The sequence below is a fragment of the Durio zibethinus genome, chromosome 1 (genome assembly GCF_047325235.1).
Source record: "Durio zibethinus cultivar Kanyao isolate XHJ-2024 chromosome 1, ASM4732523v1, whole genome shotgun sequence".
Taxonomy (NCBI): Eukaryota; Viridiplantae; Streptophyta; class Magnoliopsida; order Malvales; family Malvaceae; genus Durio; species Durio zibethinus.
In genome coordinates this window covers 28,249,052-28,306,321 of record NC_143162.1, presented here as the reverse complement: position 1 = coordinate 28,306,321, position 57,270 = coordinate 28,249,052, and the positions used below count along the sequence as shown (strand labels likewise).

At 28.7% G+C, this 57,270-nt stretch overlaps 3 protein-coding genes and 1 pseudogene across 4 annotated transcripts; all 4 read right to left on the bottom strand.

Moving 5' to 3' along the window:
- Positions 1-14,070: 14,070 nt before the first annotated feature.
- LOC111310735 (protein TRACHEARY ELEMENT DIFFERENTIATION-RELATED 7A-like) lies at positions 14,071-15,559 on the bottom strand. Its single transcript, XM_022910152.2, has one exon. It carries the CDS (start codon positions 14,857-14,859, stop codon positions 14,290-14,292), a length of 570 nt encoding a protein of 189 aa, XP_022765887.2. The 5' UTR covers positions 14,860-15,559; the 3' UTR covers positions 14,071-14,289.
- Positions 15,560-15,965: 406 nt separating this feature from the next.
- Positions 15,966-19,541, bottom strand: LOC111311202 (protein trichome berefringence-like 7). Its single transcript, XM_089764024.1, has 3 exons — positions 18,247-19,541; positions 17,566-17,724; positions 15,966-16,477 (listed from the first exon to the last, which is right to left on the bottom strand). Exons 1-3 carry the CDS (start codon positions 19,059-19,061, stop codon positions 16,189-16,191), a joined length of 1,263 nt encoding a protein of 420 aa, XP_089620150.1. The 5' UTR covers positions 19,062-19,541; the 3' UTR covers positions 15,966-16,188.
- Positions 19,542-27,732: 8,191 nt separating this feature from the next.
- On the bottom strand, positions 27,733-29,602 carry LOC111310734 (pentatricopeptide repeat-containing protein At3g09040, mitochondrial pseudogene; annotated as a pseudogene).
- A 286-nt stretch (positions 29,603-29,888) lies between these two features.
- Positions 29,889-33,766, bottom strand: LOC111311201 (serine carboxypeptidase-like 42). 2 transcript variants are annotated; one of them, XM_022910574.2, is made up of 11 exons: positions 33,635-33,766; positions 33,164-33,463; positions 32,713-32,820; positions 32,506-32,598; positions 32,291-32,383; positions 31,640-31,725; positions 31,211-31,489; positions 30,974-31,107; positions 30,714-30,806; positions 30,486-30,603; positions 29,889-30,389 (listed from the first exon to the last, which is right to left on the bottom strand). In XM_022910574.2, exons 2-11 carry the CDS (start codon positions 33,414-33,416, stop codon positions 30,222-30,224), a joined length of 1,425 nt encoding a protein of 474 aa, XP_022766309.2. In that variant the 5' UTR covers positions 33,417-33,463; positions 33,635-33,766; the 3' UTR covers positions 29,889-30,221. The 2 variants fall into 2 exon arrangements, with proteins under 2 accessions (XP_022766309.2, XP_022766311.2); XM_022910576.2 differs by having other exon boundaries at positions 30,078-30,389; positions 30,714-30,791.
- Between the last annotated feature and the right edge of the window lie 23,504 nt (positions 33,767-57,270).

Below are 57,270 nucleotides of genomic sequence, written 5' to 3'. Positions count from 1 at the left end.
GTTTGACCTATAATAATGAATAAGTTGCAATAACATTGAAAAGACAATGTTTAAAAGATCTTTAACTGGAGAAAACTCTTCTTTGTTATGGCATAAAAAGTTAGGTCACATTTTTAATGAAAGAGTACAAAGATTGATAAAAGATGTTATTTTATCTTCCATTGATTTTAAAAAGTTAAACATTTGTGTTGATTGCATAAATGGGTAAACTAACACTATAGGTGAATAGGTTTTTAGCGACTTTTTTTTCATGTTTAGCGGCTGCTAAATGATCGACAGCGTTTGCTAAAAATGTCACTAAAAGCATTAGCTATACTTGCTTTAGGAAAAATAGCAGCGGCATTTTGGAAAGGTTAACGGTGTTTGTGTGCCAAAAAACTGTTAAATTAAAAAAATTAGCAGCGTTTATATTAAAAAATGTCGTTAAATTTAGTAGCATTTTTTGACACAAATGCCATTAATTACTATAATTTAGTGGTGTCTGTACTTACAAATATAGCTAAATTTAACAACATTCTCGAATATAAACGTCGCTAAATTTAATAGTTATTTTCATTACAAATACCGCTAAATTAAGAAATTTATTTTTTTATTTTTTTTATTTCTTTTAATATTTACTACTATATTAAATAAAAAATATTAAAATAAATAAAAAGAAATTTAAATTCATAAACATAATATTATAAATATTTAAATATCTAAATATATAATTTGTTTTAATACAATAACAATCAAATCGTTTCAATTCATTAACTAAAAATTTAAAATATATGAAATTGATGGCCGTTTAAACTTAGAGTACTGTCATTTGATGAATGATTTTTTTCATCATAATTACTAACGTGTTCAAAAACATTTTGAATAGAGTAAAACAAGTTTTTACATTTAATAATTAGCTTTTTTATATTAAAAAATAAAAATAGTTACTAGATATAATACCTAAGTTGATGTACTACCTAGATTGGTTTTTGAAAATTGTTGTTGCATAAAATTCATAAAAGTATTAAATCAATCATGCCACTATTGATGATATAACCAAATAATTTCATAGTGTGTGAACCATCTTTTGTTAGGTTTATGAACTCCAATACGACCTTAAAATAGGTCGAGCATGCATTTTTAAAAATATAATATATTCTTCTAGAAAAAAAGTGCATAATAAACCATAGACAATAATGCCATAGGATAAAATTGCCTAAAGGACAAGAATTCTTTTCAACAATACCTTACAAATCCAAGATACACCAACTCGCTCTTCTTTAATAATAACATATAACAATTACAATTGGAAGAGTTTTTTCATTGCTTTATAAAGATCATAAGTGAGATAGAACCACCAATGCAAGCATAGGGATACATACATAAAGATGAGTAAATGTATACACATAAGTACATGTGCTCTCACATTATGATGTTGATTTATAGAACTTGAAAATCAAAATACTTTATAACCCCATAATGCAATTTGAATATGAGTTGTTGCTAAATCCTCAATTGGCATATCAAGAGTGTTGGAATTTCCACTAGTAAAACTTGTTTTAACGGATGCCTTTCATTGGCATTTCTCCATTTTAAGCTATTGAATTTTTGTAAAAGCTGAAGATCCCAGTGCCAAACAGATAAGACCAATTACAAAGTCAAAGTTATCTCAATAATGAGATTAAATGAATGATAAAGTGAATATAGGAAATGGTATCACCAAAGGTGCTAGTAACACTTACGATTGATTTTGAGCTTTTTGTTCGTGAGAGATAAAAGTAATTAAAAGCTTCAAAAATATCATTTCAATGGTAAATAAGATTAGCCTTCCAAAAGGTTTGAATGAAGGTAACACCAATTCAAAATATTCAAATTGCAAATAAATTATTTGAGAAGCAAACTCAATTTATTTATAACTAGGAAATAGACAAAGTTACTTAGCTTAACTTATGATTGTAAAATAAAAGCTTTTGGAAGCTGGTATATATCTTCACTTACTTTAAGCTACCATCTTTCGCAATCTTTATTATTGTCTTTAACAAATTTTCAAAACCCATTGTTGACAGTAAGCATCTGCATCCAACTTAGCATCAACCTAATAATATTTTTCAATGGAAATAGAATAAAAAATAATAACAGTTAGAAATTGCAATAGTAAAATTTAGTTTCCTAAAAGAACATGCTAGAAAGTTTTAAAAGTTATAATCTTTTCATGTTATAAACATGACTTGATTTAAAGTTGAAATATTTATGCATGGAAAGTATCTACCAATTCTTAAACTCAATTAGCAAGTTTTTCACCAAATGAACAAATGGGCAACTAACAGAATCAACCTACCTATCCATTAACAAAAATAAGACAATATAGTAAGAAGTTGAAAATTGGAGCAGCAAATTTATGCATGGAAAGTATCTACCAATTCTTAAACTCAATTAGCAAGTTTTTCACCAAATGAACAAATGGGCAACTAACAGAATCAACCTACTTATCCATTAACAAAAATAAGACAGTATTGTAAGAAGTTGAAAATTGGAGCAGCAACATAAACCTTTATACCAAAAATCAAAGATTTGATTTTTAAAGGAAAAATTAGTATCTAATTTTGACTCCTTATATATTCACTTACTAATACTAATAACATCTATAACCCAGATCTTAGGTATCCTTCCCAATCATGTGTATGAATAAAATGACATTTTTTTCCTTATAAAAGTAAGCAAAACCAGAAGCAATAAAAACTAAACCATAAATATGGGTTACCAATGACATACCAAAAAAAAAAATAACATGTCAAAAAATATTATGCATGTCACAATTTTATTGAATTTCTTAACACATCTATTTGCTTAATTGCAATAATTTCATGTGCACATTAATTGACTAAAAAAAGGTTTATATTATAAACTGAAATAAATTAAAAAAAAGCTTGAAAATAGGAAGCGAAGATAGAAAAGATAAAAAGTATCTAATTAAGTTAAGATTCACTCATCAAAATTAGTTTACCCATAATTTATGAGAAATATATAGCACATAAGTTATCCCTTGCATGCTAAATTCTAATTCACAATATATATTTCATAGATTTTCCACATCCTAATGGCTCTAGTAGATTTAAGAATCTTTACTAACACAAATTAAATTTTCAAATCAATAAGTATTTTAAGAAGAATTACAATAAAGGTGAATTGAAAAAATACTGAGATTATATATTAGATCCATAAAAAATACAAAAACCTCTACTACTTGGAGTTTTTCTACATATAAACTCTTAAAAAGATTTATAACTCGATTACCCTGGATCAGTAATGTTTTGCCTCTAAGAAATAAATAGAAATATCATAACTTTTCTTGTTTGGATAATTGATTTTGATGAGAAATAAATGGAACAAAAGAAATATTATAAGTGATAAGTTATCTTGGACATTCTTAAGCCATTATTATTTTGAAAAAAAAATGTAAGTATATCTGAAAAATTCATGGATAAATGGGAGAACAAGTGTTTTATAATTGTAATTTTATCTTGATTTCCCTACAGATCAATTCTTTCAAATCCAAACAACAAAGAAGAAAAAATATATACGTATGTTTAATCATTTATCTTCTTTAATCATCTTATTTTTTGTTGTTAAGCAATTTTTCAACTTAAATTACCAAGCATAGTATAATAAAAGCAAATGCAAAAAGATGTTAAGAACAACCTAATGCTGAAAAGGCTAAAATAATTTCAACAAATAAAAAATAAAAAGAGTAAAGGCTAATAATGACTTAAATGAAAGGAAATTCACCTCAATCTATTAAAAACCACAGAATAAAGACCAATAAAAAAATTAAACTAAACTGCAATATATTAACATAACATTAAGCTAATTTAAGGTAATTAAAAGATCAAGTAACAATATCATCAATTAATTAAATAAAAAGAGAGAATATTCTCAATAACTCATGGAATCCAAAAGGAAATAAAAAAAAAAAAAAGGGAAAGCAAAAAGAAAAAAAAATGCTTACCTAAATTAGAAAAATGGTTGATAGTATAATCAAATGGTTGTAGAGATCAAACTTCAAAACAGAGTATGTTTGCTTTATTTTGTGAAAAAACAAGTTTCATTTTTTTTTTCAAATACAACTAAGAAGGTGGCTGTAGTATTGGAGGTCGCCACTTAGTTTTGAACAGCAAGCCGACTAACGGTGGTCCAACGGAGAAGTTGGATTTGAATAGGTTTCAAGTTTGAGCTTTTGAATATGTTTAAGTTCGAAATGGATTTTGATTTAAAATTTCTATTGAAAATTTGAAAGAAAAAGAAGAAGAAAGGGAAACTTTAAGCTGTAATAAGGAAATTAAACACAAAATCATAACAATTAAGCTAGGCTTTAAAGATAGGTTTTGGGAGAAAAAAAGAACAATAAAAAAAGTGTTTTGGGGGGCTCGAAACTTCAATCTTAATTTAAGGATTATTTAGTAGCATTTGTGTGAACAAACACCACTAAATACAAAAAATTTAATGGTGTTTCCCTCTATAAACACCATAAATGCTTAACAATTATTGGTGTTTTATACCATAAACGTCACTATAAGAAGATTTTGTGGCATTTATAGCATAAATATCGTGAGTTTAAAAAACTATTGGCAACATTGCCATTACGACTTTGAATGAGTTTTGAGAAAAGTATATTTTCATTATAATAAAATTCAAGAATTTTTAGCAATTTTTTTCTCAAATGCTTCAAAAAAATGCAATGATTAGTGGCATTTATTTTTATAAACACCACTATATTCAAATTTAATGGCAGTTGTTGAATAAATACCCTAATGATTGTGAAAACATGAAAGCTCGCGACGTTTATTGGTGAAACATCATTAAAAAAACTACCACAAAAATTCTATTTTCTTGTAGTGTAACTAAGACTAAAAAAAAAGGGACGACTCATAGTTTTGACCTTTTGAAAATTATACACATTATATTAGTGGACTTCTTACATCTATTTTGTGTGGTAACAAATATTTTGTTATTTTTATTAATGATTATTCTCACTATGGATATATTTATCTACTTGATGAAAAATCTAGTACTTTTGATAAATTCAAAATGTTTAAGATTAAGGTAGAGAAATAATAAGGGAAAGTTATCAAAGTTGTTATGTTTGATTGTAATGGTGAGTATTATGACAAACATAGTGAAACTGGATAGAACATGGGATCATTTACCAAATATATACAAGAATGTGGGATTGTTGCCCAATATACGTTGCTTAGTAGTCCTAAACCAAATAGTGTAATTAAAAGGTAGAATCGCACCCTTAAAGATATGATGATGAGCATGATGAGTAAGACTAATTTTTTTAAATCTTTTTACGGTGAGCTATCAAAACTATCTTATATATACTCAATAGGGTACCTAGTAAATTTGTTCCTAAAACACCTTTTGAATTGTGGATTTGTAAAAAACTCAACTTGAACCACTTTTAGTTTGAGGATGTCCTACAGAAGTTAGAATATATAATCTTTCTGAAAGAAACACTGAACCTAGGAGTACTCATTACATTTTCATAAGGTATCCAAACTATTCTAAGTGATAAGTTTTGTTGTCTTACAAGTGAAACTAATGTTATAAAGTCGCAAGTGGCAAAGTTTCTTAAATTGGATATTGTTGAAAGGGGTATGGTAGAGGCTGTGAATAACAATGAACCTATTAGATAAGTCTCCATTCCTTTGCCTACAACACAACATTATATTGTTCCAGTGGCCATAGAGAGAGGAGATCAAGGACAACTGGATTCAAACCTTTCTTTTGTTGATCTCGCTCTTATTGATATACCTCAAGTTTAAAAAAATTAGATTGAAATACCTCTGAGAAGATCTAAAAGATAAAAAAGATTAGCCATCTTTAATGATTATGTAATTTATCTTAGAGAGAGTGACTATAACATTAGTCATGTTATTGATCCTGTGACTTTTGGTTAAGCTATTAACAGTTTGTAGTTTTATATGTGGATGGACATAATGAAGGATAAAATGAATTTTATGGCTCAGAATGGTGTTTGGGAACTTGTTGAGTTGCCAAAATAGGGTAAACTTTTTAGTTGTTAATGGGTGTATAAAATCAATAAAGATTCTAAAGAAAAAATTAAAAGGTTTAAAGTTATACTGGTGGCAAAAGGATTTACTTAGAGAGAAGGAATAGAGTATAATGAAACTTTTCACTAGTGTCTTCTAAAGATTCTTTTAGGATCATTATGGCCTTGTTAGAACATTTTGACTTAGAGCTTAATTAGATAGATGTAAAGATAGCTTTTCTTAATGTTGATTTAAAAAAAGAAGTTTATATGGTGCAACTTGAAAGATTTTAGGAATCTAGAAAGGAGAATTTAGTATGTCAATTTAAAAAGTCAATCTATGGCCTTAAGCAAGCTACTAAGCAAGCAATTTATTTAAGAATTTTATTTTAGGTCTTTGCATTATTGATTCCATATCTAGACTATTGAAAATTTATTATGATAATAAGTTTGTTGTGTTATTTTCTAAGAACAACAAGAACATTAGTGGGTTTAAACTTTTGGAGATAAAATATCTTAAAGTTAGAGAAATGGTGAAATATTATCGAACACGTTGAGATTGACAACATGATTACTAATCCTTTGACTAAAAGGTTAAGACCTATAGTGTTTGGTAAACATGTTGAGAGTATGAGTATTTTAGGGTCTTTTGAAGTAATTAATTAATGAGAGTATGTCATTTGTATTTCATACTCACAAATCATAGTTTGTATTTATGTTATACCCTTTTCTTTATGTTTAAAATATCTAATTGATATTTGATCCCATGTTTGAATGATGGTCATCATTGGTTGATATTTTATGTTATTATTTATTATGTTAGTACATGTACACTTGAAAATTTAAAATTTGCTTATATGCATTGTGAAATTTTAAGATTTGATGTCTGTCTTAAGTATAACTTTTTTGTTCCTTAGATATGTTTGATATATGATACCATTAAGGAATTTCGAGAATATTAAAAAGACATATAAGCAAATCTAGATGGCATGAAGATTTTTTAACAAGTTTAGAGAAATCGACAAGAGGCCTAACAATAAAAATAATACATTGGATCACATTTAGGTGTTATTTTCTTGTTATAGAGCCACACTAAGATTCATTGTCAATAGTCTTTAGTACTTGTAATCATGGATTTGTTTTATGTCAATAAAGAGCATAAAGGCTATCATGATTCAAAAATAGATGGTTTTGTTAGACAGGAACATTAAGATGTTGTCTAATAGGGTTAAATTATTTTTTAAAATGGTGGCCACTTCAAAGTAAAGTAAATAAGCTTGGAATCTTGTTTTCAAGTCAAATTTTCTTAAAATCAAACAACCTAATTAATATTGCTCAAATGGGAGAATGTTAGAATTTTTTAAATAAGCTACTATTAATTGGCGATTTAATTTAATAAAATCGACTGACGGATTTAATCTTAATACCAAACAAAAATGAAAATGTAATTAATTTAATATGATCACCTAAGTATAGGCTTTGCACATCTTATTAGGTCAGTGTGGTTTAGCGATTGTGTAGGCTTTTAGCCCAATAAACCTTTCATGGGTAGGCTTCTAGGTTTATTTGATTAATTAGGCTAAGATCCCCTCTTCACTTCTACAAGATATGGTAACTGCCCATTAAGTACTACCAACAAGAGAGCAAAGAGAAAGACCTAGCCACTTCAAAAGTCAATTTGCTTTCGTGAATTTATCATGGCTACCCAAACTGGTATGTCAAATCATTTTATTTAATTATGGCATTCTAATTGTCACACAATGATCCTTAGGTTATTGCTTACAAACCTGATAGTGGAGGTTAGTGGAAGGAAGTACTGGCGATGGACACGTAGGGTCTAAAAGAGTTTTTTGGTAAAAAGGCAATGTGTTTATTGCATGGTGGCACAATAGTTTAGTTTTTCATGAGAAATTTGCTAGTGAAACTTAGTAAGCAATGCGGCAATACAAATAGGTCAAAGGATGAATATTTGACCCAATCTTTTATTGAAATTATAATGATGCCATTTAGGATATTTTTTGATAAGTAATTTTTAATTATTATCCAAGAAGTAATGAAACTGGTACTAAGCAATAAGTACATACTATTCAACTTTTATACCACAAAAAGAGTCCCTATTCAACTCCCATCTTTCACATAGTTTTTAGTTAACATGATCATAAGCTATATTTTTTAGGCCTATCAATCGTAGTCTAACTACATCTTTGATATTCCTCTGTATTTTCTTCCTTTGAAAGCTCCATTGACTTGTATATGCATGCATTCATTTCTACACAAATTCAGTATATGTATGCCCCCCACGCCAATCGTAGTATGATTGAGACCAAACTTGTCCTCATATCGACTAACAACCCATTGAAGTTCATTCTCCCATCAATCAGCTTTTTTTTTATAAATTACACAGGTGCAGTACTTGTTGTCATACCTTGTTAAAGTATTTACAATTGAAAAAATGTGGATTTTATTTTAACTTGTTGAAATTATTTTTTTTTTCTTTTCTTAACTTGTGGAATTGGTTTATATTATAGTGGATTTATGAATTTTGTGAAATTTTTATGGTTTTTTTTTTCATTTTCTTAACTTGTGGAACTAATTTTATATATGAGTAGATGACTAAATGTACAGTTATTTCTTTCAAATTTTTAATATAATTTAACAAAAAAGGAAGAATAGAGAAAAGAATATGATGGTAATTAATTTTTTTAAAAAAAATTTTGAAACAAAGGTGAAAAATTAGAAAACAAGAGGGTGTAATGGGTTTTGACGAAGAAGATAAGACATTATTAAGCAATACTGTGGGTTTATAAACCAACACATTTATTTTAAATTATTACTAATCTATACAATACATAAAAAAAATCCTTAAAAAATTATCAAAATATCTTTTTTATTATTTGATAAAAAATTGACACGTGGTTAAATCGATTATTACATCCTCATACTATAATTACTAAAATACATCTTTTTTTAAAATTATTTCCTATAATTTTTTCTTATTATAGTTACAGCAATACTCATTCTCTTATAATTGACCAAAATTACTATAATACTACACTACTATAATTACGAATATACTTTCCTCTCATAATTGATCATAATTACTGCAACACCCATCTTACTATAATTACAAATATGAGCTTATGAATATTTAATAGAAAGTTAACATGTGGCAATTTGTTTCAAAATCAATAACATATATTAAAACATTCTCCTTGATAATTACTATAATAGGCTTTTGTTTATTTGATATAATGTCGATACATGTCCACATTTACTATAATGCCTTTCAAAGATAATTACGAAAATACTTCTTTTCTTATAATTAACTAAAATTACTAAAATACCCTCATACAGTAATTACCAAAAAAAAAACTCATCCTACTATAATTAGCTAAAACTATAATGATGCCTTGTCTACCAAAATTACAAAAATACCCCTATCGTAATTTGCCAAAAATTACTATAATGCCTTTCATTTCGTAATTATGGAAATGATTTTACAAATCTTTCATAGGCATTTAACATGTAGCATTTTTTTTTTCAAATTACTATAATACATCTATTAAATTATGTATTAAATTTTAACATAATATAAAATTAATCATATATTAAATTATTAAAATTTCTTTACCATTGCTTTATAAAAATTTGACTTGTGATATTTTATTTAAAAATTACTATAATACCTTATTAAATTACATATGAAATTTTAACACAATATAAAATTAACTACATATTAAATTACTAAAATACCTTTGCCATTACTTCATAAAAATTTAACATGTAGAACTTTGTTCTAAATTTACTATAATATCCCTATTAAATTACTTATTAAATGTTAAATAACATGTATTAAAGTAATTCCCACGAAAATTACTATAACACTCCTTTTTTTATTTAATAAGATGTTGACATGTATCTAAATTTAATAAAATGCATTTCTATCATAATTACGAAAATATAATTATTATAATAAGTTAAAATTATTACAATGTCCTCATACTATAATTACATAAATACCTTTCCTACTATAATTAGCTAAAATTACTAAAATATTATTTTATCATAATTACGAAAATATCTGTCCTAGCATAATTGGTCAAAATTATTAAACTACCTCTTGTGTTATATTTACAAAAATACCCCTCCTTCCATAATTAACTAAAATTACTATAATTTCTTTATACCATAATTACGTAATTGCCTTTATAAGTACTTCATAGGAAGTTGACATATTGTATTTTGTTTCAAAATTACTATAATACTCCTATTAAATTATAAATTAAATTTTAATATAATATAATATTAATCACATATTAAATTATTAAAATATCTTTGCCAATATTTTATAGAATTTGACATAAAGCATTTTATTAAAAATAATAAAAACTAAATAATCGAGTGAGTTAAATAATTATAATTTTTATTAAAATAAAAAATTAAATAATTTATATTTTAAAATACAAAATATTTAATCCCCAACGTAGTGGGGCCATGCACTAGTAACTAATTAAACTCATCTTCTTCACAAGTAAGATTTAAGAGATTTTGTAGTCAAAGAAAAGTAGGTTGACCAAGATTTTTGTTACAATTAGGGATATCAATTGGTAAGGTATGGATAGATTGAGTATTCTCAACCTTATCCCTTATTTCTATATTAACCTCATCTTTTTATTCATATTAGATGGGTATTCAAATTCATCCTAATCCTTTTCCTTGTGGGTGCTTAATGAGTATTAATAATTCTCATACCCTTGACTTTTTAAAAAAATAAAAATAAAAATTTTTTGTATTTTTATTTTGCACATTTAAATAATTTTTTATAAATATGTATTTTTAAATACAAATATATTAATTCTAATAAATCTAAAATAACTTTTAAATTATTAAATAAAAAATTAATTTATTAAATATATATAAATATATATTTATGGTACGAGTACGGGATGGGTGCTATATTACCCATCTTCGTGCTCGTATCTAACAAAAAATTTAAAACCATATCCATTCCCATTCTTAAAATTTCATACTCATATTTATTCTCATTAGAATAAAAAAAATCAAATTTTCTATTAGATTTGAATAAGATTGACCTTCTTGCAGCGATCTGAATTTGGTTGCATTACTTTTAATTTGCTCTAAAATGAATTATAGAAAAACTAATAAAAACGTATACATTAGAATTTTAAAATGAGTAAATTGATAACACCAATTCAATTGTAATTTATTAGGCAATATTAAAAATTTAAAATCATGCATTTTATTAGTCATGAATTAATTTTAATTAATCGAACTTTTTTATTCAAATATTTCTTACATTTCACTTTCAAAAACATAAATAATATATTATATACTCTATCAAGTGACTCATCCTCAATATAAAAATAAAAAATAAAACAACTAAAGTCTAGATTTATTAAATCATCGTAGTAAAAGATCTCAAGAGAAATAAAAAAGTTGAAAAATAAGCTGTAAGGTAGAGGTGGAGAAATGAATCCGATGTAAAAAGTTATAGAAAAAACTTGAATTTGTACCTGAATTAATTAAAGAGTCAAAGAAAATTAGAAAGAATCTGAATGATTAGAATTAAAAAAAATTTCAAGCTCAAATTTAGTTCGCATTTGAAAATATGCAAAAGTAATTACATTTTACATAAAATTTAAAAAATACCTAACTAGTTTAAATCCAAAAGAATCTGAAGTTTGAATAATTTAAATAAAAAATAACTCAAACATGAAATGATAAATCCGAAACCCAAACTACTTGTTTGCGGCCCTCTAGTAGTAGATGCCATATTACCTGCCTGTAGTGAATATGTGAGGAGTGAAAATCAAAGAAGAGCTACCAACTCTAGCACTCAACAAGAGTAACAAGGCAATAGAGGAAGCAACAACAGCATTTCAAGATTCAACTGACATTCCCTTTACTTCTAATTAAGGGGCCAATAACAATTGCATAACTACGGCCTACCTTAATTCTGTTATATTAACCTTAGCTTAAGGGCAATGCTATATGTGCCGACTCTTAATATAATATATATAGAGAATGACAGGTGATTTTGTAATACAATTTTAAGGGCTTTTTTTTCCTCTTTAACTTGAACAAAGTTGGGACAAAAATAGTCATTATATGTAGCATTTTTATTAGGTTAATTAGTTACAACTCATTAATTTGAGCATTTGACTCAATTTATTTTACTATTGTCTATATATATCTCAGTTATTTTAATTTTATTTATCTACACTATATTATTGTCTCGTTTGATATACTTACTATTTATAATCTATAATATATATATATATATATATAAGTATAGATATGAAAAACCTTTTGGACTGATAAAAAAATATATAGTTGTTCCATTATATTACTAAAATATCATTTTCATTTTAAATTATTTTTAATTTAATATAATAAAATAGTATTATAATCAATTAAAAATTCTACTTGGTGTTAAGTTTAAGTTATAACCCTATTCATATGTTGATACTAATAAGAGTTTAAAACAAAATTATAATCTTAATAGTAATTTTTATTAAACATTTAATTGTGATTATTATTAAAAGTGTTAAAGCCGATTGTGTTATATTATATTTGTGTTTTCTTTTTTCTTTTTTAATATTATGTTATCAACGGAATTGATTAAGTTAATAAATATTGAATATTTTATTTGTAAATTTTAGATTCGATTCTCGTTCCAGTAGTCCCTTTGGATGGCTGATCTATAAATCCAATATAAGTTCTTATTGAATTTGGTGGCATACTATAACCTTATAATTGAGCATCCTCTCTTCACCTAATCTTTTTACCCAAAAATATGTTTTTTTTTTTTGGTTGAAATTCATTTTCATGTTTCAATTCTTAAATTTAATATTGTGTGTGTAATTTGTATGTTGGTAGTGATTCTTATTTTATCTATTCAAAAATATTATATAATGATAATTGAGAATTATTTTCTTTGCATGCGATATATTTTTGAAGTAAATAAAATAGAGATAGAGGTTGAGGATACAAGACACTTGGCTTCTATGTGTGAATATTGTTCTTTTCACATGTTTATGCATTGCGACGGAGCATAATATTACCAAAGTTAACTGAGTTAAATAGAAAATTCTTTGGCGATATTTTTATATTAATGGTTTAATTGTGATTATTATTAGAAGCATTGCAATTGGTTTTTATTATATTACATAGTTAATACGCGTGTTTTTTTCTTTTTTCTTTTTAATGTTTATTTCTTTTTGGTGAATTTTTTAATATAATTTGTGTGTATAATTTTTATTTTAATAGTTATTCTTATTTTTAATTGTTAAAAAATAATATTTAATGATAATTGAGATTTTTTTTTTGGTAGGCTATATATTTCTTAGGTGAATAAAATGAAACAGTATTATGTGACAGATTGTTTTTTTAACATATTTATGTATTGTGACATATTATAATTTGTAAAAATTCGTACTTAACCTGTGATATATTATTTGTTTTGATCTGAAAATTTTACGATTTTATCTTACAAAAAGTTCATCATAGATTTGAATTTAAGTTTTTATATATATATTATAACATATTCTTAAAATATCTCGATATGAGATCGAGACGTTACATAATATTACAAAAATATATTCAATCATAAACGTGTGCTCCCATAAATCTAATGTAAAATTATAAAAAGAAATTGAACTAGTTAATTAAATTTATTATCTTTTTTTTATATATAATTTGGAGTTTTGTTTATAAAGATAAAATTTGAAAGGAAAAATGTGTTTTTTCGTTATTATTATTGGGATAATCATTCATAAAAAGATTTTAAAAATTATTTTTTCATGATAAAACTTTTTCGTACTTTTGGATAAGAATCAAAGTATCTTTCAAGACAATAATTTTATTATTCCAATGATACAAGATCATTGACATATAAGATTTCTAATTTACAACCAAACAAGATGATTAAGTGTAAATCACCCTAATTTTTAAAATTTTAGAGCATCATCCCATACCAAACAAGCATTTGAGTTTTGTTTTAATTAAACTTTGGTGGTCAGTGAAGAATTTAAGTTATCAAACATATTGCAAATCATAGAAACAATTAACCATTGAAGAACATTTGCAATATCTGTTCATTACAATTCAAGAAATAACAAAAGAAAAAGAGAACATGAACTTAATTAAAGCACAATTTTCCTTTGGTATTTATGTTATTTCACCAATTCTGTTAAATATTAAATGACTACAACATTGTTATAATGAATAGAAGAAGACTAGGCCTTGTGTTCCAGCTGGTGATGATGATAAGAACTTGAAGAAGCTGCTCCTGTCTCAAGGGCCTTAGGATTTTCCTCTGCGGAGTGGAGATTCGAACCTCGTTCAACTTTCTCGGTCTTTACAATCTTTTCATCAATTTGAAAATCATCCTCAATTTCTAGAATCACAGTGTGCGGTCCATGGGGACCGGGGACAGTAGCCTCCTTCACTTTCAGATGTTCATCAACATGAACAACTTCTGTTTCTTGAATTGTTTTCTTCTTCTTTTTCTTGAGGAAACAAAAGAGAGCGACTGCAAGGAATGCGAGGGAAAGACCACCGCTTGAGACAAACACAACGATTATAACCATATGGTTATTTGGAGATGGTGCAGGAGGAAGTGGAGTTGGGGGTGGATTTACATGGGGAGGTGGTGGAGGGTATACATGAGGTGGCGGCGGAGTAATTGGATGATGAGGTGGTGGTGGTGAAGCCGGATGGTATGGTGGAGGAGGTGGCCGGAAAGGCTGGTGTGGTGGTGGTGGTGGAGGGAAATAAGGGAAGTTGAAGTTATTAGGTGAGGCCATTGTAATATCAGAAGATAGTATAAAGTAGATATTGATTTAATTTTGGTACAGAAACTGATAGCATTGGAAGCCTATTTGTAGTGAGAGTTGTGTATTTTCTTTGGCATTAGAATTCATTTGAAGTTTTAAGTGACTTGGCTCTCAATCTAAGTTTAGAAAGGATGAGCCGATGGGGTTTGTTTGCATTGGAAAACACTAATCTTTCCTTGCTTTTCTGCTGAAGCTAATATGAAATCCAAAACTGTTTAAGACATATTTGGAATCTGAAGGGAAAGGTGGTCACCTGGTGAAGAAAGAAATGAAAAATATAAAAGAAAAACCATATTGGCCTACTTTAATTTGGCCAACAACTCAGTTAAACAAGGTTTAAAAACCTGAAAGCCATGCTGTATTTACATATTGGGAAAACAGAATTTCTTGCACGTTTAGAGTATTTCAATTAGCTGTTTTGGAATCTGAAGGAATGACGATGGCCTGATGAAGGAAAATCATGAAATACAAAGAGTTTGGACCCACAAGGTTAATTCCTTTGTTGAAACCAGGTAGCCAGTAGCCATTTGACTTTGTATTTACTTATTGGGAAAATAGAATTGCTCGTGCGTACGTATATTGTTTGTATTCAATCCTTATAATGTAGCAGCAAGTTGTAAATTTGAGGGTAGTTGTTGTTTCTACCTTCTGCACTTTGGTGATTGGCAAGTTTAGAGTTTGGGTAGAAATTTTATATATATATATATATATATATATATATATATATATATGAAAGCTTTAAGATAGTAACAAGGAGGTCATGTCTCCCTGTACTGCCAAGGCGGTTGGATCACAATGAAAGTGGTTATGAGAATTGAGAACGATACCAATGCACAATTTATAAGTTCCTAGCTGACAGGAAGAGTCGCCCTATTCAATTTAGCAGGTGGATCCTTGACCTCAGTCACGAGGCATATGGGTTTATATTTCTTCATCAAGAGTCGATCCTGCTTCATGCTAGCGGGAGTTCTTGGTGGTAGAGTCCACAGTCTTGCTTTTCTTCGTTGCTTTTAAATAGCACAGCTACATTCACCAAACAAATATTGCTCAAAAACCCAGAAACTTGCAGCTTATACTTATTTTAGTATTGTTTTTATTTTTGCCTCTCGGACTTTTTTCAGTTAGTAATAATTAGTAAACGTGTATTTACATCCAAAACACTAGAGTCCAATACTCGATCTAGCATCTTGCTATATATCATGCTAAATACAACCATAAACATTAGAGTCCATAACAGCAAGCGTTCTTATTCAACCTGATACAGAAAGGGGATGGAAGGTTGAGTAAAAGTATTGCATGTTATAGTCCATCCTCCGAGAGCATCATTGATAGGAGAATTTCATTCCATGTATCAGGTACTCCAGGAAGACACCAATGGCTACAATCAGGTACTGACGGATTGTCGCTCCAAGTGCCCACATGAGCATCACTACGAAATGCCCCCATAGGGGTAACACGTAACACTATCGCAGGAGTTGTCATTTTCTTCACAACATCAGTTATAATATCGGAAATTCTGCTATGGTCCCTCCCTTTAGTTTTTAGCCAAGGGCGTCTAGTCACTTTGCAGGAATTATGGTTCCGACCACTGATACAGACACAAAGATTACTATTAGTTAAGTTGTGCAAAGAGGTAATCTGCTTAAAAATCTAGAGATCTGGTGAATTACAAGCAAGTACGAAGAAAAGAGCTCCTTCTTGTTTGGACAGTTGGAATTTGACAGGATTGGTTTGCTTGGACTACTGCACATTCTAAAGGCAAATCTTTTTCTACTGTTATGCTAAAGGTCACCAGGGCAGCTTACATCATATTTGAATTGAAGGGAGAGGAATTTGAGAGAGCATAGCAGTCATCTCAAACTGATGAAAGTGTGCTGTAGTTAATCAGTGCTGATGTCAACACTTGCTTAACTGGTTTGATTAATATTGTTGATACTTCAAATAACAGGGTTTTACATAATGATTGGGGTATTGTTGTAAGGGGTGCTTATCGATCAATTTTAATTGCCCTTGTCAAAGGTTTGTTCTCTTTTATACATCTGTAGCAGGGGTTTCATGCTTTCTTTGGATAACAAAAGTGTTCAATTATCCAATAAATAAACAAATAATAATTGATATTATTTGAAAAAACATATCCATAAAATCGTTTTCAACAGGCAAAAGAATTTGCCATGTCAATCAGTTCTTTCTTTTTTCTTTTTTCTTTTTCACCTAAGAATCTTGCAAATTTTCCATTCAATTCACTATTCTTAATTACTATCACAGATCTACGAAGCTATACGCTGACACATTAAAGCCAAAGCCTTTGTGAGCCTTGAGGTTATTATTGAGAAGCACTGAAGCTCACTACTACAGTTGAGAATGCCACAGATAACTGTTATCCAGCAAGCAACACAATATCAAATGATTTCAAAATAACTACCTGCATAATAAATTATCCTCTATTATTTAAAAAAATATGTTTATGGTAAATAACTTTGAAAGCACAAAGTTTTATGTCTTTATGGATCACCCAACTTAGCACCCTCAAAACAATTACTATTATCATTTTTAGATAAGGTGGAGCACTTGCTTTCTACATATCTCATTCTCAAATCTAATAATAGGGTAAACTTACAAAGCTGCTAATAACAATTATAATAGACAATAAAACTGGTAGAAAGTAGAATGACTTACATCCAATGTGAAGATTCAAAAGTCCGGAAGAATATCCTAGTTCTGTTTCTGTTCACTGAAGTCTCAACCCAAGATGCCCAAGTCTTTAATGCAGTTCTAAAGGCAGATGGGATCCCCATTCCAAGCTTTAGTGATCCACCTGCCTGAAAATAGCAACCCCTGTATTGAAAATCTTGTTAGGAGATCTCTACATAAAAAAGAATCATTCATAAGGATTTGTAATTTAGTCCTAAAAGCAAAAGTCAGAGCAGCTGAGTATTTTGTCAGTATATCAGAACAGCAACGAGAGAATGAGGCATACATTGTACAATAGATTTAAATTCCAACATGCAGAACACTATGTTCATTTAGGTTGGTCAAAAAAGAAATGGATGAAAAGATCAAACATCAGCACATCACATTACTGTAAATTTATTATGTGCATTTGCAGTCTTTGACGCATTGCCACTAAGAAAATATCCTATACACCAAAACAAGGATTCAGAAATAAAAAGAAATCACGTTTTAATCCATCACATCAATCAGTGAGATTCACAGAGCTTAGAACACAAATAGATGCAAGTAAAAGTTCATGAAACTAAATGAACTAAAAATGCAAACCAAAATTTAACAGGAAAAAATTCTCTAAGAGAACACCAAAGAACACCAATAGAAGCAGTTAAAGAGAGCTAGATAACTTACATATCAAAAAGCTTAGTTGGGGTCCACCAATGACCTGAATTAAATATCAGGAAATCAGAATCTATCCACTCTTTGCTAATATCATCCAGCCTGTCAAGTCTGACTGTCGATTTAACCCTCTTGGGTGCACGCCTCGGTGCTGGACCAGGCTGCACCAGGAAAACTGACCGATAAAAGTCGATACGTAAATTATATGAACTGAACCACACCCCCAAAAACCTAATTCGTTTAGTGATCTTATTTCCATTAATTTCGTAAACATCCCTCTTATCCCCCACACCTTTCGTAAGCAAACATATCATAGACTCCCACTGTGTTCTGCTCAATGAATCACCAACAAAAACAATCCGTTTCCCACGAAGCTTTCCAAGAATCTCATGCACATTAAACCTTGGAATTTCACAGTACTTAGGCTTCCATCTCCATTTTTGATAACCCCTATCTCTTCTTCCATTCGCCACGCAATCAAACCCACGCTCAGCAAAAGGACATTGTGAAGCATTATATAAAGGATAACTTTCATCAGGGATCCATTTGCCATCAAAAACATTGCATTTGCCAACTAAATCACTGGACTCATGAACTCTATAAGTACGAATCGCCGGCTGATATCTTGGAAAGACATAAAAATATGTGCATACCATTGCTAAAAGGAATGATAAAAATAAACCAATAACAACAGGTGCCCTGATTGATTCAGAAACCCAAAGCTTACAATGAATCTTTACAAATTTGTCGCCAAAACTCAAAACCCTTTCATGAAATTGTCTCAACTTGCTTAGTGAATACTGTTCAACCTCAAACCTACCCACCATCTTAACAATCTTTTCCAAAATGTACAGTGTTGACCAAAAAAACTATCCAACTTTTATCAGAATTCAGAAATGAACCAACAAAGTAAAGCTAAGTACGCCAAGTTAGCAGCATCAGGAAATAAACCATGCAACTGAAATGAACAACACTTAAAGTTCAAGATCCCACATTTTTCTCAAGCAAATTACAAAAGATAAAAGGTATTTTGTACCAATCTTACGGGTCGTTTTCAACATAACCGGACATTCGCAAACTTGAAGCTTCTGGCTTGCAGGAGCAGCAAGCAAGGTAGTTGAGAGTAAATAAATAAAGATGGAAGGTGAGGGTATTTTGGGGATTTCATTTGTAGATCTGAGCATAATGCAAGAACTATAAAACATAAAGCAACTAGACAAAGATGAGTGCAAGGACCATGACTTTGGTTAAAAGGCAAATGGCACTTGTCGGTGAGACAAACAGGAGGTCGTCGTCTAAGAGGATCTAGTATGATGTCCGTGAGTTATCACGTATTAATTTTTTTCCTTTTTTGTTTTATCGTCTTTATTTATTAATTTTCAAAATTTTAAAATTTTAACAAATATTATGTTTTTAAAATAAAAACATAGTGAATATTAAAATTATATTTTTACAATTTTAATGATAATCATATTTTTAAGATAAAAATATATTAAATGTTGAAAAAAGATTATGTTTTTAAAATAAAAATATAGTGGATGTTAAAATTATATTTTTAAAATTTTAAAATTTTAATAAAAATAACATTCTTAAGATAAAAAAATAGTGAATGCTGAAAGTTTATTTTTAAAATTATGAAATTTTAACAAAAATTATGTTTTTAAAATAAAAAAATAGTGGATATTGAAATTATATTTTTAAAATTCTAAAATTAAAAAAAAATCACGTTTTTAAAATAAAAAACATGGTTCTTATTACTACTCATAACAAAATTAATATAAAACGTAAAAATATTTTTACTTAATGTTATTACATATAAAATTCAAAATGCATTTACTTATTATTATTACATATAAATTTTGTATATTTTTTTGCGTAAGTACAATCAACATAAAGATAATAATTAAGATTATAAAATTATCTTTATTGAAAATATAAATAAATATACTTTTAAAAATTTTTTAATTTCAACGAAAATAACATATTATTCACTTGTAATGTATTATGAATGTCACGTTTTATTCATGTGTTATCAATAATAATATAGCTAAAGACTTTGTTAAGTAATTTTACGTTCCTTTTAACCAAATACAAAATTATTATATGTTTTAAATCAATAAAACCCAAGAATCACATATTTCCCTTCAATATTACTTTCTTTCAAAATTTAAAAATCCGCAAACAAAATGTCTCTTTAATATCAAATGAATTTCATATAAAAAAAATTAAAATTTTAAAAAAATATTTATAAAAAAATTTGAAAAGGAAAAAAAAAAAGAAAGATCGGTATAAATTGAGTCCCATCTTTAAAAATTTTAAATATAAATTTTATTAAATATAAAGAAAATTTAAAAAACTAAAAAATAAAAAGTTCAAAAAGTATTTAAAAATTAAAAACAAAAAATTAAGGGTGCCACATGACACACAAATTAAACTTTGCACAAGAATAAAATTTATCAAATGAAAAAAATTTTTAGAAAAGGAAAAAAAAAGTTTGATAAAATAGGTCCAACCATTAAAAAACTTTAAATCTTAAAAAATATTATTCAAATTTTAAAAAATCCAAAAAAGTTATGAAAAAAATTAAAAAATATCAAAAAGCAAAGAAAAACAAAAAATGTAAAAAGTAAAAAAAAAAAAAGAAATTAGAAGGAAACACCACATGGCATATGCATTATGAGGTATATAGCATACTCTTGATATTAAATGAATCTAAAAAAATAAAGTATAAAAAATTATTTATTAAAAAAAGAAAAAACATGTGATATACCATTGATATCAATTGAATCTCATAAAAAATAAAATCTAAAAAAATATTAATTAAATATTTTAAAAAGGAAAATGTTAAAAGGAGTAAAAAAAGGAAAAGCAAAAATGATAGTTTGGTATAAGTGAATCTCACATATAAAAATTAAAATCTTTAAAAACATATATATTTTTATAATTTTAAAAAATATTATTTAATTTTTTTAAAAAAGAAAAAAGTAAAAAGGGTGAAAAAGATAGTAAAAAAAGCTTGATATCCCGCATATAAAAAATAAAATCTTTAAAAATATATATTTTATAATTTTAAAAAATATTCATTAAATATTTGAAAGAAAATGTTAAAAACAAATAAAAAATGAACAAACATAAAAATACACATTGCAACCCATGGATAATATACTGTTGATAGTACATTAACAGAATTTATATTTTAGATTAAATAGATAATAAAATATATAATTTTCTAAATACCATAGAGTGACTTATGACAAAGCATCCTAAATTTGCTTTTGATTTGTTCTCACTTTTTTATAATAAACAAATCTAATTTGATTTGATATTGATTTTTACAAAACACTCGCATTGAATCAATATGGATAAAAACCTATTGTATGCTTACTTTTTTATAAAACAAAAACTTTATGAGTTAAATATTTTTACTTTACCATTTTTATTCACTATTTATTTTTTAAAATTTATCTAATTAAGAAAAAAGAAAATAAAAAAAATCTCGAATAAAGATAACACATGAATACCCAAAATGGTTTTTTATTATCAGAATATATATAATTTAAAAATAAAACAAAAGAAATTCTAAAAAGTAAAAAAAATAAAAAAAATAAAAAAAAGAGTTCATAGAATATGTCACATGGACACCCTAATTGAATTTAAATATTGATTTCAAAAATTAAAATATTAAATAATAATTTTATTAATATAATATATATAAATAATAAAATTAATAATAAAATATATATTTTTATATATGCCTTGAAATGAGTAACACTTTAAACAATTTTTTGCCCTAATATTATATCTTATAAAAAAATTCAATCCATCCCAACTTGATCTCGATTTAAAAAAGAAATTGCCCTTATTGAATTGAAACCCATCATATGCATATTATTTTGACATTTTTATCAATCAATATATTTTATTGTAAAATTTATCTAACTAAAACTATAAAAAAGAGGAAAAGAGGGAAAAATACAAATGGAGTACTGCATAGATATCTCCATTATTCTAATTTTTTATAACAAAGTTAATTTAATAAAAAATACATAAAAAAAAAAAAAGAGAATGAAGAGTTTATAGGGATACTATATGAACATCTCAATTGAGTTTAAAACATTAATTTTTTAGATTAATGTATTAAATAATAATTTAATTAATTAAAAAATAAAAAATGAGGGGTCAGATGTACATATTCATTTTTTTATTCAAAAAATATCTTATTTAAAAAAAAGAAAGAAAAAAAAATTAAAAGAAATGATGATAACCAAAAAAGGTAGAAAATTTAGTTAACAAGCGGTATTTGCAACAATAATTTTTTTTTTGAAAATTTATATTGTGGATTTTAAAAAATAAAAAATCTAAAAAAAAAGAATTGGAAAAATGAGAAAAATCAAATTCAGTTATGACATTGACACTTCCACTAAAATTTTTTCTTTACAAATAATTAAATTTAAAAAATAACAAAAAAGAAAAATATATATTTTATGTAATCATATCAAATGGGCCACATATTTAAAAAATTTAAAATATTTTAAAAAATATTAGATATTTTTTAAAAAGAGATAAAAAATTAAATAGCAAAAATATAAAAGAGAAAAAAAAAAAAAAAAGGAGCCAAATGATTTAATATGTGATATACTCTTGATATTAAGTGAGTCTTAAAAATAAAAGATAAAAAATTATTTATTAAACATATAAATAAGAAAAAATAAATATGTGACGTATCATTGGTATCTAGTGGATCTAAAAAATAAAATCTAAAAGAAACCTTTATTAAATATTTTTTTTAAAATGGAAAAAGACAAAAATGGTGAAAAAAAAAAAAGAAAAGCAAAAAAGCTTCGTATAAATGGGTTCCACGCATAAAGATAAAATCTTTAAAAATATATTTTTATAATTTTAAAAAAGTTATTAAATATTTTGTTTAGAAAAGAAAAAAGTTAAAAGGATAAAAATGAAAAAACGAAAAAAAATATTTGATATAAATAAGTCTCACACATAAAAATAAAATCTTTAAGCAAATATATATTTTTATAATTTTAAAAAAATATTTATTAAATATTTAAAAAGAGTTAAAAAAAAAGGAAAAATAGGATGTATCAAGTGGCATTTTGAAGGAGGAGCATCATTGCTCTATACATTAATACTTTAAGTATATGTATTAGTGACGTGTCTCATCCAATTTATCTGTTGGTTTAGCTTATCTGTCTTTATAATTAACTTAAAAACTTTATTCTTAAAGTTCATAATTTATTAGGTGGGTTGCCTACCCGTTCTCGTGGGTTAAAATTTTTTTGTTTTATCATCTTTATTCATCAATTTTTTTGTTATAAAATTTACTTAAGTAAAAAAAAAAAAACAAAAGGTCAAAAAAAGGAACAAATAAGATGAAACGATATCTCAATCACCTTCATATTTGTACAAAAGTTATTTAATAGAAAAATTTTTAAATAAAATAATTTGGAAAAATGTAAACAAATGAAAAAAATAAAAAATAAAAAAAAGCTTTTAAAGAATGCCAAATTGACACTTTTATGGAATTTAAAATATTAATTTCTTAAAATGAATTTTAAATATATATAAATATAAAATTAAATTAATAAAAAAAAATATATTTTTATAAATTAATTGAAATGAGTCAAGTCAAAGAATCTTAAACACAATTTCACCTCAATCTTATTTATCATAAAAACTCAATTTGTCACAATTCGATCTTGATTTTAAAAAATAAAAAAAAATTTTCAATTGATTTTTTTTTACAAATTTATTTAAATAAAAAAAAGTTGGTTAAAAAAAAAAACAAAAAAGAAAGAGAAATAAGCATAACGTGTTATACTGACACCTTAAATGAAAGTGAAATAAAAATTAAAATAAGTAAAATTTATATGATGAATGTATGAACGCATAAATTGTATTTTAATTATTTATAAATTCATTATTTTTATCCTTAAAAAAGGTTAAAAAAAACCCCTCCCAAAAAGCCAATATAAAGATATACTTTTGTTTTACCATTTTTATTCATCGTTTTTTTGTTAAAAAAATTATTTAATTAAAAAAATTAAAAAATAAAAAAAAAAGAGATGATACTTGGATATCTCAATTACTTAATAGAAAGTTTTTAAAAATTAAAAAATTTGTAAAAAATTAAAAAAGTAAACAAAATTAAAAATTAAAAAAAAAACTCATAAAAAATGTTGGACACGTTTTTCGAATTTAAAATATTAATTTTTTAAAAATAAATTTAATATTTATAATTAAATTAATAAAAAATATATATATTTATATATTTTTTAAAGGTCAAATCACCCTAGACGCGAATCCACCTCGATCTCATTTCACAAAAAATCTCAATTTGTCCCAATTTGATCTTGACTTTATAAAATAAAAAAAAAATTTCAATTGGGTTTTTTTTTTTACAAATTTATTTAAATAATAAATTTAAAAAATGACTAAAAAGAAAAGAAAGAAAAAAACAAAAAAAAAAAAGAAAGAAGTATGAGGTGTTATATGGACACCTTGAATGAGAGTGAAATAAAAATAAAAATAAGCAACATTTATATAATGGAATATGAACGCATAAATTGTATCTTAATTACTTATAAATATAGTATTTTCATCTTTAAAAATGTTTTAAAAAAACCCCAAAAAGCTTGATAAAAAGAAAGTCCTATTTTTCAAAAATAAAATCTATAAAAAATATTTATAAAATATAAAAACGAGAAAAAAAATGAAAAAAATACCAAAAAGAAAAAAAAGAAAAAGTGTCATTACATAAATTTTGATCATATATTATTTATCCGTACATAATCAAATTTAAATTATAGATACACAGTTCTCCAGTTTTTAAAGTTTAAATAACAAAGAAAGTGAAAAATATTGTTTATACTAATTTTTAATATTTTTTATATCCTTATTACGACCTTGTTAATTTTGTCTTTGAAAATTTTAAATTTTTTTTACTATTTAATATTCACTAGAATTTAGTTCTTTAATCGGGATCCATTGTTCTTCATCGATTTTTTTATTTTATTTTTAATATATTTATAATTATTATAATATAAAATAATAAAAAAAACTATAAATCACAAGTGAAATATTATAAAAAATATAAGTTTGAAAGACTTTTAGATCTAATATTTAATATATTACTATTATTATTATTATTATTATTATTATTATTATTATTATTATTATTATTCATGTGATGTTAAAAGCATTGTATTTATTATTAATTATTATTAATTGTGTAATCTTTTTAATTTATGGGAAATTATAAACTTTACTTTGGAAAAAACATTAAAGCAAAAGGAAGTACAAAAATGATTTTCTATAAAACAGTTTTGGTTTAAATTTTATTTTTTGTTTTATGTATTTTTTATTTTTATATATTTTAGTTTATACTTTTAAGATTTTAATTTTTATTTATTATAATAATAAATGAAAATCTTTATATTTTAATCCTTGCAATTTTTAGGAATCAAATTAGTCACTCATATGGCCTTAAATTGAGAGTGATTTTCACTTGGAAACAACTCTAATTGTATGAATTGATATTCATGTTTTGCATTTTTTATTTTTGTGATTTAATTCACGAGAAAATGTTTATTTTGTAAAATATGTAAGGGAAAAATTATAAGATAGAGAAAATGAAAAAAAAAATCACTTATTCTTCTTTTTTTTTTTTTTTCACTTTTCCTGTTTTCTTTTTTTAATCTTTTTTTTTAAAAAATATTTTTCTAAAAGAATGAAAGTGAAAACTATTACAATAATTAACTTTTTTTTTAAAGTGAAAACTATTAAAAAATTGTATATTGTTTTGGTGTATCAACTGTCACTTGCAAAAGAAAAGTTCTGAAACAAGCCAATGACTATGAATACAGGAATTCATAGCAATAGTCAATATACGTTATAAACAAAAATATTTGTTTTTTTGTATTTATTTGTCTCTCATTGATTTTCACAAAGTTTTAAAAATAATATTTTGCTTTTAGTATCTAATACTTAAAATGGTAGAGAATAGGGGGTGAGTATCTGATGGCATCCATTTCTTTCTCCATTTTCTATTTTTTAATTTTTAAAAATTTTTAATTTATTTTTTATTAAATAAATTTTATAAAAAAATTAATGAAAGTAGGGATAATGAAATAATTAGTATTCAATTGATTTTGAATCTTACAAATCCAACATAAGTATTTTTTTTTTTTAAATCGTAATTGATTTTTTTTTTTAAATAAAATCAAGTTAGATATAACTTTAAGCTGTTTCGTCTCTTAGCGGGTGTTCTCATAACACTCTTTTTTTTTTTTTTTTCATTTTCTTTGTTTTTTAAATATTTTCCTTTTTTTTTTGGACTTCTTTTTTTAAAACTTTTTCACTTTTACTTTTTATGAAATAAATTTTATAATAAAAAAATAAATTAAAATAAAAATAAAAAAATAATTCTTATCCTATAAATTTTGATTTGTCCTAATCTAATTAGTATACTTTTTTTTAATTCAAGATAATTGAATTAAATTTTTTTAATTAAGCAGGAATTAGAGTAAAATTTTGAATATTACACTTCAAATTTGGTATATATATATATAAATATATATTTTATTATTTATTTAATTTTATCTGTATATATATTATTAAAAAATTATTTAATAACGTAATATAATTAATTTTCATGCCATCTCATTTGGCTTTTTTATTATTTTTTTATTTTTAAAAAATTCATTTATTAAATAAATTTTGTAAAAAAAATAAAATATAGATAATAAAACAACTTATATTCGCTATGCTTTGATTCGCTATAATTTAATCGATACAATTTTTTAAAAATAAATATTAAGTTAAATTTTATTTTTTTGAACAATTTGAATAAAGTGGCTTTGGGGCGCTTTGCCATGACCTTCCCTTAGATTTATAAATTTTATTTTATTATTTATTTAATTTAGATTTATATATTATATTAATAAAAATATTATTTAATATTTTAATTTAATAAAAAAATTAAATTTATATATAATTAAGTTATAATTTATATTATTTTAAAAAAAGTTATAATTTATATTAAAAATAAATATGCTTATATTTATTTATATGTTGTCATTTATTAAAACTTAATATAAAAATATTGCTTCTCTTATATTTAGAATATAATTTTAAAAAATAAAAAATTAAAGTGAAATTCGAGTCTAATTCTAGTATTTAATATTAAAATTTTAAGTTTTATTTTTATAAAATTGAAGTTAGGTAAATTTAATATAAAAAAAAAAAAAAATCATATTCTTCCTTGTGCAAAAATAAATCAACTTCCATAGCATAGATGCCTCTCTTCTCTCATCAATACTCGCAAATCCTTCAAAATTCCCTCAATTTCATCTGCTTTAGCATCAGACTAATCGTCAACAATGAACAAATTTGTTTTCTGTACCACGACAATCCAGCTTCTGCACTCTTTTCTCTCTCATTGCCCACGTCAAAGCATTAACCTCGTCCCTGCTTCCTGATGCAGCATATATTCTCATATGTTAGAAAGCAGCAAATCGGGCGAAGAATTTTGGGGTTCCGATTCAATCAGTTTCTCCGCAGCCCGCCGTCTCCCTGTATTATTCTACAAGCACCAAGTAGCTTGCAGCCCAAATCATACCATCCCCAATGGCCCATACATGTTGTCAATAAGGGCACTTCCCGCATAGAGGCTCTTTTCTAAACCAGGCTCTTTTCTAACCAGATTTGTCTGGAAGACAATCGACTTGCTTCCCTTGCTCCTGAGTGTACTGGCCAAGGACACTTCACCAGGCACAATTTCATACTAAATCCTTCTTCGTAACATGTTAAAAGCCTCAAGCTCATTTTCCTCCTGCACATATCCAACAATCTATTGCATTCCATGATGCATTATCTCGATATTTTATAATCTCAAGTTGCTGCCTTGCTTCCTTTAAAGCCCCCATATTTTGCATATCAACCAATGCATTGGCGACAAATAAGTTCGATGCAAATTTGTTTTTGATAATAAATGCATGAAATTGGCGACCTGTTTCTAGACATTCTAAGCAAGCACATGCACTCAAGATACTGGTATAGGTATACTCATCAGGGTGAAAACCAGACCCCTTCATCTGAGAGAACAATTCAATGACTTCGTCAGCATACCTGTTTTGTGCACAACCTCCAAGCATTGCATTCCACAAGATAACATTTTTCTCATCTAACCCATCAAATACTTTCTTCGCAGCATCAATTTTCTCACACTTAGCGTACATACTGATTAAAGAGCTTCCCACATAAACGTTAGAATTTACCCTTGTTTAATTGCCTCAGCATGAACTGATAAGCCAAATTCCAGAGCTGCTAAACTAGCAATCGCACACAACACACTTCCTAATGTGGAGCATGAAGACTTAACCCCAGATGCCCTCATATTTTGAAAAAAATCCAATAGCCTCCACCTCATAACCTCTCTTTGCATGCCCTGAAATCATCACATTCCATGCCACAATATTCTGATTGGGCATCTGGGAAAACAAGGCACATGCATCAAGTCTACCCAAGCGGACAAATCCATTTATGATACTAACAAAAGCCACCAGCTCAGGCACATGACCAGCTTTCTGCATACTTTCAAACACTTTCAGCGCCTCCTTAAGCAAGCCAACGTTAATATAAACCTGCAATCATCGATGTCCTAGAAACAGTATCAAGGTCCATTGACCCATCAAACACCTGCCGAGCTTCAGTCACATAATTACACTTAGAACACATATCAATAAGAGCACCTTCACAAAAGGAACTCGCTTCTAGCCCCATTTTAACAACATAAAAAATGCACTAGTCTACCAAATTCAACATCTTTCAACCTAGCACAAACAGACGGGAAATGTGAACTCATTTGGCAATACTCCACTATTCAGCAATGACCAGTTCTCTTAACAACTTCTTCTACCAATCTTCGTTTAGAATAAATTGAAGTAACTGAGTTCCAAGCCAATACATCTGTCTTTTCGAGGTCGTCAAACACCATATCAGCAGAGTGCACATCCCCACATTTGGCATAAAGATCAAGGATTGCATTTTCCAACAACTCTTTGATCAAAACCTAAGTTCCAAGCCCTGCGCATATATCATTTTGCCGAATTTTAAAGCCTGCTCTCTTGTTTGAGACATTTCGTCGAATGTGTAATGACTTTTGACTTTTCTTCATTGTTTTACACATATCCTTAGTATGAATCTTATGGCATATACATTGCTCTTTGCGTTTTTTATGGTCCTCGTAACCGGATTTGGGCATGACTCTTGTTATTGAGGCCCCCTAGCAAGCAAGTCCTACAGTTGAACGTCACCATGAACGACAGATTTGGACCTCAACAACTCTGGACATTGCCCGAGGCTTGAAAAAGACTACCGTTACAACTCTTAAGAAAGAAAATATTATTGGCATCGAAACTGATAAAACTCTCTTTTATCAAGGGAAGATAAATTCTGTAACAATGGCAGAGACATAGCTGGCAATGGTAAAATATATTGTCTTTGCAATTGGACACGGGTTGTCAATTTAGTTCCAGTTGGATATGGTTGGTTTAATACCCACAAGCTTCAATTAATCAGATTACACTAGCTACTTCGACTCTTTGAATAACTGTACAAGCTCCCTTGATGTATATTTTCCAGGAAATAAATTCATTGAGATGCATGCAGTTCAATTAAATCTAAACCAATGAATCAAATTACATTTCCACACAATCCAAAAAAAAAAAAAAAAAATTCACTCTATCAGTTAATCAGAGCCTGATCCATTTCAATCAGATAAAATAATTGCCACTATTTTAATGAAGAACAAGTCCCACATCAAATTCTCCTCTCTGCTACTGTAACTTCAGTGTCCTCTTTTCTTCTGACGACACCTTATTCCCTGAGAACTCAATCATTTGTATTACCTTTGGATAAGCAAATTGTAAAACTCGAAACTCTATCACACTGTTCTGTTGGGTGCAGTATTCTCATTCATCAATCGAAGGACGTGTGTTGTTAGGCAGTCTGCGGCCACGAACAAATGAAGTGAAAAGATGCAAGGCTCTTGATGGTTGTGCATAGGGTACCATATGTGCTGCCCCCCTAACCGTGGCAAAGGTCAACAAATTTCCATATTCAGTCACCCAACCTCCAACCTAACCAAAAAATTAACCCAAGAAAATGTCCATTGCTCAAGAAAGGTGCAAACAGTAAAAGCAAACTCTTTAAATTAGCCGGCATGCGTTAAGAACCTGGCGTTTGTGAAACCAAGCTCCATATGGGACTGTAATCTTGAACTTCAAATCATGAGCCAGTTCACGGACGAGTGTTCTCGAGCCAAGCAGTGGCACAACAGAATCTTGATCCCCACTGCAATTATTAGTTTTGACAATTATATGTTTCAGCAACCACGCTATAAATCAAATAAGTTAAGAAATTCAAAAAACAAAAAAAAAAATCCATAGCATTTTGGATCTCACCTGAATATCCAAACAGGAATACCATTTTGGATAATCTTTTCGAGAATAGGAAGGATGTTTATGTTACCATCAGTATCACTGTACAGTAATTGTCTTTCAGTGCAGAAAACAAAATACATCAGTTAAATCTCGTATCTTAGCATAAAGGATCATCACAAATTCTAAATAGAAAACTAGTATCGGTTAAATTTTAAGATGCAATATGTAGTCATTTCCCCTCTGCAGTTTACAAAAAGATGAAGAGTGACGAATTCACCTACCTACTGCACATACTCCATGGATAAGATAATTTAGTGCGATTCGCGTGAAGTGCCATCTGAACCTCAGGGAGATTAAGGTATAAACGCCGTTCATATGTCATACACACATCAACTCCAACACTTATCTTAGTGGCCTGCATATATTTGGAAAATGAATCATTGCAAAGGTGAACAAGGGAGAACATGCTACAATGGGACAATAAAAGGAAAGCAAATAAAGGGAAAAGAAAACAATACCATCTTCCGCAATCGCAACTCTTGTTCTACAATAGATGGATAGCAAACATCTAGGATAACATCATAATTATTTATATAATCACCAACAATGCTATTTGCTTCAGCTATGGCCTGTTTGCACGGCTGGGATACATTATGAGGACTCTCAAAGACATAGTCATCAAAATCACATTCATTCATGATGGTAAGGCCAATTTCATCAGAAATCATCCCGTGCGACCAAAAGAATTCATATGTTGCTGGAACATCCCGATCAAGTCTGAGAAGGGGATTCCCAATCTAAATGAAAAGGATGCACAGGGAATTGTTAAAAAAATCAGGCGAAGAACAGCAAGTCCCAAATATTAGTTTTTCATTGGTTTTTTCTCTTTCTTGTTTCTTATCAAAGAACATAGCCATAGGTAAGTAATGCAGTGCAGGTTTTCTTACAGCAACTCCTTTGATGTTAAACTTAAAGCCAGATGAATGTGCATTATGATCAAGTAGAACATCAGCCAACTGCGGTACGTAATGTCCTGTATAACAACATTTATACCATGTAATAAAACTGTAAAACTGATAAATTAAGATAAAAGAAGCAAAAATAAAAAGTGGTTCAAAATGTTCTGATTACAGCCTGAAATACGACACTACTTTCAGTTTGTACCAAGTCAAACATGAAAATTTCTGTTCATCTTTCAAAGCCAAAGAAATCTTTACTCAAATATGTAATATTCTATTTTGATATGATAAAAGACTTATTTTGGACATAAAATTTAGTTATTGCAACTGATTTGCCATGTTTAAACATTTTGTTTAGACAGGCACTTTCTGCAATGTTTCTCTGAAGTAAAAATTTCTCTTGGGAACAAATAAAGTAGCAGTTTTTGTTGAAAACTGTGATGATGACTGGAATTACCTAAGAAGGATCAGGGGACTCGTAGCAAGAGATGCTTTTGATATGTTACAACTGATTCCTCTTATTTTTCATTTTCATAAGAACTTTATAAAATCTCAAAATAGAGAAAAAGTTGTGCAATTGAACAAATTTGCCTTACAATTACAAAAAACTAGAACTGAAACTTCATTGCAATGGCAAACCTGCATAACTTTCTCCTGTCAGAAACAATTCCCTGGACTTGAATTCTGGGAACTTCTCATACCATTTCATCATGAAAATATGCATATCCTTGGCTGCCAAGAACAAGAGTAATTAATATAAGAAACTTCAATTAATATTAAAAAAAATTGCTACGAAAACTCTATTTTAGAATAGGTTGAAGAGAAAATAATCGGTTCTAATCTAGTTGCATTACCAGTGGATGCATCATCACTATAATAATCTGAAGAAGTATTTGAGTATGACCAACCTACACCAACAGGGGACTCAACAAACAGGAGATTTGATGCTATTAAGAGAAAGGGGGGAGAAAAGAAGAAAGTGAGTATAATTCAAATTTGAATTTATTATAATTAAATGCTGAAGTTTATTGCATTTAAATGCTATAAGCATATTTTTATACCTCTATTCCAGGACAAAGAATTCCTTCGAAGGCCTCGGCCATCACCTCTAGGATAAAACGGACCCAATTCTGTAAAAGCACCCCCACCAATGGAGGAACATCCCGGCCCTGAAATGGAATTTGAGGATAAGAATATAAACAGAATCATCTACTTACAAGAGCATAACATATCATCCATCTCTTTGAATCAACTTATCAGCAATCATCTGGAGCAGCAGCAAATTCTTTACTATTTTTTTTAGTGAATTGCAGTCACAATTTATCTATTATGCAGCTGATTTCCATCCCAAGGTAATATTGTCAAAAGCTACTTTTTGAGAAAAAGGTTAATGATACTCATCAACAGACAACCATGCAACATATTTCACATAAAACTCATAATTCAATCGAGAAACAACAGAAGTTTCAAAACAACGAGTAGATTCAAGTTGAATAAAAGCAAATAACCAACCTCCATTAAGCCAGAGAGTGAGGGGCTTCTTTTCAGGGTTCTTGTCAGCTTCAACAAAGTAATAAAACAAGCTCCTCCCAGCCTTGACATCCACATCAACATACCCAGCATACTGCTTAAACCCAACTTCAGGCTGACCAGGCAATTTCACAACCAGATCCTCTGCTGGATACCCTTTCACTCCCAAAACCACCCACCCCAGCAGCAATGCAATACTCAACAAAAACCCACAAAACTTGTTCCACAGACCCATCTCAAAATACCCTTTATCTTTACACACAGGAATTGCACCTCAGAACACTATAAAGCCAGTAAACACCCAAAAAATAAAAAGATAAATAAATTAATAAAGCGAGGAAAAAAGAAACAATAAATACATTTACAATGATGATACTGATAACATAAGCAATATCTTTATCCCAAAAAATATATATGTATATACTAAAAACTAATTCTGTTACATATACTTACAGCCAGCACGTGAATTCTGGGTTTGCTTTAACAAAAAGGTGGCCTACAATATGATTATATATAGTATTTTATATAGTTTTTATAGTTGAAAAGAGATCTGATTTGTTTACACTACTGGAACTTGCTATAAAGAGATTTATAGACGTTAGAATTCAGGAAGCTTCACAGTGGCAGTTGCTGCCAAGCTGTGATTCCTCCTTGTTAACTTTTGGCTTTTACTGCCTAGCTAGCGTCTGTTTCTCTTTACCATACTACCTACATGGAAAAAAAAAACATGCAAAATTACTCTTATTTTTTTATTTAAGTATTGCTAACTCAATAATTAGTGTTACATTTCTTATCCTACATTAGTGTGAAATAGATTAATGGTTTACTTGTAAAAAAGTTAGATATCAAAAATATTTTTTTGTTTTTTTTTTTCAAAATTTTCTTATTAGATAAATGTATCATTTTAACAATGTCTGGTGCCGAAGAACTTGTAAAAAAATATTTTCTTTCAATGTATTAAAATTTATAACATTAACATAATTTATTATATTACAAAATAATTTATTGTATTTTAATTATCATTAAAAAGGCTTAAAAGTATTCATTAAGAAAACCTATAAATATTTTTTAAAAAATCATACTTGGCATTTTCTAGACTTTAAAGTGGATAAAAAAGATTCTCATAAAAAATAAAAATGGGTAGAAAATGAGAATTTTTGCAGTCAATAAGTCAAACCAAAATTTGGGCTTAATTTTTGGCGCTCCATGCGAGTTGAGTTAAATGTTGTTAATTCGCAGTGTGGAAAGTGTTATTCACGGTCCAATGATTGGGTAGAGATTTGAATAGAATTACTATAGGTAGCTTTCTATTTTTTAGCGAAGAAAACCTATGCTAATCCTCTTACGACAAAGAAAGCCCTTGTCAAATTTTACTTACTTCTTTTCTTATGTTTTCCTTTTCTTCTGCCGGCTTTTCAATCAATCACACGGACCTCATTTAAAAGGTGGAGCCAACACGCTCGGGCTCAAATTTTGATTGGGAGAGTTTAAATTGGACATTAATATTTACTTTGAATTTTGACCAAAAAATTGCAATATTCTCATTGAAACAGAAACTTTTAAGATTTATTCTTTTTAATGTTAAATGATTAAAAAAAGTGTATTATTTTGTTTTTTTGTTTGTTGTAATTTGTTTGCTGATGCATGTCAAACTTGTTGAGCCAAACATATGCTACATAAAAATGTTTTCATCCTACTAATTTTGATTTGAATGAATATCCCTTTCATGTAAGATTCATACATATAAAATTCGAGCTACTTCTTCCTAAATTACAGAAATAGAATCAGATTGGAGATATTTGAGGTAGGTTTCTCTTATTCATTTAAAGCAAATGTGTAAGGGGTGGTTCGTGGAATTACAAACTTATTAATCTTCAACCTTGAACGACTACTAGCCCTAGTAGATACGAATCTATTATGCGCAGTCCATATAAATTCAATGCCGTTTTGCCTCCGACACTTGAAAATTTACCTTTGGCTCTGACACCGAGACTGGTTGTGAGGCATGCAGACTTGGTTTCAAACTTCAAATGCAAACCAACCCCTTGAATATTCCTCTTTAACAAAGTAAGATGGTTGCTATTGCTAGTTGTTGTAGAAGGCAACACATTGTTTTGATGTACGATACGTGGAGTTAGAGTAAGTTTGGTGGGAATTTCTGAGACTAATAAGGATATATGGTAATAGTGAATTTGCAATTAAAAAAAAAAAGAAAACAAAAAAATTCTGACGTATGCTTTTTCAATGACTGTCGTTCCGATGTCTTTGTCCTGTTTAACCCCCACACCCCCCCTTTTTTTTTTTTATTACATTACATGTTGCTTGGACGCTTCACTACGATAGACATCCAACACAAGTAAATATTGTCTTTCTTAAGATTTACCGATAGGCTTTTACATGTGCAAGAAAAAGCCAAATTCAGAAGCAGAAATGAAATTGTATTTGCAGAATGAGTTCTAGCACACAGAGAGAGAGAGAGAGAGAGAGAGAGAGAGAGAGAGAGAAGAGTATGTGGGTCAAAGGAACCATCCATTAGCCATTTGCTGTAAGCAAAACAATTTATCCTTGGATTAAGATAAGTTTTGGATAAGAATCCTAGGAATGCTCTGCCTTATAAGCAACATCAAGAGAATGATGAAGCTTTTGACTTTCCTTCAAATGCGCCCCTCACTTTCTCATATCTAAAGTCACACATACATTTAGGGAATAGAAGAAATATATGAAATGAAAAAGACAGAAATAAGCTCAATAATTGGATATTATCAACAAACAAAATAATTCAGGCTAAAATGAAAAACCCACCAACTCATCTAATAGACAGAATGTTTTGTTTTCATTTTCCTCCCAATTATCCAACGATTGGATTTTATGGGTGAGAAAAGATGAAGTGTCCTCCCCTTTTCTTTCCCTCCTTTCATTTGCATCCACCAAATTGGGAAATGGCTCTATCGCACTCCCTCGTTCCCTTCCTTCCCCCCCCCCCACTGAACACAATGCAAGACTGTTGAAAGCAAAATGACAACAGTTGAAAATCATGATACCAAGCTGAAATTAACAGCATACTTCTGTACTGTAGCATGGGATGATCTTTTTTTTTTTTTTTTTAAATTCATCCATCTTTGAATATTTCTATTGTCTTCAGTACTCATAATGGGGCATGCGCAAATTATGCAAAGTTCCAAAGATGAAACAGCTGATTAGGTCTCCACAAAAGCAAAAGAAGCTTTGTGGGGCAGCTTGGAGAAGAGAACAGTCAATATGAAGACAGAATACCAGGCAATTCTTGTATCATCATTAAGGCGCAGGCAATGCAACTTTTCTCCTTTAGAAAGAAAAAGTGATGCAAAGAATGCATGACTAAAAAGTACAAATTCTGCTGCAACTACTATAAGTTTGCAGTCCCGGTCACTCTTCTTCACCGAGCTTCTTGCCATCATTAAGTGACAGAAACAGTTTGCCCCTTGCTATTCATGTTCAGCTCATCACGCTCCAAACTTTGTCCCCAAAAAGCCAAAAGGAGAATGACATATAAAGAACAAGCTTCATCATTTCATATAACTTTGCTGTCCTACTTTGGTAAAGGTAGCAAAAACCGACCTCATCCAAACAACTCCGCAGAACAAACCCGACCCAAGCAGATTGTTAAGTCAACAATCCGAACCATAATGAACTGACATATATGATGAACTGAACGCAATCAGCCTAAAATGACTCACTAAACTTGAAACTGCCACCTCTATTTTTTTTCTTTTCTGACAAAACCTGTAACAAATTAATAAAAATGGTAGATTTTGATCCAAACAACCCAACGCAATCTAAATTCACTTGAGCTTCGTTTAGTAAATGCTTTTGCTACTTGATTTTTGCAATTTACAATTTAAAAAATTGCTATAAAGTAAAAAGTAAAGGTAAAAAAATAAAATACCATAATTGATTTAAAATGGACAAATAGTTAAAATCTATAAGAAAACTTATTATAACATAATTAGCCTATATAGAAGAAGAAGAAACATGCTTTTTAATCATCTAAAAGAATATATATTTTGCAAGTAATCATTCAAAAATTTTATTTGCTTTTGTAACCAAACTTGTCTCTTCCTTTTTGCCTCTTAAGGCAAATTGCAAAACCGATAAGCAACGGAGCCTTAAAAAGCCAACAACACGACCGAATTTGAACTGAAATCTAAAACAACCCAAATTTAGCCCAAATCGAGTAATTGCCAGATCAGCTCAAGTGAATTGATTGTTCCAAAGCTTGTAAAGTTTTTATTTCACTAGTGATGGAAATAATCTAGGGTGGCAAATGCAGGACGCAGACCTAATGATGCATAGTACATAAATCAGGTTCAGAAACACTTCTTCATTTCAAATCCAAGGACGCTTCAAGAAATGATTATGACAATTTGAGGAAAAACTTTAATAGGAAGCAGGGGAAGGAAGACGCTGAGAAAGGATGACATTCAACTTTTAAAAATTGGCTTTTGAGCATCAATCATCATATTTGAGTAACCATGTTAGTGGATCTACTATGATCTAATTTCCTCAATAAAAGTCAACTTCACCTTCCCTAAAAGAAATCAAAATTGTCATCCAACAAAACTTATTGCAAAGATCAGGGTCTCTTGGAACACGAACAAAGTATAATGAATCAGAATAAAATACAGAGCAATGCATGGTAATGAGCCTCAGAAAAGTCATGATGTTAGAAATCTTACTTGTGGAATCATAACACCACATTGAAGGACTGAAGAAAGGTTCAAATCACCAATTAGAATGGCCATACCCCAATGCACAGGATAATGAATTGCACATTTTCCATTTTCCAAGAGCTGGTTACATCCTGCATCTAGGCAATCGTGTGTGTTGCTCAACAATTGAAAACCTAAATGCTAAGTCTTAAAATTTAAAGCGGTTCATGGAATTACAAAGACATAGATAAATAGAATAAAAAATAATCAAATGGTAACAGAGTTTTTGTTGCCCTTCATTATGTATATGGGTAACAGCATTAGCCTTGCCATTTCATAATTGATATCCTGGTCCAATGCCTTATTATTTGTGTTGCCCCTGAAATAGGCAAGGAGGTGAAAATTTCCTAGCTCAGCGGATTTAAAACTATCTTCAGCATGCAGCATTCTTACATTATAACCAATGCCAAACAACTACTACCTATATTTTCTATTAGTTTGTGACATATCTTTACCAGTTCCTAATCTGTAGACAACCAAATTATGCGTCAAATTAAACAAACTTGTCATACCATACACTTAAAGAACTGCTTTACAGCTTAAATTTGAAGACAAGTTATCTACCATAGATGGTCAATTCCAGATGCTGGTGGCTGGCCTTAGTTAACATGTTAACATAAGTATCTAACATGCTACATCACTAACTACTTTTGGTCTTAAGGATGCAAAAAACTATGGAAGAAGAAGAGTAAAAAAAAAAGATAGAAAGGGAAGGGGGAGATCCGTATTCATGTTTCAGTATATGAAAGCAAACATAAGACTCAAGGATAGTTTTATAAAACACCCTTCCCCCTGCTCTTTGTTTGTTCACGCTATTCATTATCAATCCATAACGATTAGATCAATTCTTATAATCAGCTAAATTAATATTTAATATTCTCTAAATCAATATCAAATCAATTTAAAATATTACTGAAATATTACTAGAATACTAACATTGAAATCAATCAATAATATTATAAAAATATTACTAAATATCATTGACACCATTTGCAAACTCAAGATGGTAATGTAGAGGCTAACTTGAGTTTAGAAACTTTGACAAAAAATTGACCAGGTGGATGTGATTTGGTGAAAATATTTGTTTTTTGATAAGCATTGATAACAACAACAAATCGAAAAGTTTAAGTGAGCATATGGTGACGAATGAAGTGGTGCTAAATTTTAATATGTTCAGTACACTCATGAAAAACATTATTGTGAGCTATCTAAGAGGCATTTCGATTGTCACAAAATATATGAGTACTAGAGTACGAGAAACACCTATATCCTAAAGTAGCCATTGTAACCATAGAAGTTTTGATGTGACATTTGCAAGAGCTCAATACTTAGCTTTGGTGCTAGAGTGAGACACCATAGTTTGTTTATTACTTCACCAAGAAATAAGAAAAGAACCAAAAAAGAAATAATAGTCTATGGTAGAACAATGATCGGTAGGATCTCATACCTAATCAGCATCACAATAACAATGCAAGTTTAAAAAGAAACTGGAGGAAAAATGCAAATCATGAAACATAGTACCCTTTGCATATCGTAGGATCCGAAGGACAGTAGCAAAATGAGTAGATTGAAGGGCAAACAGAAATTGACTAACCATTTGAATAGCATAAATAATGTCTGGATGAGAAACTATCAAGTATACGAGACTATCCACCAGAATTCGATGCAAATAAGGGTTTAAAAATGGTGTACCATCATAAAAAGAAAGCTTTAAATTCTATTCAATTGGTGATAATGCAATCTTGCTATCAGTTAAACTTATTCGAGCAATAAGATTAGAAGCATACTTTAAGACAAATGTAAGCTAGTCGAATCACTAGTAATTTCAATACCAAAAAAATAACTTAAAAGACTAAGATTTTTCATCTTAAACTTAGAATGAAGAAAAATCTTTAGATCTTGAATACCATTTGTGTCATTACCCGTAATAATCATATCATCCACATAAAGTAAGAGAAGAGTAGTACATTTTTCATTAGTTCTAGTAAAAAGAGCATAATCATGATTACTAGATGTAAAATCAAGTTGTGTAACAATGGTACTAAACTTCAAGAACCAAGCTTTAAGGGCTTGCTATAGACCATATAGAGCACATCGAAAATGACAGACTATGTTGAAAGGTATATATGAACCAGGAGGTGGTTTCTTATAGACTTCATCAATAAGATCACCATTCAAAAAGGCATTTTTAACATCTATTTGATAGGTTGGTCACTTTTTAATTGCAACAATAGCTAATAGCGAATGAACAAATCTGAGCCGTGTAATTAGAGCAAAAGTCTCTTCATAGTCAATGCCATATTCTTGTCTAAATTCTTAAGCAACAAGATAAACTTTATAATGTTCCATCAACCTATCAGATCAAGTTTTGATCTTGTAAACCCACTTATAATCAATCACTAACTTATCAGATGGTAATTAAATAATATCCCAAGTATGGGTTTTCCTAAGATCTTGAAACCCTTCTACCATTACTTGCTATCACATAGGATTAGAGACAACTTCATGAAAATTGTGAGGTCCATGTAATGTGGCTAAAGCATAATAATAGTGAAAATCATGAAGTTGAGTGCTGGGTTTCCTTACCTAAATGGAACGATGAAATGGAAGTGGTATGTATGGTGAAAGGACAACTTTATCAATAAAAGTCTTAATCAGATCAAATATAGTAGAAGTGGAAAAAAATGGATCACTATTTGAGTTAGAAGTACCTATAATAGTCTTCTCATTTGAAGAAAAATCAAAAGATGAATATGTGAAAATACATGAAGAAGAACATGGTGAATGTAATAAAGACACACTAGTAAACTTTTTATGTTTTCAAAAAACTACATGTCTTGAGATGTGAAGACATTTAGACATTGGATCATAACACTTTTATCCCTTGTGTTTTACGCCATATCTTAAAAAACAACACAATCTAGCTTTAGGTTCAAGTTTAGTCTTTTTATGAGTAGAAAGTAGAACAAAGCAAGCATATTAAAAAATTTTAAGAGAATAGTAATCAAGTACTATCACGTCCCGAGACCAAGATACAACACAGTCATATTACTTTGGAGTAAACCCCAAAGTAATAAAAAGCCTTCTTTTTTAATCACTCTAAAATTCTTTAATAAATTGATATAGTTTACTAGGTAAAATCTATATCTTTAATCTAACTAATGATATATCTTTATATATCCAAATACAAACCATATAAAAATATAAAACCATTTTATAAGATCCATTGGCCAACATTGTCTCTGATGATTAAGTAATCTTTCCCATTTGATCTTTTAGCTTTTCACAAAACTAAGCAAACTTATCACTTACTCATCTTTACACTTATCACTTACTCATCTATAAAGAAAAAGTAAAAGGAGAATGAGCAAATCATAGCTCAGCAAGTATAGGCTCACAAACCTTACCAAATCAAGCATTTTTTTTTATACATATCATATAGATCATTCAAAACATTAGTCAAATCATAATGTCAAAATATTTCAAAGATCATCATTTTGTCAAATATTTCGTAAATTCATAAATCAATGTCAAAACCTGTCACTTCATAAATCATTAAAAAAATATGCTATCATTCATATATTGTAATCAAACCAAATCATAGATCAATCATTGAAAATCATTGTAAATCATCATCATCATAAATCATCATTATCATTCATTTATCGTTAGCTACGATCACTGCTATAACCCGTGACATTGACCGTATCGATAATTTCATCCTCATCATCATTACCAACTATTATAACCTGCTAGCCAGGGCCTTATGCTAACTACTATAACCTGTTAGCATGGCTGTATGATCATGTCTATGCCAACTACTATAACCCGTTAGCCAAGGTCATAGAACTAGTTCTAGTATCGATGATCCCACTTCTCAGGGATATAAAAACGTAGTTATCATAAAATTATTCTTTAAACATAAATCATTTTCTCATTGCATTCATAAGCATGATCCATCATTTATATAGAGAAACACAAAATAATCATATGCTTGATCCTATTTTTATACATAAAAAATAATGAAATAAAATATTTATTCATTTATAAACATATATATATTTGAAAATAAGCAAATGGTGTGAGATTCTACTTACCTCTTTTTGATTCCATAACTTAGTTTTTCTCTCAAAATAATTAATGGCCTATTTAAGATAATTTCAACATAATAAAAATTAACTAACCCATTTTAAGACCAATGATACTAAAAATAATTAAGTTAAATAAGAATTAACTTGAGTAACTAATTTTGGTAGCATGCGTTACTTTCACTAAAAAGACCATATCTCAAGATATCCAATTCAAAATTAAAATCTTTTTAATGCGTTATAAACTAGACTTGATAAACTTTCTAACCATGTATGGCCCACCTCATAATTTCATATAGATTAATTATAATAATTTTTGCAATCCATGTCATATGCTGCTACTAGATAGCATGTATACCTTCTAATAAAAATTACACATTTATTCATAGGAAACTCCAAATTCAATTCCGCTTATTCTGTTGGAAAGTAGACTCAATAAGCTTTCCAAACATATATGGTTTAATCTGTAATTCCTTGTATAAAAATCAAGACAATTTTTGAAATTCAACCCTGATGCTACTATCTTATAGCCTGTATATCCTTAAATAAAAAATTAGACAACTCTTCATAGAAAACTCAAATTCGACTTCCTTTTATTTCATTAGAAAGTAGATTCAACATACTTTCCAACAATATATAATAATGACAGCAATAATATATCCATTAATACAAAATTCCATTTTAATTCACAATTGCAGATCATAGCATTTCATCTAAAAATATAATTTCTTCTTCAATTTTTAAAAACTCAAATCCCTACTTTTAGCCTTTAAACTCCATTTAATAATCATCAATAAATCTTAAGAACATAAAATAAACAAAGCCCAATAATTTATCCAAATAGATATGAAGATTGATGAACGATTTCATGATTTTTCTTAGTTTTTCTCTCAAAACTTGAACTCCAAATAATAGCAATCAACTTGATATTTCTTTTTAAAAGAGGCATATACTCACCTTTAGGGGATTAACTTGATTGTAGTCTCTGATTTTATATCACCAATTTGAATTTCATATGCTCTAACCCTGAGGAATATGAAAGAAAAACTTTCATTTTTTTTCTGTTTCTCGATAGCTAGGTTTTCTTTTATTTAATAACTTAGCCCTTTTTCTTTTACTAATCAATCTTTTAATAAACTGATGAGCTTTGGCATTAGTTTAGCCTAATTATTATTTGGGATAAGGTATCACATTCTCTCTTCCTTATAAAAAGTTTCATTCTCGAAACTTGATTTACATCTACATCTTATTCCTCCATTTCTATAATCATTTCTTTTGCTGTATAATTGTTTCATTAAACTTTGACAAAAATAATCATTTTGCCTGAAAACTTGTTCTTTCCAATTAACCATTAGAGAAAGATATTTTCAATATGTTATCATATTGAATTTCTAAATACTCATATCCAACCAAATAGCTTCTACTAAGATATTCTCTTAACATAGATTCATCATGTACATTAGACATCAAAAGTGAAAATATTCTTTATTTTGAACTCCTTTCACTTTACCAAAAACTTCAAATGTCCTTATATAATACAAACATAACCTTTCTTACTTTATAATCCTTATAACGAGTATAAGTGATTGACCACTTGAAACTATAAATCATATCTCCATATTCTGGTATAATTCTTTTGCTTACTTTAAACCATTGCTTAATCAACCAAAATTTACCAGCCATTTATTCCATAAATTCAAGAAATAAAAGTTTCTCTTCTTTGTCCTTATGCCAATAAGTCTAAGATTTAGATCTACTTCCATGCTAAACCTCAAAATGAATCATTGAATATTTGTCTTATGACAATCGTTATAAAATATTTCTCTTCAAGTCATGATATAAGCACTTCTTAAAAGAATGTCAATAAAAGATAAAGCCTAAAAAACTAGAAGGAACACAAAATATTCTTATTTAAAATCTGTTAGTACTTATTTATTAAAGATTCATCACTTCTTCAACTAACAATAGCATAAAAAAATTTTGAACTTAAATCAAATCAGGCTTTCACTACGCACTATAATATTTCCTTCCAATAAAATTCAAACAAATTAACTATCATAACATTGTTTCATGACGAGAAAAACCTATGTCCATAAAATTTCATGTAATTTGCTTTACGTCGGATATTCATAACCATATATAACCTTAAAGTTGAATAACAGTATCAACAAATCCTTTAGTTACAAAAAAAAAATTACATAGTACTTTAATTTTCCTTTCTTCTCCACCGACAATATAAAAAATTTTCTATCAATTAACCATTATAAATATGTGAAATCGATGCAATAGATCATATCTATAAATTTATATCATGTAAATTCAAACATAAATCTCTAGTTATCAAAATTGTCTCCAATTCAAATATTGTTCTTTCTGATTTAATAGACCAATTATCATATAACAATTGATTTTTCATAATCCCCACAAACATCATAATGTCTCAAATTTTCTTTTTACCAAATATATTGCTATCATCTCTAAGTTAAAGTCAAAACCAATGCATTATAATCCATAAGTAAAATTCTCTTATAGAATTTAAATAATAAAAACTCCAAATACTTGAATTTGTGCCGAAAGTATAGTTATGAACAATAACTAAAAACATCACATTATTTTAGAAAATTTCTCAAATTTCTTTAAAATCAAGAAATACTCAGCATTACCAAGTGCACAAAATCATCATTTATAAGATTTCAAACAATCTTTTGCACTTATAAGATTTTAAACAATCTTTCTTAACTAAAATATATATATTTTTTGTAAATCGATTACTTTTTCAAAACCAACTTCTTTACTAAATCATCTAGATAACCACAATTTTAATTCCTTGCTACGTACACAACCTTGTACCATAATAGGCAATGTTCTCTGTAAATATAGAATTCGAAGAAATTCAATAGTATACTTCAATTAGAAACTATAACCACAAATTATTCACTTTAGCCATTAAAAAAAAAATCAGTACACCCCAAATAGGAATGTAATGATCAAATTTCAAATTAACTATACAAACGTCCAACTCACATAATCAAACCTTAAATACTTTTTCAATAAAAAAGTAGAATCAAATCAAGTGAATATCCTCCTTTATGAATATAAAACTATTTACCATAATTATAATATTTCGGACTAAATCCATCAAAATAAATTCTCAAACATTATAAGCCATAAATAATTACTTCAAAATTTCAACATATCATTTCATTCCAACTCTAATATTCTATATTTTTAATTCCAACAATATACACTCATATACCACTCTTAATCCATGATTAAGGATTCATTTTACACTTATCAAATACTTCAAAATCTCATTAAGTCAAACGTCTTTTCTCAAACCCATAGGATCTCTAATGATCAAATTGTTCTCTTGAATAATCCTTTAACTCATAAAATATGTCTCATTATAAGTCGCATTGAAAATCTCTTCAACTTATAAAATCGCATTATATCAAAGTAATTACACTTTCTCTTAACTACAAGATCCAAAAGCAATATGTAAATATCAACCAAAATAATTACACCAAGAATCCTTTAAATCATTGATTCCTTAAAATTTATTGAAACTTTAACTACTCCAAAATTCATTGAATCATTTACTTATACTCACCACTACAGTCTATGGATCAAAGTTATGTCCTTAAAAAATAATCACATTATCTAGAGATCATCATCTAAATTCTTAAAAATCTTCATGTAGTATTTGGATCATAATCATGCTTGTATAATAACTCTTTCAATATAAGGATCATACGCTACGTTCTTAGAGAATCATCGTTAATCTAATTATCATAATCTAACTTCTTAGAAATCTCCAAATATCATAATTGTAGTTCTTAAAAAATCTTCAAAATCATACTATAAGCTCTTTAACATCTCACAAAGTTTAAAGATCATAACTTGAACTCTTAGAAAATCTCCAAGAAATATAACTTAAGCTTTTAAAGAAAATCTCCTCATAGTCTAACTTTTAAAATTTTTCCAAAGACCACAACTTAAGCTTTGATACCACTTTATGTCAAATTCCGAGACCAAGACATAATACGGTCATATTACCTTAAAGTAAACCCCAAAGTAATACAAAGCCTTTTTTCTTAATTACTTTAAAATTCTTTAATAAACTGATATAGTTTGTCAAGTAAAATCTATTTCTTTAATCTAACTAATGATACATCTTTATATATCCAAATACAAACCATACAAAAATACAAAATCATTTCATAAGATCCTATTGGCCAACATTATCTTTGATGACTAAGTAATCTTTCCCATTTGATCTTTTAGCTTTTCACAAAATTAAGTAAACTTTATCACTTACTTATTTGTAAAGAAAAAGTAAAAGAGGAATGAACAAATCACAGCTCAGTAAGTATAAGCTCACACACCTTGCTGAATCAAGCATTTTTTATACATATCATATAGATCATTCAAAACATTAGTCAAATCCTAATGTCAAAATATTTCAAAGATCATAATTTTGTCAAATATTTCATAAATTCATAAATCAATGTCAAAACATGTCACTTCATAAATCATTAAAAAATATGTTGTCATTCAAATATTGTAATCAAACCAAATCATGGATCAATCATTAAAAATCATTGTAAATTATTACCATAATAAATCATCATTATTATTCATTTATCGTTAGCTACGGTTACTGCTATAACCCGTGACATTAGCCGTATCGACAATTTTATCCTCATAATCATAGCTAACTATTATAACCCGCTAACCGGGACTTTACACTAACTACTATAATCGTTAGTATGGCCGTATGATCATGTCTATGCTAACTACTATAAACCGTTAGCCAGGTCATAAAATTGGTTCTGGTGTCGATGATCCCACTTCTCAGAGATGTAAAAATGTAGTTATCATAAAATCATTCTTTAAACATAAATCATTTCTCATTGCATTTATAAGTATGATCCATCATTTATATAGAGAAAAATAAAATAATCATATGTTTGATCCTATTTTCATACATAAAAAATAATGAAATAAAACATTCATTCATTTAGAAATATACATATATATAGATTCGAAAACAAGCAAAGTGTATAAGATTCTACTTACCTCATTTTGATTCTACTATTTAGTTTTTCTCCCAAAATAATTAATGGCCTATTCAAGATAATTTTGACTTAATAAAAATTAATTAACCGATTTCAAGACCAATGATACCAAAAACAATTAAGTTAAACAAGAATTAACTTGAGAAACTAATTCTGGTAGCTTGCGCTACTTTCATTAAAATGAACATATCTTAAGATATCCAATTCAAAATTAAAATATTTTTAATGCGTTCTAAACTAGACTTGATAGCTTTCTAACATGTATGGCTCACCTCATAATTCCATGTAGATTAATTATAATAATTTTTATAATCTATGTCATATGCTACTGCTAGACAGCATGTATACCTTCTAATAAAAGTTACACATTTATTCATAGAAAACTCCAAATTCAATTTTGCTTGTTCTATTAGAAAGTAGACTCAATAAGCTTTTCAAACATATATGGTTTAATTTATAATTTCTTGTATAAAAATCAAGACAATTTTCATAATTTAACCCTGATGCTACTATCTTACAGCCTGTATATCTTTAATATAAAATTAGATAATTCTTCATAAAAAACTTAGATTTAAATTTTGTTTGTTCATTAGAAAGTAGATTCAACATGCTTTCCAATGATATATAATAATCATAGCAATAATTTATCCATTAATACAAAATTCCATTTTGATTCACTATTGTAGATCATGACATCTCATCTAAAAATAAAATTTTTTCTTCAATTTTTAAAAACTCAAATCCCTACTTTTAGCCTTTAAAGTCCATTCAATAATCATCAATAATCTTAAGAACATAAAATAAACAAAGCATAATAATGTACCCAAATAGATCATGAAAATTAATGCAAGATTTGATGGTTTTTCTTGGTTTTGCTCTCAAAACTTTAACTCCAAATAATAGCAATCAACTTGATATTTCTTCTTAAATAAAAAGAGGGCATATGCTCACCTTTAAGGGATTGACTTGATTGAAGCCTCTGATTTTGAATTGCTAATTTGATTTTTAATATTCTCTAACCCTAAGAAAGATGAGAAATAAGAACTCTCATTTTTTTTTCTGTTTTTTGATAGCTAAGTTTTCTTTCATTTAATAACTCAGATTTTTTTCTTTTACTAATCATTCTCTTAATAAACTGATGGGCTTTGGTATTAGTTTAGCCCAATTATTATTTGTGCTAGGGTATCACAGGTACCTTATTGTATAGATATTCATTGGGAGATTGTGTCTCTAATACTAGTGTGGGAACATGATTAATAGTGTAAACAATAGTGAGAGTAACTTTACCCTAAAAATGTTCAATAAAGGAAGAGAAAATGAGAAAGGCATGAGCTGTGTCAAGTATATGATGATGTTTTCTTTTAGCTCAACCAATTTGTTGTGAAGTATATAGGTAAAACCTATGAAGAATAGTCTTATAATCTTTTAACAAGTTACGAAACTCAATTTCTATATATTCAGTAGCATTATCAGACCTAAAATTTTTATTTTTTTAGAAAATTGAGTTTGTATCATGTTATTGAATTCATGAAAAATTAATAAAAGTTTAGTTCTTTGTTTGAAGAAATATATTCTAGTATAATGAAAGAAATCATCAAAAAATATAACAAAGTAACATGAACCTCCTAAGGTTGGTGTGGGAGATAGAACTTAAATATCAAAATAGATTAAATCAAAAAGAGTAGATAAGATAAAATCACTTTTATTAAATGGTAAAGTATTTAGCTTTCCAAGTTGACAAGACAAACAATTAAAAATATTATAAGAAACATTACCTAAAACACTAGTGGAAGCAAGTGACTTTATTTGAGAAATAGATGTAGTAGTACTCAAATGCTGTTTATCTACAAAATAGTTAGTTGTTTGAGATTTAGCAGTAGTAATCAAATGTTGTGGAATCTTCAAAGTTTCAAGCTCAAACAGTATTCCAATCTTATAGCCTTGTCCTAACTTTTTGACTTGTTTAAGGATCTTGCACAATACAATCATATCATTATGAAATATGCAAATCAAGACCATGGTCACAAACTTGGCCAACATAAAGCAAATTTAAGACAAAATTAAGAATAAAGTAAGTGTCAGATATACACAGTTTTGAGGTTTCAATATTACTAATGTTGCTAGCTTTTAAGACAAATCCATTTGCTATTTTAATATTAGGTACAAGTATCTTGCTTTTAAGACAAATCCATTTACTATTTTAATATTGGTACAAATATCTTGCTTTTGAACAAAGAAAGATCATTTGTCATATGATTTCCACAAGCAGTACCAATAACCAAATATTACCAATTGTGATAGTAGACATGGCAGAAACATGAGATTGAGATAATGCTTGATTGAATAAAGTTTAAAAATAAGTGATAGAGATTGTAATGGTCTCAGAAAAAAAACTTAGAAGTATTTAGTTTAATAGTTGTTGCTGTAGTAGTCTTATCAATATGAGGATCATGAATTTGACTATAGCTATGATGATATTTAGCTCTACATTTTTTAATAGAATGATTAGTCCTCCCACATCATGAATAAGACTTGTGGAAGTAGAGCTAGTATTTTGAGAAATTGTAGTAACAATAGTATCAGTAGTATGAGTTAATTCATTCCTAATAGAGTTTCCCCATATATCAATTCCATAAGGGCATTATCCATAGATGGTAAGGGATGTCGACACAAAAGTGAAGACTTGATATTCTCAAATTTATCTCGAAATGCCATCAGAAATTGAATAAGACAAATTTGATTTTGATAAGTAATAAAATTACTAGCATTACTTTCATCTTTAAATTTTAGCTCAAAATTCTTAAGCATGTTTCATAAATGTTGCTTTTTAGAATGAAAATCATCAACTGACTAACTTGGTTCTTGACAAAGGTGAGATAAAATGGTCAAAGATGTTATTGATAAGCAAAAGTAATAGAATTGTATCATGTGGCAAGAAAATCTTAAGTATCTTTAGCAAGTTCAAATCACCCAAAATGTATATTGATAAAAGAAACAATTGTGTTAATGAGCCATGTAAGAATTCGATGATATTCACTTTTCATTCTTCTAGTCAATCTGTAAATTTATCATCAAAATTTTCTTTTTTTCTTTTCTGGTGCATTGCATTCTTTGGTAACAATAAGCCATAATTTGATCCATTTTAAATAATTACGTATAGTTGTAGTCTACTAGTTATAGTTATTTTCATTACGGATAATTGAAATTGGTTGTATATTTTCTCGTTGAATACCAGCTATTAAGTTTTTGATTGAAAAAAAATGAAATGGAGACCTGGGAAGTTATGAGTAATGATATAAAAGATGAATCTTGAAAATAGAAAAAGAAACCAAATATTTGAAATGCAAAAGCAAAAAAATGAAGTTAGAAACGACTAGTGTAGCTTGATTTGATTTTCCTACATTAGTGCAGCTTGATTTTCTAATTTATTTTGGATTATCAAGTTTTTAGGGATTTGTTTCTATTTTAAAATAGAATAATTCTCACTTTTTTTATTTTTTTTCTTTTTATTTCATGTAAGTTGTTTCCTAATAAGGAACTTCGGTGTTCCTATTTATTTAGATGTATTTCTTCATTCTAAATAAAATAAGAAAAAAATAAAAATAAATTTTTTTAAAATTTTTTACATTTTATCAGAGCAAGTTGGCTTGAACCATTAGGCTGTAGCTACATAAGTTTCCGTTATGACTAGTAGGAGTGAGATCTTTTTTTTTTTTTTCAAAAATATGGCATAAGAAAGTCACAAAAAGGTAATGCTCCAATAAATCCCTTAAAACAAGTCAACAACCTTTGGAACTAGTTTATTAGCATGAAAATATAATTTCTTAAATGTCTTAAGTGTTCAACGAGGAAATACACAATTTTGGATTGTTGATTTAGGAGTATTAGATCATATGACTAGAGATGCATCCTTATTCAACACATATAAACCTTGCTATGATAGTTTTGTTGTAAAAATTACTGATGGCTCTTTCTCAAAAGTGGTAGAAATAAGTTCTATTATAGTTTTGAAAGACATAACACTCGACTCTATCCTTCATGTCCCTAATTTAAACTGTAACCTATTTTCTATCAATAAGTTTACGAAGAATAGATGTTGTGTCATTAAATTTTTTCTCAACTTTTATGAATTTCAAGAATTGGGCTTGGAGAAGATTATTGGCAGTGCTATGATATGTGTAGGGCTCTACCTTTTTCAAGATGATGCACTTGAGAAACCATACAACTCTTATACAACCTTAGCCTCTAGTACTAGTAAAGATTACTTTATCATGTTATGGCATTATAGATTAGGACATCTAAATATTTTGCACCCAAAAAGGCTATTTTCCTCATTATTCAATAATATCTCTAAAGATTTTTAGTGTAAAATTTATCAACTTTTCAAGTACACTCAAAATACTTACCCTAGACTTTTCTATAAATCATCTCTATCTTTTTAAATGATTCACGATGACTTTTGGAACCCATCAAAAGTTAACAATATCACAGGTTTTAGGTGGTTTGTTACATTCATCGATAATCATACTCGACTCACTTGGGTATTCCTAATGAAAGAAAAATCTGAGGTTGGCCAAATCTTTCAAAACTTTAATAGCATGGTATAAATCCAATTCCAAGCCAAAATCCAAGTCCTAAAAACTGACAATGGAAAGGAATACTTCAACTTTATTCTCGGCCCTTACCTCACCAATCATGACACTTTCCATCAAAGCTCTTGCGTTGACATTCCTTAATAAAATGGGATTGTTGAACGCAAAAATAGATATTTAATAGAAGTGATCGGATCTCTTTTGTTGACTTTCAATGTGTCTAAACATTTTTAGGGAGAAGCTATCCTTACTACAACTTATTTGGTTAACCGAATACCTTTTCGAGTTCTTAGCTTTAAAACACTTTATCAAACTCTCATTTTTTCCTACTCACAAAGTCGATTAATCTCTTTCATTTCCAACAAACCTTTTGGCTGCATTGCCTTTGTTCATATCGACCAATAAAACTACAACAAGCTTGATCCCAAAGCCTTAAAATGCATTTTTCTTGGTTATTTCCTAAATCAAAAGGGCTATAGGTGTTATTCACCATCACAAAAAAATTTCTATAGCTCTATAGATGTGACATTCTTTGAGAATTTTTCATACTATACCAAGAATGATATTCAAAGTGAGAATACTACTTAAGAATATTAATTCTTAGCTATTGACTTACTAATTTCTCAACTAGCCCTTTAAAACTAGATTCCTAACCAGTTGTTTCAAAACTAGAATCTTAACCAGCCCCTTCAAAATTAAATTCTCACCCAACCTATTGGCCATGTAGATTTTGAAATTCAATATGTCCGGACAACTTTTAACCTTTCAAACCCTTAGATTATGTAAGAAAAATAAAAGAACTTATAATCTACTCAAGGAAGCAAAAAATGCAAAAAAAAAGTAGACAACTGTACATAGCCTAACACTAAAAATCAACCTGATCTGAGTTTCTAAGAACTTGAAACTAACACAAGTAATGTCCCTAGGGAATCTAAAACTGAAACTTGTGAGCCAACTGGTGACCTTGACTTCCTATTGCATTAAGAAAAAGTGTGAGGTTATGCACTCGGTACCCCACCTACAAGTACATCTCATATAATAAGTTAAATCTAAATTTTTGAGCCTTTATTACCAACCTTGACAATATGTAAATTTCAAGAAATATACAAAAAGTCCTCAATGAACCAGGTTGGAATGCAACAGTTATTGAAGAATTCAAGGCACTAAAGAAGAATGTACATGGAGAATTTCATATTTGCCTAAAAGGAAAAACCCGATTAGATGTAAGTGGATCTTCACAATAAGGCATAATGCAAATGGAAGTATAAATAGGTTCAAAGTTAGACTTGTTGCAAAGGGGTCACTCAATCCAATGGGATAAACTATGAGGAAACATTTGCTCCGGTAGTCAAACTCAATTTAATCAAAATTCTATTGTCACTATCAACTAACTTGGATTAGCCTCCGTTATAACGTATAGATCCGTAGACCTATCGTTAGACTTGGAATAAAGGGAGTCACCACTAATCTTTTTGGGTTAGGTGTGATTAGCCGCCTGATTAAAGCTGATCTGTAAAACAAATATTAGGTTCGGAAGTCAATTACGCATAGGGAAGGTTATAGCACCCCCAAAACGCCTATCAGAGGGATGACGCCAATTTGATTTCGAATTATCCAAGCCTTGCTTATTTAGTAAATCTTATACTTTCCTTTTTTGTTGTTTTTTTATCTCTTTTGTTTTTTTAGGTTTATTTTTTAATTTTTATTTATTTTTTTCTTTTTACAAATAACCTTTTTTTTCTTAAGAAAAGACAAAATAATTTTTTGTCTTTTTTCCTTTTTTTTTTGAAGAAAAATCAAGAAATAAATATGGGTAAAAATAAATAAATTAAAATAGAAATAAAAAAATAAAAAAAAGAATACCTGCGGGCGGGTCGGGTCTGGACATGGGTAGGGAAGGCAAAAATACTCGAAACTGACGGGTTTCAACCCGACCCGACCCCTAGACAAACCCGACCCTACCCGACCCGATATATATAAAAAAATTATTTTTTAATTATTTATATTTAATTTTATATATTTTTATATATATTTAATTTTATATTTATATTTAAAATAATATTTTATTAATTTCAGGTAGGATCGGATTTGATTTTATACAATGTCGAGTCGGGTTCAGGTATTAAAAATAAAAAATTATTGGGTCAGGTTCGAGTACGGGTTTTATATGCTTAAAGTTGGGTCAGGTTCGAGTACGGGTTTTATATGCTTAAAGTTGGGTCAGGTTCAGGGTGAGTAAAAACCTGCCCGACCCGACCTGTTGCCATCACTAGATGTGCGTCAGCACCCGGATCTTCAAGTCAATGTACGAATCCTGACTTGGCAAAACGACATCGTTTTAGAACGGTATAAAAGGCTCCCCTCAGCGTTTTTTCTCAAAAACCTCAGAGCCTCTCTCTCTTTACCCCAAAAATCCTCTGACTTCTCTCTAGAAATCCATCGAAAAGTTTAACCGAAAATTGGAAATCCCATCAGTTTCTAGAAACTTCGTCGAAAATCTAACCGAAAACTAGAAAACCCACCAGTTTCTAGAAAGCTTGCTAGATTTTGAAAATTTTGTCAAAAACTTCAACTTTCGTCAAAAAATTCAACCGAAAAATTCAATGTTCTTTAGAAAACCCAAAAAAAACCTAAAAAAAATCCAAACAAATCTAAAAAAATTCCTAGATAGGCTTAGCCCTTCCTAAACCTCTTATAATCTCAAATCCACTTTCAAAAACCCAAAATCGCACCTAAAACTACAAATCGAACCTGAAATCCCTATCATCGAATTTTAGAAACCCTTGCTACCAAAATTTCTCCAGAGTTTTCCTAATAATTTTCCTTATGTTTTTTCCTTGTTTTTTGTGTGTTTCTCTGTGTTAGAATCAGCCCAATTTATAGGTAGCCTAGGATTAATTCAGAAAAATGGATAGAATCAATCTCAGGCTTGATTCTTGGGATTATATTCTGTCTAGACGAGATTTTAGGTCCAAAATTTTAGTAGCATTAATTTGATTCTGTGTTGACCCAAAAATATGGTGATTTTGATCTTCGTTCACATGCAGATTAAACAGAAAAAAAATGAAAAAATAAAAATAAAAAATAAAAATAACAATAATAATGATAATAATAATAATAATAATGATTATGATGATAATGATGATGATGATGATGATGAGAATAGTAATAATAATAATAATAATAATAACAGAATCTAATTAGACCAAAATGGGCTATAATGGGCCTAGTCAGGTTTGACCAAAATGGGCTCAATTGGGCTCGAACCAAGATGGGCCCAATTAAGCCCGGACCAAAATGGGCCTAGTTGGGTCAAGACTAGAATGGGACCAATTGGGCTTGGATCAAAATGGATCCAACTGAGCTTGGACGAGGATGGGCCCAAATCGAAATGGGTGTTTACAGCAATCCCTCTTTGCACATCTTTGTTAGATAAAGATGTTGCAAAGACCTAGACATCCACTTTAAACTTGAATTCAAAAAATGACTTGGACTAAACCAAGGTCAGGAGATCGAGATTAAACCACGAGTCAAATGAAACAACTAAGACCAAGTCAAAGTCAAAAATGATGATTAGGACGAAGCCACAAATCATAAGCAATGATCTGGACTTGGCCAAGATTGAGTGACCGAGATGAAACTATAAGTCAAATGAGGCTGCCAAGATCGAGTTAAGGTAAAAAATAAATAATTAGGATTGAACCACGAATCATAAGAATTGATCTGGACTAAGTCAAGATTAAGCAACCGGGACGAAACCACGAGTCATATAAAATGAAGCAACCAAGATCGAATCAAGGTCTAAAATGAATGATCAGGACGGAGCCACAAATCATAAGCAATGATCTAGATTTGGCTAAGATCGAGCAATCGAGATGAAACCACGAGTCAAATGAGGTGACCAGGATTGAGTCAAAATAAAAAATAAATGATCAGGATGAAACCACGAATCATAAAAAATGATTTGGATTGAGCCAAGATCAAGTGACCAAGATGAAACCACGAATCATATGAAATGAAACGACTGAGTCAAGGTCTAAAATGAATGATTAGGACGGAACCATGAATCATAAGTAATGATCTGGATTTGGCCAAGATCGAGCGATCGGGACGAAACCACGATCAAATGAGGCGACTAGGATCGAATTAAGGTAAAAAATAAATGGTCGAGACAGCACCATGAATCATAAAAAATAATTTAAACTGAATCAAGATCAAGTGAGTGAGATAATGCAAATGTATGCCTTATCTATGATGTAAACGAATCATTAATTACGGTACTAAGGCTTTTGTATTATCGTTTTCGTGCACCTTTAGTAGAGAAACCATTGCATATCATTCTGTATGTTCACTTTTATTGTGCATCCTAGCAAAGAAATCTCCATTTGCATTTGGTAAAAAAGCTATTTTTCATCAACCCAGAGGTGCATTTTGGCAAAGAAACCATCTTTCATTAGCCTAAAGTCATGTAAAGAAACCATTTTTTATCAACCTGGAGACATGTTCTTTGTTAAAGTAGTCATTTTGCTTGTCTATTAAGGAAAGCCATATAAGTCTTTTTGAGTCATCTTTTGCCTTTATCTCTTTCAATCCTTTAAAATAACTCATTTTTTTATGATTTTGTTGAATTACTAATCGTTATCCTAATTTAAAATCATGAGGATGCAAGTTATGCATTTCTTCCATTCATGGCAAGACATAAAGAAGAAGAGCAACGAATAAGATTTAGAGAATGAAAAGATGGCTTTTATTTATTTGGGTAATCAGTTACAAATGATGGTGGGAAGGATAAAAATGCACAGGAATGACTATTTGGGGTAACAGTGCCCAAGACAAATGATTAGATGACCATGACAATAAATCTCAGATCTTTTTTAAAAACTCGATTAAAACTTGATACCCAAACAGTGCCAATTGAAGCCACCTTCTAGAGTTTCAATCCGAATCTTTTCCTTTTTGTCCAAATCACTTTTTCGAGTTTTCGGGTTGGACTTCTCTTTATTTTTTTTTTTTTGGTAAATCAAGAAAAATACTTTTTCACTACGTCAGAATTGACTAGACTAAGAAGTTCATCTTCACCCATTTATGACAAGATTAAAGCTCCTCCGAAAAAAACTCTTTTTACCACATAAGGCCCCTTCTAATTTGGAGTCCATTTTTCTCTATCATCATGATGACTTGGAAGAATACTTTTCAACACCAATTTTTCTTCTTAGAATTGTCGAGGTTTGACTTTTTTATCATGAGCTCTTATCATTTTTCTTTGATATAATTGGCCATGGCACAACGCTATTAATATCTTTTCATCGATAAAGTTGAGCTGCTTATATCACTCCCGAATCCATTTAGCTTCTTTTAATCCCACTTTTTTAAGGACCTTTAGAGATGGGATTTCAACTTCTATTGACAATACAGCTTCTATCCTATAAACTAAGAAAAAGAGAGTTGCCCCAACAGAGGTGCATACAGAAGTTCGATACGTATGTAAAGCGAAAGGCAATTTATCATGTCAATCCTTGTATGTTCAATCATTTTCTCCAAAATTCTTTTAACATTCTTGTTTATAGCTTCTACTACCTCATT

Excerpts from the sequence above, each read along its gene's own strand:
- LOC111311201 (XM_022910574.2), bottom strand. The coding sequence starts at position 33,416 with ATGGGTCTGTGGAACAAGTTTTGTGGGTTTTTGTTGAGTATTGCATTG. Across the intron at positions 32,599-32,712 it reads TTCTTTGTCCTGGAATAGAG|CATCAAATCTCCTGTTTGTT; the intron begins GTATAAAAATAT and ends TTCTCTTAATAG. Across the intron at positions 31,490-31,639 it reads TTAACATCAAAGGAGTTGCT|ATTGGGAATCCCCTTCTCAG; the intron begins GTAAGAAAACCT and ends CTTTTCATTTAG.
- LOC111310735 (XM_022910152.2), bottom strand. The coding sequence starts at position 14,859 with ATGGCCTCACCTAATAACTTCAACTTCCCTTATTTCCCTCCACCACCA.
- LOC111311202 (XM_089764024.1), bottom strand. The coding sequence starts at position 19,061 with ATGGTGGGTAGGTTTGAGGTTGAACAGTATTCACTAAGCAAGTTGAGA. Across the intron at positions 17,725-18,246 it reads CCAACTAAGCTTTTTGATAT|GGGTTGCTATTTTCAGGCAG; the intron begins GTAAGTTATCTA and ends TTTTCAATACAG. Across the intron at positions 16,478-17,565 it reads TTTGAATCTTCACATTGGAT|TGGTCGGAACCATAATTCCT; the intron begins GTAAGTCATTCT and ends TGTCTGTATCAG.